The 62,129-nt window shown below is 40.4% G+C and overlaps 2 protein-coding genes across 2 annotated transcripts in view; one reads left to right on the forward strand and one right to left on the reverse strand.

Annotated features, from left to right (window-relative positions):
* The window catches only part of blmh (bleomycin hydrolase), a 20,248-nt gene extending 11,925 nt beyond the window's left edge, over positions 1–8,323 (reverse strand). The window contains exons 1-6 of the mRNA XM_017719188.2: positions 8,311–8,323; positions 6,621–6,824; positions 5,547–5,656; positions 5,049–5,190; positions 4,544–4,632; positions 3,708–3,800 (exon numbers count right to left, since the gene is read on the reverse strand). Coding sequence (XP_017574677.1) covers positions 3,708–3,800; positions 4,544–4,632; positions 5,049–5,190; positions 5,547–5,656; positions 6,621–6,824; positions 8,311–8,323 — 651 coding nt within the window. The remainder of the gene's footprint in view (positions 1–3,707; positions 3,801–4,543; positions 4,633–5,048; positions 5,191–5,546; positions 5,657–6,620; positions 6,825–8,310) is intronic.
* A 9,521-nt stretch (positions 8,324–17,844) lies between these two features.
* Positions 17,845–60,449, forward strand: nova2 (NOVA alternative splicing regulator 2). The gene is made up of 4 exons (XM_017719220.2): positions 17,845–18,778; positions 25,278–25,421; positions 48,031–48,197; positions 59,094–60,449. The coding sequence occupies exons 1-4, from the start codon at positions 18,622–18,624 to the stop codon at positions 60,114–60,116; spliced, it is 1,491 nt and encodes a 496-aa protein (XP_017574709.1). The 5' UTR covers positions 17,845–18,621; the 3' UTR covers positions 60,117–60,449.
* The last annotated feature ends 1,680 nt before the right edge of the window (positions 60,450–62,129 follow it).

Here is a 62,129-nt window from a genome sequence, read left to right on the forward strand (position 1 = left end):
CTCCTGTAGAATTAAATGGTCTTTTGCCTTAACGTCTTTTCTCCTCACGACAAAATAATAAGAAATTCTGCTAATGACTGATGTTAAGTGTTTGATGCTCTCCATTCCCGAAATCTGTTAGAATTGTAAAAGTCACAAACTGTTTGCCCAGCTCTAGTTCCTGTGAATGATAATGTTAATGCTAAAGCGTACAAAGACATTTTAGACAATATGTTTCCAACTTTAAGACAACAGTTTGCGGAAGGTCCTTTCCTGTTTCAGCATGACTGCGCCCTTGTGCACAAATCAAGGCCCATAAAGAAATGGTCTGACAATTTTTGCAATGAAGGAACTCTAGTGGCCTGCACAGAGCCCTGACCTCTACCCTACTGAACACCTTTGGGATGAACTGTAATGTTTGTGAGCAAGGCTTTAGCCATACAGCATAGCTTAGAATACAATACAGGTCTTCGGGTGTCTGCCCAAAGCCTTAGAACAGTACAGCTTAGAATACAATACAATACAATACAAGTCTTTGAGGATCTGCTCAAAGGAGAGAAACAAAGTCAATTAATTTAGGTCTTTAATCTTTGAAATTCAAAATTTAAAGATTCATTTTAACTACTTTAAAAGGGTATGACTCCATCAGTTTTCTTTCAGTTGCTACATCTACACTGAAACTCTGTTATTTAAGAAGCCCTAAATTGTCTGAAAAGTTTGGGTCTATTGGGTAAAATAAAACACATGACTCAGCACAAAACAGCTCCAAAAACAAATGCTTCAGTAACAGCTATGGCCTAATTATTTGAATATTACACTCCAATAACATTAAAAACTGAAAAAAGCAGAACTTGAATTGGCTAGGAGCTTGTTTCACAAAATAGCTGTACCTAGTTAACACAAGCAAAGACTGGATGCTCAAAGAAATCTAAGACATCATGTCTCATTCCAAATCTAAAGACAATTCTGACACCGTGTATCACTTGTCTGACTATGTTTCCAAGGCTGACCATTGTGATTTGTTTTTTGAATTTGGTATTTAGGGCAGGTTGGTCCCACAGTTGTTTAGAACTGATTACAATGGATCTAAAAGTATAGGTAGCGAGCACATTTTCTGCCATACCCAATTTGTGTGCTTCAATAATGAGGAAAGTGTGCAGTGCTGAAAAGTGTGTTTGCAAGGGACTATGTTTTGTTGGAGGAGGGATCTATATAGCACTTTACATCAAGCTGCTACTGACACCAGCAGCAAGGATTTTGGTTGCAGCAGAGAAGCAGTACCTGAAGTCATGTGATCTTCCATCACTGCTGCCATGGGTGATATTCAAGGTCAAAAAGACAGCATCGTAAAAAAGAGCTCATTTCAATCCTCTAACAAATGTGCTTTGGAACTGATGTGAAAAGATCATTCTTTGCTGATGTGGTTTCATAAAATCATATTCCAATTAAATAATCCAATCAAATTTCAGCTGCCTGAGTGAACATGCCTGCAGGTCAGAAGATATCCAATGGGTTTACCACCCCAGCCCTAAGCTAAACTTTGCTCAGAGAAAAGAATAGAGAAACAGGTACAGATTAAGTGTTGGAAGGTGTGAAAGTCTGGAGTTTAAGTACACATTTTATTCAGGTCTATCACATGCAGTTCCACTCATCTCTCATAAATAAGCTGACAGATGCACATGCTAAAAAGCATGAAGTACTGTTGAACTATTTATGCAAATATGTGAACCATTCCCAGTCCAAACAATGCCAGACATTCCAGTATAATGTGTCAATTCAACAGATTAAGTAAAATGTCATAAGGTAGCAAAAGCTAGGTGAGAAAACTAAAAAAATCAAAGTTATGGCATCTTTTGTCAGTAAACAAGTCATCCAGTCTTATTATCATGACATAACCATGTGCATTCACTCATGTATATCACTGCTGCCCACAAGACCACAACAAACAGAGGCCCCAGCTCTCAGCAGTGAAGTTCCACACTCCCTCCATTGGCACAAACCAATAACACAAACCTAAACCTCACCAGGTAGAAAAAACACTCACCTCATCAACAAACAAACATGTCAATAGCGAACTGTCTAAGTGACCAAGTTGGGAACAATTTGGACACTCTGGACACACGCACGAGTGCCGTCAGACACAGCACAGTTAAAACTGCTCTCTTCTCTAATTAAGAACTCTACTTTGGCCGAGGCTCTGCCAAGTTGCTCAGATCTGGCTCATGCTAGTAAGGCATCTATACTCTTTGTAGATGTTGCAGGTGTAATAATACAGCCGGCGAGATTGCCTTTGCCACTCAGTGTCAAACCTGGTGCGATAATGATCTTGTTTGTGGAACATTCTGTCATCACACCATGAAGGTGCTTGCGATCACCTTCTCTCTACACACAGAACATCACCATAAAAGTAAGATACAAATGCATGAAGCTTAATAACAACATGCAGCTGAAGGGCTTTTTGTTTAATTAGGTTCAGTAAAGCTGTGCGATATTGGCAACACTACTATTACAATTACACTGTAGCATATTGTGACATTATTTTTGACTGAAACGATTTTGCTTTAAAATCAGAACACCCAGAGAAATCTCATCTCATTATTATCTCATCTTGAACTGCAATTAATTAAGGAGCCCTACAGAATGCCCTACAAACTATTTGGTTAAAGAACTATTTGCATGCTGAAGCCTTCCTTAATATCAGTATTGCAATTGCCAATATTGTGATTTCGATTAACAACCAATACATAGTTCATATGTGGTAACTTTACTACTATTTGCTAAGAAGAAATTTGTGGCCAAGTCTAACACCAACTACTTGTACGTGAACTAAGACTAATAAATGGGGTTTATGACATGCATATGATGAAAAGCAGCCTACATTCTATATAGGTTTTCTTCAACTTTCTTATATTTTTATAGCTTTTGCAAACAATTATATTGGTTAGAAACTGATGAACACTACACGGAATGTTAGGGCTAAAAGTGGAAGTTTATGTTGTTGAAGTGAAAAGTTGTGGAAAATTATCTAATTTTTCGACCAAAATTGTGATTTACAAGTGTTTCTGTAAATTATGCTCTGCAACTTTTTTGCCAGGAGGACCACCGCAATTTTCTGGACTTGAACGCTGAATGTGCCAGAATGTTCATAAGCTCTGTGTTAGGTTAAAGTGTTAAAAGGTCCAATTTCCCCACTTATAACTTATGTACAATTGAATTAAAACTGCATCTCTTGCAATTTCACTACACTCCCTCAAAACTGTGATAGTGCTGAATGATTATTTTAATGTTTATCTGAAATGCTACATAATGCAATATGGGCCAGTAAAGCGTAGCTCCACATGTACCGCAAACTGTCACATTATACATTCACACAACGATTATACAGTTAGTATAACAGTCTGTAAAATCTGGTTGTGTTAGGTCAAAATTGGTAATGACAGTGTAGTAAAGATGGTGTTTGGGTCTCTTCTTTTACAGCCTAATGCAGAGGGAGGGAAGCACATCTAAGCTTGAAACACCTTCTTAATTTATGTTTTGGAACAACTGCCTGAAATGTTGTAATAACTGTTCTGGATCCAAGAATCCTTGAAGTGTCATCTCTCAGAACTATCCAGCAGGCTGTGTTTGTGGTCAGGTATACAGTCTTATGGCGCCCTCATTTGGCTGCAAGATGAACTGCCTTTTTAATGTTTAACAGCTCTCCTTTTACCGAGGGGAAACCTACTGACCTCCTCAATCATGGTGTCCATTGCTTCACTAAGCTCAGCCTTGGTAGCCTCACTGGCCACCATGTTCCTCAGCCTTAGACAATACTCTCTCAGCTGAAAAACAAAAAACACAACCAAAAGACATGACAATTAATCAAATGCGGCAATAATTTTAAATTACAAAGTGTAGCGGCACAACAGCAATGTTTCTCGTATGTGATATAACCATATGTGGACCAGGAACAAAATACAATCAGAAATATGGTAATTATGTTCATATTAGCTTTTATTGCCCAGTACCAGTAAGTGAGCAGGCAAAAAAAAAAAAAAAAAAAAATCACCATTTCACAAAGTCTTGTCCCATGGAGTCTGAAGGTGGATTTTGCCCTTCAGAACCTTGCAGTTAATAATTCATTCTTTTATGATACAAAGGTTTACCCTTTGTCAAAAGTTATTCATCTGACCAATATACATCAAGCTAGCAGACAGAAAACAAACAGACTGAATATAAGACAAATCAGTATACTGCTCCTGCTTGAATAGTTTGCAATAACCCAGACTGTGACCAGATTTCTTTTTCTGAAATGCAGCACTGACAGGCCGATACATAAACTACCCGCCATTCATTCATAAGATAAATAAGTGCCTACTTGGCACTGAGCTACTCTGAATTTCTGCACAAAGTACTTCAAATAAGCCTGCCAAATCAATCTGGCGAGGTTATTGCTTCTGTATGCTCTCTACACGCTGATGGCTGGCCGGTAAATCCTTATTTTGTAAATGTCAACATGAAAGTTAAAGAGAACACAAAGGCTGGCAAACTGACAGCAGCTTCAGGAGAAACTCTACAAGCCAACCTTGTGATTGAGGATATCGTTCATTCTACGGGAGGCCTCGGAGCTGTGAGACTCAGGAAAGCACTTCTTTGGGATGACGCCATATTTTTCTAGAAAACACAATTCATGCAACTGAAATGAGTAAAGTTATTTCATATAATCATTTACAATTATTTTTCACAGTTTAATAGATACACAATACAAAACATTTTGTTATGTTTAATTTGATTTTGACTTTAAATAAGCCTGCCAATTCACTCAAATTTCTACTTTCTAAATTTCTACCAAAATGTACCACACTATTATTAACTGGAAAATGACCTAGGAAAGAACTAGGAGTCATATGATGCAGTGGTTTAAGATAGGGAAGTGACTCAAACTGCAAGCAAGCCAAAGTGAACTTCTGTTTATTAAAAAAAAAGTCCTGTAAGCAAAAGATCTGTAATAAATGAACTACTGAATAGGAGTAAGTTCTTTAAGTCAAATATACAAATGTACAGTAAAGAAATTTATGGTGCAGACTGACCAATGAGATTAATCAGCATATCCCATTGGCCACCGTCATTAGTGGGATTTGAGAGCAGAAACTGGACCAATCGGCCATCTACTGGCTCCTTCCTCTGAGCTGTCTCCACACAGGCATGTAAGAAATAATAGCAGCGTTCCACCTGAAAATAAACACACACGCACATTTTATTTTATTATATATATACATATTTTATATACACACATATATATATATATATATATATATATATATATATATATATATATATATATATATATATATATATATATGTGTGTGTGTGTGTGTGTGTGTGTGTGTGTGTATATATATATATATATATATATATATATATATATATATATATAGAGAGAGAGAGAGAGAGAGAGAGAGAGAGAAAATGTAAAGAGAACGAGAGAAAACATTGTCATGCAACTGGGAGACAAACATTCAACATATACAATACATTTCAAACAAAAGAGGGTTTACACAGTCTGATGTATGCAATCATGGCCTTACCTTGTCCCAGAAAAAGAGATAGGACTGACTGAACTCAAACTCTTCAATGTTAAACTTCTTCATAAATGGAAGTCGCATGACATTGAGGCACGAGAAGATCCAACATCTCCCTAATAGATGGAAAAAAAAAGTGAAAGTGAAAAAGATTTTTCACTTATAATGACTGAGGCATAATATTTAGAAAGTCTCTCAATACTACAAGATAATTCAATTCTTGATACTTCAATATAGTGTTGGGCAATATGTCAATGTTTTATCAGTGTAATAAGTTCTTTTTTGTTATTGCAATACAGAATCTGCTTTTCTTGCAATATCTTGGATATCGCACCAATCTAATGAATACACAGCAACTGCATGTTTCAGTAATAAATAAAAAAAACAAGCAGTACAAAAGAGTAGAATTAATCAGGTTACTGTAGTACACTGTGAAACACTGAATAAAAATGATTGAATCCAGAGTTTTAAATGTGGCACTGCTAAAGCATTGTATTCGTTTGTCAGAATTTTGTGATACGTATTGCGTAACGTAAAAATGTCACAATATATACTGCCACATTGCCCACTGCTACTTCGATATTTGCAATTCTTCAATTTAATAGGCCAACACTATGCTGACATTGTATTTTCTATATGTATGTGAATCAAACTAAAAAACATACAAACCATCAAAACATAAAACTTTGAACGAAGTGTAATAAATGACAGGTGATGTTGTATACCCTCACCTTACTGTTAATCCTCTCCTCAGAATAAAAAGAAAAAAAACTACATTTTAATTAATTAATTACTTGTTTCTTTAAATTTATATAGACAAAAGGGATATTTAATTTTGTAATAAGGGATGTTAATTATGTGGTAACAATCTAAATATTCCTCTGTGTTCAGTCCATTCACATAGTAGGTGTCCACATAATGCGTTTTCTTTTTCTGCCATAGTATCGTGTTGGTATTGAGCACTGTGATACAACACATGGTAACAATATGAAAATAATGTAAAGAGTAGAACTTCTTAGAAGTGTTTGCACACATTTTAAACTTCAGCTTGTTCAGTCATTTCACTCTGTGCCAAGTTACCTGAGTTCTTCTGGTTGGTGACTGGTTTACCCTCCGTGGGGATGGTATGCTGGAAGATGTGCACCGTGTCCTGGACTGTCTGCCTGTGCAGGCACACCTCTAGAGGGTCAATGCAGGTGGACACGTTCTGGGCAAGCAGGTATCGAGGCTCGGCTCGCAAACGCTTCACAAAAGAGGATACCTTCTCCTGACTCAGGCCTGGGGCTTGACATAGCAAGACACACACAAAGAGGAAGTGATTCTATGTCATTTCAAGGCAACTTAGCTTTACTTTTGAAATATTTCCCTGAGCAGTAAATAATAAACATTAAGCAGTGAGAGGAAGCTGACTGCACGGGGAACCTATTCACCTCTGCATTCTTGCCAAAGGGAGGTGAAGTGTATTGATTACAGTGCCTGAAAAGAGATGCAGATATCTGACAGGGATGCAGTCTAAAATTAGAACTGCCCTCTGTTACAATAAAACGAGTCAGATATTGTACTGAAAAAGTACTGTAACATTGCTTAATCATGCATGTTGATCCAATGCTTGCGCTGAGACTTGTTGGTGTTCGACAGCAGCAAATCACAACTGATTCCACAGTAATCTGTGCTGCATATATCAACGGCCTTAAACTAGTTACATCACTAGAGAACATACATGCCTTCTCTGATTTTTTTTTTTTGTGAACAATTCTAACAAATTCTATCACAATTTTTTTTTTATCACATATTGCCCTGTTTGTATACAGCTTTATGTATTTATTTTTTTAAATAATTTATTTTTTCTTAATTTCCTTTACACACCTCAATTCCAAAATGCTACTTTACTGTTCTCGTATTTGATTCTTGTCAATTATTTTTCTATCAAATCAAATCAAATCAAGAGCTCTCATATTCTGTAATGTTCTAAATGTTCATTTTTCTTGTTTCTTCTTGATGATGCTTTGGCAGTACTGTAACTGCATGCCAGTAAAGCTTAACTTACTGAACTGAAGTGCTCTAGAATGCAGCACTAACCCCTATTGAGTGACAGGATGAATGAAGTGGGCTCGTGTGCCGCTTTTCTATGGAAAAGGGGACCAAAAGCTGGCCGATACAGTGACTTGCAACTTTACATAATAGCAGGTTTGTGCCCCATGGTGTTGCACTGCCTTCGTATTCAGGATTATATAACTTTCGTTTTTAGGGCCCAATTCAACTTAGAAGCTTATGAACTGACGGTTACCGCAACACAGTACAGGGTGAACTCTTGTCCAGCGCATGTTGACTAAGCGTTGGGAGCTACACATCCTGCTAATGTCACCTGGGAGGAACTGAGAGAACATTCTGCCAAATACTGACGGCAACAGCCCAGCCAGTCAAGCTGAGCTGAAAGCAAGAAGCCGGCAAACCCTGGTCTGCTGTGCAAGTTAACACTAAATTAATCATTTCGGACTCTAACTTTCAGTTTACTCGCTTTCTGGAAAACGAAACCTAGCCCTGTCCTTTTCTTCACGTCTGAGTAATCAGGGGCTAGCTACATAACCTAGCTCACTCCTTGATGGCTAGGGCACCAGCGCTGCTAACGGTGCTTCACTTCTTCTGCTCGGCTTGCCGCTGTAGCTCGACCACTGCTAAGCTAAGCTAGTGCAGACTGACTGTACTGACTGGCCTCCGCCGAAGGAACCAGTCAGACTCGGTTTTATCAGACGTACGAGACCACACGTACCGGGTGTTTCCATGTCTGTGCGCAGGGAGCTCGGCTCTGTGTGTCTGTGAATCAGTCCCGCACTAACGCTTCTTCTTCTTCTTCTTCTCCCTTTTGTCTTCCGTTTATTTCATTCGCAGCCAGTCAGGGCCACGCGCTCGGAATTCCGGAAATCGCGTTGTTGCCATGTCGAGCGAAACTCCCCTCGAAAGGTGCAGCGTGATTATGAAGACACCGCACAGATTTTATTTTAAAATACTGCTATTAAAACAGTAATAGACAACCAGGATTAGCCCAAATGCCTGGAACAAGTAATGATGGCTGAATACTGATCACACTGTCCTAAATGTATTCAGTAATGTGTCCCACTAACGTTACAATACGTAAAAAGGCATATTCAGAATATATTTAGAATACTTAGAGTCTTGATAAGCCAACTGGGAAAACTCTTATTTTACTTTCACACTGTTCCTCGCTGCTCCTGATTAGTTAAGACGTTTTATTTTTTAAAAAATCATTTACAGTTTAAATGAAATTAATTGAATTCTGAAATTTCTAACGGCGTTTTGCTCTCTCTCTCCGACGAGCAGGACTTCGCTCTTCCCTTAAAAAGAGCTCAAAAAACGCCGAGATTCAAGACGGATCATCGCCGTGATTTATCGGTCTACTCAGGCTTTAGCATGAACTTAGTGTTTGTAAAGAAGCCCATAACTGAGAACCTCTTTAGAGTTTATCTAACAAGCATGTTTCCTACATGTTGTGCGCTCATTTTAAAATAGTTAATAAACAAGCATCAATAGTATTTCTGTTGAAGATAGTTTTTTTTTTCTATACCCATTAATTCCAGAATTAAGTTCTGGAAATCTGTCCGAACTGCCCAGACCTGGTTACAAATGTTAAGCTACGATTTGACAATCAATATTTAGGGGAGGGTCTTAGTTCCATTTGGTTTGACAAGTGCATTACATCTTTTAAAAATATTTTTTAAAATCCAGTTTATGTTCACTTCAGAAGGAACTTCACATTTGTGCAGAGAGCAGTGGGTTAAAACAGTGGGGCACTTTTACTTTGAAATCTAAGGGACTGAAAGTAAACGTCTCAAAAACTGGAAATACCTTAAGAAAGTTCCGATGCTCAAAGAAGTATTTAAGTACAGTTTCTGCTGCTTAACTGTCCACCATTATGAAAAACAAAGTACGTTTATTTTAATTAATGTTCATATCTTTTATGCTTCTTGTAGTAACCTACTTTAATTGATTAAAAAATTCTGGAAAGTAGAGCTAAAGTGTGGTGCTTGATGGAAGTCGTTTTCCTGCAGGGGCTTGTTGTCTGTTCCTCCAGTCACTGCGGCTTTAGTTTTTACAGTGTATTTTTATTATTGTTTAATAAGCAACACCCGCAGTCTCATTTGGGTTCTTAAAGAAATGCTCACAATGTTATTGCCTTTTAAAAGAATACATTTTTCTTCTTCTGATGAAATGCATTCCAATGTGTGATACTACATTAATGTTTACTGGGAAAAAGTATATCACATAGGTTTTTCATCAGGCTAAAGTATAAGGCAGCAAAATTACTTTTAGAAACTTTAACATTACACTAAGTAGCCTTACTCTCTGACAGGTGTGCTGGTTCAGTTTCTTAAACCCTGTTAGAGAACCAAACATGCTGGACTACTTCACTTCCCTACGCTTATTTGATTGTTATGGGTAGGGGTCTTCCTAAACATCATCACTCCCATGTTAATCTCTCTCACAGGTAACTAAAGCCTAGAAAAATCAGAATACTAACGGTCAAGCTATAAAGTATACAGTGAATATGTTGGCAAATGATTTTTCTGTTCATATCTAAAGGCAAATTCCAAGAAAGTGGACATACAACTACAGCATGCCATCTCATTGGAAAACTGAAAAGGATTTTTATTTAATTTAATTGAATTTAATTTAATTTTTGTAGAAAATGAAGAAAATCTGCATGTTCTAAAGCACAAACCTGATCTCAACATATTTTATATTGGAGAACCTCTGGTTCCTTTTGGGTCACAGAATAAATGAGTGATCTTCTGCCGTTCCTCAAGTTGCAGGTGATTGTCTAGTTGGTTTATGTGGATGTGATCTCCCTGAGAAAAATACACAGGACACAGTTTCAAAATAAGCTCCAGCATTAGTGACAGTTAATTTAATACGAGCAACATTCATTTGTATTAAACTGGTTACATTTAATTATAGTTATGGTCTTTAAGTGCCACCGTGAGTCACACGGTGTTATACTGCCCTCTAGTGGAAGCAAAAAGATAATTCATACTAGCTCTTTCAACATAAAAGACATCTGTTATTCTCTGACATAAAAGCCACAGCTAGAAAAGCAGGCTGATGAGCGGAATCATGTGTGTTAAAACAGGGACGATGAATGGAGCTGTGTGCTTCAGGACTGGAGAGTGGGATCTCTCTCCTAATGGCAGATAAAAGGCCTATACAGAATTTTACTCATTTTATTTGTAGAAGAGTTTCATGTAGCTCACCATGTAACAATAGCTCAGGCACCAAATCATAACATTCACTCTAGTAACAATCCATCGATGGCAAATAGACTGTAAAAGCAGCCCATTTCTTGTGATGTCACAAAAAAGACAGAAAGTGCATTACCTATTTACGCCACAGCACTTAAGGATGCCCACGCATGTTCAAGTGTTTCAGCACTGTTTGCTATTTGTATTATGTATGTTTTTAAAGGCACAATGACAAAAACAGCAGACACACACCAGCTGTGACACATCTGAATGAGTACATGAAGGACTTCAGATGATTAGCTGAAAATAGGCGGAATATGGACCTAGAACAGAAGTTGGGTACAATCGTTTAAATCATGTTGCTGCTGTTGGAACAAAGCCTTGTATTTCCAAAGTGATAACTTTACAGGTGAAGGAAAAACACACTTTACTTTTAAAGTAAGTCAATGAAACCAAACTTTTTCCCCAAGTAATTTTGGGCTGTTTCTTTTGGTCCATTCACCTAGAAATTTACACTTAATGCAAAGGGCAACAGGTATTTTCAAATTAAATCAAAAACTGAAATATGCCAGTAAATCAAGGTCTAAGCAAAGTCATTCAGAGTGGTTTAATGTGAAATGTACAGTTCTAGAGAAATTTACTGAGTCATAATTGCTTACAGTGCTGGTGATGGAAACCAGACGTCTGAAGGGTTTAATGCTATAGCACAGAGAACATGTATATAAAATGGTTACATATAGGTTGAATGATGTCTGAAATGTCATTTTCCAATAGTTTTTAGGAAGGTTTTGGCCTAAAACATATATTTTTTTAAATCCATTCATGACAGAGAGATACATGCAGGGTGTTACGAAGAAAAGTATTCCACAAATATCTTTTTAGATGTACCACTATTTTACTGTTATCAAAAATTACTTACAAGAAAAGGGTTCACAGGCCGTTTTGGATAGTAAATAAAATGGCAATATTTTGGCAATATGTTTTGGAGATTGTGACCCCTGGTTCCTGTCACCACTACTGCAAAGAACTATGTGTCAGTTAGTTTCTCTACAATGCTTCTCACATAAAGCTACTCTGAATGACGTTGTTTACATCTCAAGTAAGTACTATTTTAAAAATAATTAGAATTCACCTTTAATTAAATAAAATGAAATAAAACAATGAAACCACGAGCTCGCACCTCATCTCATGAGCCCCCTCTAATGGAAAAAACAGGTCTTGCTAGTGATTCTAAGGTTGTTTGCATCATTCAGCCTCAAGATGGAGACTCTTATTTGCCAGTGCTGCGCTCACAGAGGAGAATCCTGAGACGCACTGGTCTTTTATTCTATCTTTTATTGTATTTAACTCTATTCTTTACTTTGAATTCTACTAAACCAGACAAACTACATGCATGATGTTAAGAATAAATAAGACTACAGGCGCTGAATTAGTTACTGCAGTTATAGTTTTTGCACTCAATAAGTAAAGCTATAAATGCATGCTGGATGCCTAGACTATCCTAAAGCAACCATTGTGGCTGTAGTAGCCATGAGGATTCCTGGAGCAGTACCAATTATGCTCATTGTGGTTTTGTGGCTTTTATTTGTGTTATGATAACAACCTGATAATTATTCAAAAAGCCGGTTTATTATCAGGGCTTTACCAAATACCCCTGTCTCTCTTAAACTGCGCGCTCATAAATAAACCTGGTATTTTCACGCCAGATGTTACCTAATCCAGCCAGCGCCTCCGGTTCTCTCAGTGGGCTGTGTTTAACAATAGTTGTGGTGCTCTTCTGGAGGAGGGGGCAGATGGGGTCTCCTCCGTAAACAATGTCTGCGGTGTGGGGGATGGGGTTATGCATTGAAAGTCACCCCTGACTAGATACCACGCCAGCTTTAGTCTTTTCACCACTATGATGGAAAGGGGGAGACTACTTCAGTTTATGTGAAAGCTCATAAACCCATATTGCAGGAATGGAGGCTTTACCCGCAGCCATCTGTCCAAAATTAACAGATGAGCACCATGCTTTACAGGGAAATGGGGCTAGCTCAGGTTAAAGGAGCTCTAGCATAATGAATAGAAGATACATTTAGTGTATTACAGTGTATTACACTTCTACTGTTTTAGAGCATCGCTTTCAGGAACAACCATTTATTGTCTTTTAAAATTGATTGAAAATAAAACCAGTGAAATAAAAACAGAGATAATTCGATTTACAGCAAATACCTTCAATGCATCTTCAATGCAGTGATGGTTTTACATATTTCTCCCTGTAGGATGACCCTCAAGTTAAAACAAACAGTAAAATAATGATTCACATATTCATCCCTGTAACATACAGAATGTAACTGCATGCCTTCTTTGCTGAGAGCAGTGAGTAAATAGCTATATTGTGAAACCACTGCAATGAAGCATAAACCTTTATGATGAAGAGGGTGGGGGCAGTTGTTAGAAATGCCCAGGGCATCAGACATCACAGCTACAGTAACAATAACAGAGAGTACTTCAAGCAAAATGCATTTACTCCATGAACTCTAGGCTCATTAATGAACTATTACTCTAAAATACTAAAGACTTAAATACTTTATTATTATAATAGATCATTAATTATGTGAGTATGTGAGTTTTGTAGTTATAAAAGGTTTGAAGTCTGGGCCCACAGACAGCCCCTTACAGTTCAAAGGAGAATTCCACTGACTTTTCCAAATTTCGGCATAATTCAATCAGTGAGATGTAATCAAAATTATTTGATTGGTTCAATGTAAAATAATGCATTTTAGAGAAATGTACCAATTTGGATTATTTTTGTGGTGGTGATAGGAAACAGGGGTTGCAATGTCTACAACACAAATATAGCCATTTCACTTACTGTCTAAAATGACCAGTGAACCTACACGTGTCTTTGATATGTTGATTATAGTAAAATATTGGTAAATCTTGAAATAAGACACTACTTTGCCTTATAATAGCCTGCATGTACCTCTCCTCCATTGTGTATTTAAATAATACATTTAGGGCATAAAAAGTCATTTTAAAACTATAATAAAAATGTATCAAACATCAGACAGCATACTCATAATCATTTTGTATAATAGCTTTCTGTGTTGTAGCTTCTAAAGGCATTAAATTCTTCAGATGTCTGGTTCCTATCAGCAGCACTGCTGTCTTTCTCTAGAACACAGTATTTCATGTCACACCACAGATTTTGTTTACAGCATAATAATTTAATTATGCAGACATTTAGGCAAATCTGTGTAATTCCCCTTTAAGGAGTTGTTACTGAATTACATATGTGATAATCATAACAAGCATTCTACAAAGTCTAGACCTAGTAAAATTTTACTGTGGAACCGAATGGAGAGTCTATGATTTATTTCCTACCTCCACAATCGTGCCTTGTCATATCTTGATTTGATTCACTATTAGAAAATAAGTAATTTTTGAAACACCTTTCCCAGTTTTCCAAATTGCATTGCATTATTCAGTGTTTATCCAGATTATGCACTAGCTTGGAATCAAGCCTATATATAACAATAATCATGAGGCAGCCTTAATTAGGAATTCAAAGTCCAGAATCATCACTTGACTGAATACTATGTTGTTTACAGATCTGCAGAATTTTAGAGAATTTTTAGTTATGAATAGACATTGTGAGGTATTACAGAGACTGAGAGCTAAAAGTACTGGGGTCTTAAAGGAATACCCCAGTGTTTTAGAATATAGTATGCTAGTAACATATTATGAGAAATCACGTGAATGAAATAATTATGTTTAATGTAAATTCTTGCTGAACAAATTCATCAACTGCCCAAAGGATTATATTGTAATTGCGCTTTGCGTATTTTCCTTTTCATACAGTGTCCCTGAAGAAATATTCACTCATAGGAATTTCGTTGAGTGCACCTCAGAGGGTTTTATTCTCCATGGCAACCGATGGAACTGGCTGAAAATGGCATTGACAGGCTGTAGTTTATCATGCAGTATCTGGTACCCTACACTTTATAATATTAAACCATATTTCAGTCACTTTACTCCTTAATTTAAACACCACATGACTCTAATCAATGGGCTACAGGCACTTGAGACATTTTTTGCAAATGCCATTTAAATTTTAATGGATGTACTGATATTGGAACTGCATTTTCACATGCAGATCTGCTGAAGCTGACACTGATGCAGGTACACAAAATATAGTGAATCTCTATATTATGAATATCCACCTGTCTTAGCTTCACAGAGATACAGAACATTTATTTCTGTTGGGTTACAAATGCAGTAAAATGAATATATTGCAGACACTGCAGTACAGTATCCCAGCGTTACCTAAACATTCTGCCATTCTGGAGTACAATAAATACATTATTAAATATCAGTTTGAAATACCAGTCAAATGTAAACATCTGTCTCATGCTGAGCATTTTTAAGCAAATATCTGCTGATATGGGTACAAACCAGATGTCATTGTACATCCCAAAAAGTTTCTCTATGGACAAGTTCCCATCCGCAGACTTATTATTCATTTCTCTCAGTAGCTATAAACAAGAACTCCTCAGAGCAGGATTTCCTAACAGAATAGGTTTCATCCACAATTTTGGCTTGCTTTTGAGTTTTTCCACAGCTATGTGAAACTGCAAGATGGCCAGATGCGGTGTCACCTTGTTGAGAATCTGGAGTTCTATGAGAGCCTCTTTACATCAGACTCAGTGTGGACACAGGAACACAAGCCTGATTGTGTCTGTGTGTGTGGAGAGAGAGAGAGAGAGAGAGAGAAACAGAGAAAGAGAGTATGAATGTCAGAGGCAGCTACAGTATGTGAAAGGTAAGTGTCAGTGCTCAGCCAGCAGTTAATGTAAAGAAGAATTTCATTTGAAGTGATCCTGAATTCTGTTCAGGTTGTGTTCATGAGTTTCTGTTATTTTCCACCTAAGGACTTTCACTGATTGTAAAAAGTACTGCACTCCATATTTCACTTGTGCTTTAAATGCTCCAGTGCTGGTATAACTAAACCTGTTCTCATAGGGATGAAATTCATTTTTTTAACTAGCCAATTACAGCGATGACATTCAAAAAATTTAAAAATATATATTTCATATTATACACATTTATAACTTGTTTATAAAACTATTTACATAACCACAAACTTATGACAGCCACATTCTGAGTGACTGGAATGACAAGTACATTCTGGAAACACAATGTAGATTCAGAGCACTGTACATCTTTCTTCAATCCAGTGAAAGTTAACCTAAAAGAGGCCATGCTAATCATTGTGTCCGTAATGTTGCTTTTTAGCAGACTTAATAAATACATCTTATGTTAGTATGGGTCCGAGTTCACTTTCAGGGCAACATGCAATTTCTATAAAATGATATAGTCATAATGTAAACCAATTACTGGTACCCACAAAGAAGAAGATTGTGCCTTATTATGGCAAAACTGGAAATGGCATATGGGTTTTGTAATTAGGATAATGAGAATAGCACGATCTTAAGAGAAAAATAATGGTATTACAGTTTTTTTCTACAGGTCTGAAATACACTTGGGGGTGGAGTAGGGGGTGGGGAAAGAAGGTGGTGCTATTGTTCAGATATATAAGTATATAATAAATGTAAGATAATTATATACAATATAAATTACATTGATTTTATATACATATATCAATGTAATTTATATGCCCTGCGATAGATTGGTGACCTGTCCAGGGTGTATCCTGCCTTCCGCCCGATGACCGCTGGGATAGGCTCCAGCACCCCATATATATATATATATATATATATATATTTTGGACATTGTTAAATGATTAAAATGGGACAAAATATACTTGGGTGGCTTTCAAAACACTTTGGGCTATATGCGGTAAATATTGATACTATGCTATATAGTGTTACAATTTGTCCGTTAAGAACAATATAGGCTTGCATGTCTCCATGAGAAGGTACATCTCGAAACACCATGAAAAAACATTGAGACTGAAGACACATACACTCAAACTACCAATTTAGGAATGTGTGTGGCACCATGTACCACTACTGTGAGCAGTCAGTCAAACAGGCACTTATTTCGGCAAATTAGTCAAACTGCAGGCATGAAAACGGGCTGGGTTATGTCTTGAAATGTCCAGTGAAGGAGATGTACTATCCTACCAGCTGTCAACTACCAAACCCTATAAAAAGCTATTTTACCTTATGTTTATGGATTTAGAGTAAAAGGGTTTGGTGCTGAGTACCAAAATTCTTGACTTTTTGTGATTATTTCCTTGAGCTTGCATTCCAGACTGGTACAGTTTTGCCACTATCCTATAGTCAGGGCCTTTTCTGATCATTCGGTGGCTCTACGTGACATTTACCTTTGGGTGGTCCCAAATTACATGTTATTTTGTGTGCATGAATGAAAAAGAACGAACATTTCATTCATGCTGTTCAGGAAAAAAGTACCACAGTAACCACAATAAAACAATCATATATCATATACTATACCAGGCACTCACTGTATGTACCAATCAAACAAATAAAAGAAATTACAACATGTTTGCTATTTACCATCATTTCAATTTTTTTTTTACAAATATCATGAGAGACAGTCGATATTCGGCGGGGCCCTTTGTGGCCCAGGAGCCCTAAGCGACTGTTTAAACCACTTATAGCAAGAAGCAGCCTTTCCTAGCAGCACACGCTTTACTCTTTCCATCCACATGACTTACAGATGCATATGGATTTCTTCATTTATATTAATGCAGAACATTTAATGAGCTGCTGGGAAAAAAAACAGACAAAAACATTCATCGCCACTGTGTTTTATACTTCACTGAACAGCACTGTGCCGTGATGCTAGAATGACGCCTCGCGCACCCGCCCCCAACCCCCAAAGCTCTCTCTCTCTCTCTCTCTCTCTCTCTCTCTCTCTCTCTCTCTCTCTCTCTCTCTCTCTCTCTCTCTCTCTCTCTCTCTCCTGATTCGCTGACTCAAAAGCCGCTCTGTCCAATCAGAGCCCGAGATGGGCAGCGCTCCGGCTCCACATTTGACATGGCACCCTGTGACGTCACGCGCGGCTTGCTCCCCGACGGTCCGCACAGAGATGCTGTGAGACTGCAGCATCCTCCGCTCAGAGCGCACGAGCACGGAAAAAACAACAAAAACAACAGAACGCCAGAGAGAGAGAGAGAGAGAGAGGGAGAGAGAAACGGCGTCTCGGTTGAGCTTGTGTTCACGCACCGCGTTCTCTCCTCTGGACTTTTACACACACACACATACACACGCACACACACACACACACACACATATCTGAGTGTAGCCCGTCGAGCTCGCGCGGGGCTGCGTTCATGTACGAGACGAGGAGCGTCTTCAGCGTCACATTATTTGCTTCATCTTTGTTTTCTCGTTGCTTATTCGCCCCGTTTGTCGTCTAGCCTTTTGATTTTCTTTTTATTTTTCTTTTTGGTTGTTTTAACATTTTCCTCCCGGCTCTGCATATCCATGAGGTCGAGGAGCGTCATCACAGAAGACAGGAGCGGCGCTTCATAGGACGGAATAAACTCGCCACGAGACCTAGATACCCTGATTCATCTTCTCTGCTCTCCTCGTTTGTGAAGCAGCCTGCCGGACCTCCGCGCGCTGGTCTCCAGTCGTTGATGTGACTCGCTGATCGCGCGCTTACAGGCTCGCCTTTCCTCGGCTCCCCATACAAACACACATACACACGCGCACACACACACACACGGTCGAGGTGGTTCTCTTCACCGTCTACACACACTTCACATTTCCATCCGTGCCGTACAGAGAGAGAGAGAGCGAGACACGCAGAGGGGCCCACACGAGGCAGCAGTCGTAGCAGGCGTGAGAAAAATGATGGCCGGCGGGGCAGTGCAGCAAAACGGCATCTTCTCCAACCCGCACCACCACAGTCAGCAGCCGCACATGGAGTCAGACCCGCCGGACTCCCGCAAAAGACCGCTGGAGACCCCGACGGAGGCCAGCAGCACCAAACGCACCAACACGGGAGGTGAGTGGCAGTCAGCGGGCCGTTTTCAGCGCCGGTCTGTAGGGATGGATGGTCGGGATTGGCGTAGGAACCGCAGGTTGATGTGTTTTCTGACCGTGCAGCATCTTCTGCATTCATAACAGGCCCATAGTGACGAAGCTGGAGTCAGTTTCTCATTCGAATTCTCCCGTTCCACCTTAAATGGCGCTGCAGTAACGTTCTGGCGCCTCAAGCACCTCAGAGTGTAACTGCTGCACCATTTAAGGTGGAACGTGACAATTCGAACAAGAAGCTGAGGAATAGGACGCCAGCTTCAGCCTCGTCTCGTTATGCTTGTACGAGAATTGAGAGCGAAAGTGGGTGGGTTTATAAACAAAGTGCAGGAGACAGGACCCGGATAGGGCAACATAGGCTCTGTGCGTCCATTTTATAATAATAACAACGGCCTCTGATGCGATGGTTGTAGCCTAGCATGATGCAAACCACGGTTAACACTGCTCTCCCCCTCTTTTGTTTGTTTTTTCTTTTTACCCGAAATCTATAAGTACTCAGGAATGATAAAGAGTGGACAAATGTCAGGGTGCACTATAAAACATGAAGGGCTAACGCATCCGCATCCTTAGCATCACCGCAGATGACCTTGCATTATGAAGCAGTGTTTGCTGCTGTGCGAAGCTAACAGGACGGCTAAAGACCGTCAGGCACTATTCGAGTGATGATGATAGCCATACGCAGTGTATATGATTCTAAATCACACTAAGCAAAATAATGGCCTAGACCATGCAAGCCCTGTCCGCTCAACATTGGCATGCCAACCCACGAATCTGTCACTGGGCTACACTGTCAGCATCACGCTGAATGTGCGTAGACATCTCAGATCATTGCACTCAGGTTCAGCACATGCACTAGGCCCATTTCTCACAAGATGATTCATTTCTGTTAGAATGGACAGCTGAATTTGCCCTCTGCCCTACACACCCTGACCACGGGGACTGGGATCTGCCCAGTGCAATACTGTTTAAGCTTACACTTGCATATTCATCTCTTTGCCTGCTGTTTGCATGTGAAGGAATCGATGGAGAGCATTACGCATTGCCAATCAGCCAAAACCATGCTGCACCCGTGGGAGGCATTATACACAAACACCATCCATTTGGCCAAATGAAATGGCTGTTAGGATGGAAAGAGCAGCCCTGCAGTACCGAGACGGATTATCTGTTAATGTTCACTATCCCCATATTATCCTTCAGAATATCACTGCAGTGCAACTTCTTTAAATAGGAAAATAGATGTGTTGTTATTAAGGTTGTTTTGATCCAGTTAAAACCTTTTTTGCTGCTTTGTCCTAAAAAGGCCAGTACAGCAAATAGAGCTTTTTTTGGAGAAAGTGTGATTACTTAGACTCGCAATCAATTGCATCATGTCAACAGTAATAGACTGAGTATAGCATATTTCAATTTGACAGGATAAGAATGGAATATAATTTTATCCAGAAAATTGAAGTGGAAAATTAAACAGTTGAAAATTAACCTTTAGAAATGAAAGTAAGTGTATTTTTCAGTTTCAGTTATTATTTTTTTTACAATTATTTTCCTTTCTCACATTTGTTATATTAGTAATAATTTATTATATTAGTATCAGTCAGAGATGCTATATTTGTAAAATGTAGGTTATCTTTGAATTTTTAATGGCGGAAGGAAAGATGGCCTTGTGTGTACTGCATTTATTAAGTGGCCTTTATCGTGTGGCGTATTTTGATATTTTTGCTCTGTTTGGCTTTTACCACAGAGTAAATGCACATGGTTTAATGAGAATATGTTAAATCAAGAATACCATTACTGCTATTTCATAATGGTATATGTGCTTCATATTTAGTAGACAGAAATGACCCACTTATAGAGAGAGCGTCAAGCTTGTTTGTTTACTGCTTGTAGTGACTACCACGGCATGGTGCAGCCTCTTGCTTTGAAATGAAATCATTTTATTAAAAAAAGAAAAAAGAGATATCAGTTTACTTTTTTATATTGTTATAATTGAGATTTTTAGGCTTCACATTTTTTAAGGTAATGCAATAACAGGTTAAAAAAATAATTACAGATGTGTTTTTTTTTTCATTTGCACAAGTAACAAATAACACTCATTCCTCCTTTTATACAGTATTAGTTAGAGTAAATTCATAATGTACTTGTAAGAAGAAGATGAAGAGGAAGAAAAAACCCTTTCGTGCACTGAGACAGTGAGTTGGCTAAAAGCAAGAGTAATTTGCTTGCCAGGAGGTCATTAGGAGAGTAGTGCTATTTTAGCTCCATCACTACTATAAACCTGCTCTTGGTTTCAGTGAACTCTGCCCTGAGATATAATGTAATGTATAAAGCAGAATATAGTAATTTTGTAAATGGAAGCACTGGCACAGGCTCAGGCTCTAAGAGGCTGAAGTAGGAGATGCAGATGTCCTTGGTGAGTAGTGTGAGGGGACTGTGACCCGCTTACAGAAAATGGGCCAGAGAAAATGTGAGTGTGGAGGTGGGAGGAGGCAGGAAAGGTAGGTGACAGCTGATGGCACAGGAATTGTGTTAGCTGGTCTATAAATTTTTTCATGTTATCGATCGATAAGTTGGTATAGCTTCTTCCACTGTTGAGTATCACAACAGCTACTATCTTTCTTTTCATTGGAGAAAGGTGCAAGAACAGGATGTCTCCTGGTGAAAGAGAAGGCTGAAGCAGCTCTCTCAAAAGGAGGTCTTACATAAACATGATTTGCCAGCTGTGTTTGAAGATTTCCCCCACCCCCAACCCCTAAGACATTTACATGGAGGACAAATAGCAGCTTCCACACTGTGGCCCACTTCATTCAAAGACGACTGACAGTGCCGCACAGTAATCCTAATACAGCTGCATGGCAGGCCAGCTCCTTATTTACTGTATAGTTTGCAGGGTGGCTGCTGTGTTGCTGCAGATGTTGGTTCGGGGAGCCATGAATTCATCCCTTCGCACTGCACCCTCCTGCACCCTCTCCATCCCCACTGATCCCTTCCTTCGTACGGTTCTCATTCTCGTCTGTCTCGCTCCATTTCTCCATCAACGGTGGCCGGCCATTGATTACCTTGGCAACCACCGCCATGTTTGTCTATTGATCTCGGAACATTTTTTAGCATAAAGGGGGCGCTGCTTCTTCTTCTCCTTCTTTTTCGAGAGCACTGCGTCAAAGGAAAAAATCTCCTGAAGGGCGGGGGGGCTTTGGGCAGGGCTCTTGAAAAGGGCGGCGCAGGATTGGACGAGGCATTCGCCTCTCTCTGCCCGTCTGCGGTGGAATGGAGAGCAGGACGCTCAATGAATATGGATGAGAACAATGAAAAGAGCGATGCGAAAAGGAAGCTTTAGTCCTCCCTTCATGCCATTTCCCATGTTGGAACAAAAGCATAGAGCCCCTCGCACTTTCCTTGCCATCTAGGGAAAAAGAGAACGTTACCTCATGTGTTAGCATCTATTTTGGTCAGGCTGTTTATGGGCCAGTCCCATTGTGACAGTGGTCCTTTGACTAATTTGCTCAGTCTTGATGCTTAATATGTTATGGTTAGTCACAAGTTTGAAATGGTCTGGACCATCTTGAGGAACTTCTTGAGGAAATTCTTGCCACAGTTCTACTAACATAATGTGTAACAATGTTGTTATAATGCAGCTGACTAATATGCAAACAAGAAAGACAGACCATGAATGAGAGCCTGTTCCCTCAGTCTCTCTTATCTAGCTTAAGGGAACTATATTTGCCCCTATTGCCCTCTAGCTGTAGCTCGGCCTGTTGGCCCACATGGCTCCCGACACAAGATCCCAGGATTTGAACCTTCAATCCATAGGCTGATGCTGGCTATTCTGGGCTCTCTGAACTCTGGAGAGCCCCTAGAAACCAATGACTCTGTTTACGCATGCCAATTTATATGTGGTATTTGTTCGGTATATGTTGTGACCAACCGACACGTCAATGACGTGTGTATATGCATTCAGTTTAAGCAAAGCCTTCAGAAGTGTGGGGAGGTGTTCAGTGTACTTGAGGAAAGCACATCCTCAGTTCTTGTTGTCTTTCCACGAAAGCACTATCGGTGTGCTGGTTTGGAGAAGCTTTCCTCAATAACACATTAGCACATACACTCTCTGGGACATACATCAATATTTTCCAGACTGGACATCGTGCAGACACAGGAAATAACCTTGTTCCTGCTGAAACTTGGACTACGGAGTCATTGTACTCTGTTTATGTTGACTTGGAATTGGAGGACACAGAGTCCCTCTGGCAACACAGATCCAGGCCAAAGATTTCCTGTGTTTGCCAGAAATTAAGCAGCGCTACCTGGGAATACCCTGGGAAATCCTAAGAGGTGTAATGCTGTTCTGCCACAGAGGGATCTGGCAATTTGTTGGACACAGTGCACTGTGAACCATCTTCACCTTCCAGCAGCCTGCTGAATTTTTCAATGCACCTGTAACCTGCTAACGCTAAAGACATATTATGAATCCTCAGTTGATCTTAATGGTTAATTAAAAACAGGACCAGAAACAGTATATTTGGTTGATTACATTGCAAGTTTGATCTGTGGGCAGAATGAACTTAATGCAGATTAGCAGAATGTTAATTTTTTTACATTTTTTAAAGAATTGCAGATGATAAGACAGAGTAAATCAATTAAGTTATTGGAATCTGTTTTTAATTACATTTACATTTTGATTTGTTCGAATTAATTTGTTATCCAATTCTTTTAGCTTTGTATTGGTTCAAAGAAAAGAGAAGACTTCAGACGTCCTCTATCTCTAACTATTAGATGCATTACAATGCAAACTAGTCATGCTTTATAAAAAATAAATAGAGTACATGAAGAAACAAAAGCTTAAACATAATTTTTGGAATTGTTGAAATTAAATTGTTGAATGTTATCCTTTACACCCATCAAACAATCTATCATCCGTGTGTCAGACTTACTTCTTGCCTCCCATCTGTCTAGCAGCAATCAATAAACTGAAAATCCATTAATTTACTTATGGTTGGTCAAGAGTATACTAAGCATTTAGTGGCTTCTGGTCTTTTTGTGTTAGACATTTCTGAAGAAAGAATGCTTATGCATGCACGATACACATTATTTATGAACCCCCTGCCATATTAATCAAGGGTGGTTAAAATTAGACACATCCAAATCAAAAGGAGGGCAGTCTTGGCTCTGTGGGGAATCTGGGTCATTGCAGAAAAGCATGTACTTGTGCTGCTTTATAGATGGATGTCAGTCAGTGGTGTGTCTCCACAAAGGAAATTCTAGTGCTCTGGTTAATGAAATAATATAGGACTCATGAGTCCTTGGCATATGTGATTTAACACGCCTAAGTATGTTGCTGTTATTCACCTCCATATTTGGGGTATGATCAGACCCAGTTAAAGCCAGGACAATAGAAAGTGCGTGTATGTTTTACATGAAATTTGCACAGACAAAGCTTCCCACGCAGATTGATACTGTAGATGGTCCAATGATTCTAATGAGATTAGCACAAGAAGATTGGATAATTAAGAGACTGTTAAACCTACCCAGTTAGTAATGACTTATACTAAGCTCAATCACCATCCTTACCTACTGTATCATACTACTCACTACTTTCTCTGCTGACCTTTCTGAGGATCAGAGCATCTTCTAGCAGACTGACAAAAATCCCACCCAGCTCTTTCTGGTGCCAGTGGTGCTTATGCAGTATTACTTTTGCAGCTTCTCTCTCAAACCCAAACATGCCACGTGCTCAAGCATTCGTTTCCATTGTTGCCCTCACTCTGTTTCTTCAGCTGTGCTTGATAATTAATTGTATAGTTACTGTGTTTTTTTTATGCCAACAGTATTTGGCTGCTATTGTGTGTAGCTTAGCTTGCCCACCAGAATGGCTGCAGATGATAAATCACTCCTCCAGAATACCAATCCAATCTAAAGCGCCCGTCTTTTGGGAGCTGACATGGATTAATTGTGGTGGAATATTAGGCGCGTACCCAAGCGGCTGAGGTGGGTGGATACAATGTCATGTTAAAATCAGAGGGCGGAGGCTGTGAACACTCTGCTGACCTGGATAAGCAGCAGGCAGGTAGAGTTTAGCTTTTTCTTGGCATGTACAGGGAGGTTTGTGACATTACTAGCATCTCCTTTTGTCAGAATGGCTCTTTATCCTGCCACTGATGTTGATTATAAATGTTAAATATTGTTTGACTGAAAGTGCATCTTGATGAGTGCATTGTATACATCTATTTACTTCTTCATTTGTGTGTATATATATGATGACTGAACACATTTTTGTTGAGAAAAAAAGGTTTTTTGTATAATAATCAGTTTATTCAGCAGAACATCAGCCAAAGTTTTTAAACAGATTAATTAACATTAATATATGTTTTAACTGAGTCATGCATAATTTTTCATAACTGCACAAGACACAGTATTTTGGGTAAGACTATGTTAAAGTTTTGGTGAAATGACTGATTTTCCTCTTTTTTTTTTGTCTCCAGAAGAAGGCGAGTACTTTTTGAAGGTGCTGATCCCAAGCTACGCAGCAGGCTCCATTATTGGCAAAGGTGGTCAGACGATTGTGCAGTTACAGAAAGAGACAGGTGCCACCATCAAGCTGTCCAAATCCAAAGACTTCTACCCAGGTGAGTCTCCACATGTAAAGAGGAGAGACCACCAGTTTACTTTTGAAGTTCTTAGGCTATTATCTGCTATTGTATTTGCTCCCACACCCACACACTGTAGCACCCAGTTGTTGAAGCCTGTAATCAGGTATCATAATGTCATTGTATATGTAATGTATGAATGCTGTCTTAAACAAGACACCACAATGTGGCCTTCTCTCCCAGACACGCTGAGCCTTGTCTTCAATGAGAATCATATGGGAAGGACGTCACCATTGGGCATGTGGCCACCACACATGGCCTTTATCAAGGCTAAGGTTGCATGGCGTGGCAGATCAAGAGGGGACAAAAAAGCATGTGGACTTTTTGTAGCGAAGAGGGAGAATAGAGTTATAGAAGGAACTCCACATTCTGAGCTTTGGATCTTGGTACATTTCAGTGATGTTTGCATTGCAGTCAGTGTGTATCTAGCTTCTTTTATGTGAGGAATAGATCATTTATATGGGCTTGAATTCTTTTGAATGTTTGTCTGAGAGGAAGTGAGGAGTAGCGGGGGGCTTCTGGGCTCGTGCTTAAAAGAGCTTTGTGCGACTTGCTCATCCTCCCAAAGTTGGCGTGAATAACAGGGCACCTCTGTCCCTTTCCTCTGGGACACTCTGGGCTCAGAGCAGATGCCAGATGCGAGACACCTCCCTACAAAGCCCCGTCCTACGCCCTTTCATTGGCTTTGGCAACTTTGACTGTTCTAATGTTCCAGTGTTTGAGGTACTTGAAATGACTAATGAATTACGGGAAAAGGAGAATGCAAGAAATGCTTTTAAAGCAAATGTTTGGTGAAAATCAGATTTGCATGGTTTTGCGCGTACCCCAGGTTTTTTTGATTAGCTAAGATGTGTTTGTAGCCGATGTTTGCTTTTGTGGTTTTGCACTGGAGCTGTACAACTAATCTAGCTACCAAATAATGGAAGCCTATAAATTAACTGCATACCTAAATCATCACATACGTGCCTCAGACTGCAAACTTAAAACTCTCAATTTGCCCATAATTTTTTCCATGTTTATAGATAACAGTTTGTCATACAGTGTCAGAAACCACATAAGCAAATCTATTTAATATTACTTAACAACTTGATGTTGTTCGAGGCAAGGTTGTGATGAAATGGAGTGTTGAATGCTAGGGTATATAATTCCTGTTAGCTTTTGTATTGGTGACTTGTTAGCTTCATTAGCCTTGTCGCGCCAATCCAAAACTAAAGAAGCAAACTTTAGAAAACATGTTTTGGCTGATCACTACATCTGGAATATGGTGAACATTTTGTGAATTCTGTTTGTTGCTGTACCATTGCTTTAAAGCACACTGGTGTGATGGTGCTATGGTGATTTGCTGGAGTGGAGGGCTATTCGGGGGGGTCTTCCTCTGCAGTGAAGGGGGCATCTGTATGGAAATGAGTGTAAGCTTTTCCTTGGTTACAAATCAAAAGGTCCACCTGCTGTGCTGCCCCAAGAATGGGGGGAGGAGAAGCTTTTTTTTTTAAAGCAGTGTCCTGCATGCCTGATTCAGACCAGTTTAGAACTAGGGCTGGAAGGGCCACTTCCCTCCACGAAAGCCTCTCTTCTTACTTCATCTTAGATAAGTGCCACAGCAGCATTTAATTCCGCGGCAATTAGCTGGGCACAGCAGTATTGGCTGAAATCTGGCCAGTGTTCATTATTGCAGGCGAAGAGATTTATTAGATGCCTTCTCTCCAAATATAGGCCCTCCAAGGTTTCGCAGAAAATGACAGCCATATTTTACAATAACCTTGTGTCTCTGGACTTTCCTCCCTCAACTTGCAATGGCCAAAAAGCAGCAGTATGATAGGGTTGCCAAATATCATTACAGTAATAACATTGTTAATGAAAATAGTAATTATCATGATATGCAGCAGATGATTCATGTGCAGTTTGGAGAATGTTTTGAATTAACATTAGACCAAATAAGGATATAGGTAGCCTAACTTGTTGGAACTAAAATGTATTTTAAAAACAATTCATTGTTCTGTTTATCCTCGGTTATTCAGTGGTGGAACAGCAAGCAAGCCGGGTGAATGAATGAGTGAAGTGAGTCAGTGAGTGAGGGTGGGAGTGAGGGAGTGAATGAGTGGGAGGGAAGAAGATAGAGTGATCCACAGTGATGCTGGATACACAGGTGTTTGCTGCTTTTGTAGACTAGGGGTAGGAGTTGATTAGCCTTTGGACTGCAAGATGATGGGCGCTAGCGGGGGACTGCAAATTTGTTGATCTTCGAATTGTTATTTCTGAGAAAGTTCTTCACAGACGCTTGTTTTCAGTAAATTTGGATTGACATCACCAGATTGTTTCCAGACTTTGACAGGGAGAGCCATTATCTGTTAATAGTTTTTGACCTGTTGCTTAACTTAGGCAGCTTATTGTTTTGTATAGTACACAGAGCACAAACAGTAAACATGCCATTAATAACACTGACTGTCAACAAGCGCGTAAAACACCATCATTGTCTTCATAACTGCCTCTAGTACAAGCAGTAAAGACAGGTTCATAAAATGAACTTTGAAAATTGAAAGACACCATCCAAGCCAGACTATTTATTACAACAACAATAAAACCTGCTGAGATCATACAAGACTAAGGACGCCAGAGGACCCCATGTACATTTTAAAGTAGCACTATAAAGTAAGCACATTTTGACTTAAGACTATATACATACTGACATGCAAAAACAGCAATTCACTATATATATATATATATATATATATATATGTGTGTGTGTGTGTGTGTGTGTGTGTGTGTCACGATTGGCCCCTCCCAGTCCTGTCCATGTGCTCCTGTTGTGTTTCAGTCTTCCAGGTGCGTCTGTTTACATGTCCATGTGCTTCTTTGTTTAGGTTCCTTCCTAGTCCGGCCCCCTTGTTTTCTGACTCCACCCTTGATTGTTCCCATTGTTCCCACCTATTTTCCACCTGTGTCTTGTGAACCCTCGTTAGCACTTGTGTATTTAAGCCCTGTGTACATGGGGTCCTCTGGCGTCCTTAGTCTTGTGTGATCTCAGCAGGTTTTATTGTTGTTGTGATAAATAGTCTGGCTTGGATGGTGTCTTTCAATTTTCAAAGTTTGGAAGTTTGTAGTGTTTGATTCTTGTTTGAGGTTCTGTGTTTCTGTTTGTCATGTCTGATCTGCATTCTCTCCGGGTTGGCTGTTTGAAACTGGACCGTTTTGACCATGACACTGGATTTGCCCAGTGTAATAAAATAATAAAAGTTGCTTATCTCAGCACGTGCATCCGCCTCATCGCTCTCCACCGTTACAATATATTAGTGAATTGTTGTTTTTGCATGTCAGTGTTGAAATCAGTTGTAGTTGTGTAATACTACTTTTAAAAATAATTATTTGTTCATTGCCAGTTGGATTTGAACTTGTGTGAAACTGTGAAACTTAAAATTAGCTAAACATACATGGTGTAACTAACTGAATAATGCAGGCTATTGCTTAAATTCCTTAAAATGCCTTGGCCATAAAAAATGTAAGATCATAAAATATCTGAAAATGTCGAGTTTTTTTGCTATTAAACTCTTAAGATGACACCTGAATCCTGGGTTGAAAAGAGTCTTTGGGTAAATGAATAGTCCACCTAAAAATATTCAACTGACAGTGGTCTGCTGGTCATAAAGTGACTGCTAATGGAAGGTTAGAAGATGGAAAGGACTCTGAATAAACTGCAGAGTAAAAGAGCAGTAACTGAAGGTAGAAACTGAGAGGAGGGCTTATGCTTATGAAATTAAGATTAATTTGGGATTCAATTTGTAAGGCATTATTAGAAAAATATTTGTTCCACTCAGCATCTCACTTATGCTGTATTATATTAAATTCAGATCCTGACCACAAATCAAGTGACATGTGGCTCACAGTTTACACCAAGAAAAGCAGCCAGTGTGAAGTCTTTAAGACAAGCATACAAATGCTAAGTGTCTGTTTTCACCTTAGCTAGTGTTTCTGTCTTACATTGTAACTTATTTCACCTCATACCTTTCATTTGTAGTGATCTCAAACATGATTAATTCACTTTATAATGCTGAAAGATTTCCTCTATCATACCTTTATGAGTAGTGTGCTGCTTCGCTATAGCAAACAGATAAATACAAGACACATGTTCTTTGGTGGAATATAGAGCTGACATGGTTAGTAATATAGGGACATTAAAGAGAAGCTAAATTGCTTATAAAATGTCTAATTTACTAGTTGATTTTTAAAAATTGTGCACCAGTTTTGTAAATGTATGTCTCTGCTGCACAGAGGCTGCCACACCTGAGTCAAAATAAGTCAAATCAGTGAGTGTTGCATCATCTGTTTTCTCAAAGATGAGCCGCAGCTCGTTCCTTGCTGAGCAGTGTGTAGATATTTATTTTAGCCTGTCCAGGCCACTGATCCCACGCCCAGCTCCTGTGCCTTTGAGCAGAGCATGGCACAATATTAAAGCTTTGTCTTAATCCTGCACCATGATTGCAGTTTTCAGTAGTTAATACCCAGCCATCACCCCCCCACACCCTACCCACCCATACACACACACACACACACAGCCCATCCCTCCCCCACGCATTATCGACATTGCTGATTTCTCCCCCGTAATCTTCTTAGCGCCTAAGCTTTTTGACTGAAAGATGAAAAGCTGCAATATTACATATCTGACTCAGGCCTGGAAATTAGTTTCCCTGTATGTTTTTTCTTCTTCTCTGTCTGTTTTAGACTCAAATGTTTCTTCTTCATTTGACGTTTAGCTTCATGCACACTGCTGAGATGAGAAAGTCCTTTGTCTGCTATTGCATCAGGGACAACACAGTGTCTCAATCATCATTATTAGATGTTATCAGTTTATAAAAAAGGATAGTTCTTATTGTAATTAGTGGGGTGAGTGTCAGTGGTAGGAACATCATTGACTAGTGGTGACTGAATAAGCCAAGAGAGTGCTTAAATCCCTATAGACTGCGGAAAGGCATTAGCTGAGTTTACCCCAATGATTTACAATAATTTTCTTGACATTTGCCTTCAATTCATTTAGTTAGTAATTTGTACTAATATGTACAGTGCACCCAACAAAATAAAATTAGGCTTGGACAACTCCAGTGGTCCGAGGTGATTGAGTAATCCCAACTAATTAGATTTTACAGCCTTAACTATGATGAGTCTTTTTAAATAGCCTTGCAAATATTTTCACCACTCTTTCTTCGGAGCAATAGGACGTGCTAAATCCATTTTGAAAGCCCGTAATCAGTTCTATGCGGGAGTACCAGAAATAACATGACATATATAGACTTCACTTTAGCTGGGTGTTATTGTTGTTCAAGTGTTTAAAAGCCACATTGTCCGGGAATGCTCGACAGAGAGCATCTGCAGCCAGGCCGAGTGTGTGGTGATGAGCTTGCTGAAGGAGAGACGAGGACCCCTTAATCCCCATTGGCTTTGTTTTCTTTTCCACATATGTCGTCATGCTTGGTGGCCGCTGGCTTGGTGATGCCCTCGGTGCCACTCAGTGCCTGAGACCCTCACGTTTGGCTACAGAGCCTTCACACAATGGCCCACAGCAGCTCTTATTATACACACTGGGCACTGACACTGATGTCCAGAGGGATGACTATGCAAGCATGTCACATACGCAGTCACAAGGGTCACATTTAGCATGTTTGTCAGTTAGCATTCTAGCACTGGTCTCTCAGCCACTGGGTTATTTTCTATGAAACAGAACTGGCTTGGGGTGTAAACTGGCTAGGGCTGTGATTAAAGATTAAAGGTCAGTTATAAATATTACTGCTGTAAATGGATGTTTGGGCCATATAGCTAGTTTAAGTTTAAGAACTGTTCTATTTTACTGCACAAATCATTAATGTGTCTCAGTTGTGTGTTGCATTTTGTGCTGAAGGTGGCAGCAACATGAAAATTCCAAAATTAGTAAAGATTATTTCAAAAAATGTTTTATTTATCACAGTATAATTTTGAATATGATACACTACTTAAAAACATGCGTGTGGTGCATTGTCATGCTAAAATGTAGTTAATCATGCTTAGTTTTCCTCTTAATTAACCAGTACTTACATTATAGTTTAGGTTACAAAATACATAGTAGAAGAAAACGAAGAACATCAATTTATAAAATTTTACCACCGGCACTCTTTTTAATTTTATGAAGTACTGATTAGCCAAACTGAATAAAACCTACAAATAATACTGGATGTCCTTGATGAGAGGGTTAGAAATATTTAAACAAACACATGGATTTATACAGATTACTAACTTATAACTATTTGTCATAATAATATTATTTTGATTTTAAAATTAGTGTTATTCTGAGCAAATAAACACTTACTGGTCAGAGAAATAGCTGTTTAAATGCTGTCAAAAGAAAAGCTTTTCAGTTTTTATATTTTGAAAATTTGAAAATGCCTGTTGCTCTTTACATATTACAACTTTACGTGTGGAATTTTCATGAAGATTAGACCATAAGAAGTGGCCCAGAATTTTTGGAAAAAAGTCTGGTTCCATTGACTTACAGTAAAAGAAAAAATTGTTTTTTTTCTTCTCTTGTAAAGTTATCATTTTGGAGATACAAGGTTTTCTTCTGAGAACAGTAAAGTATCATTTTCCTTTGCATAGCACTGTATATAGCAAACTAAAAGCTTCCTTATAAGATGCAAACAAACTTGGGGTGCAGTGTTTCAAAATACACTGCCAGACGACAGACTTAAAACTAACTCACAGCACATTGTATTGAGTTTTGGGTGAGAATCTCAAAGTGGCATATAGTGACCTTAGCTAAGGTCACTCCTTGTCCCTCACTTGGTCTCACATGGCCTCGTGGGAGCTGTGCTTTTGCAGGTCCACCGTGGGGCTTTTGAGTCTATTAGAAGAAAAGACCACAATGGGACCTGCCATAAATGCATTGATGCAGATTTCTCCCACAAATCAATTGTGGAAAGTTAGAGTGGTTCCTTGTTCTCCAGCCGACACCTTCCCCACCGACCACCATCTGAAATCCTTCTCTACGTGCCCACAATACAAATACTATTGATCAGTCCTACGGTAGCGAGGAGCACTCACTCCTTGAAATGAGATTGAGGCTAAATGTGCCAGAGAGAGAGAGAGAGAGAGAGAGAGAGAGAGAATGAAAGCAAAAGAGAGAGAGAGAGAGAGAGAGAGAGAGAGAGAATGAAAGCAAAAGAGAGAGAGAGAAAGCTCAATTTACTTCCTTTGTCTTTCTTTTGGTTTTTCATCTCTGTCTTTCGTTTCCCCAGCTGGTCCCCTGCCTGAATCATTGTGATAATTCACACTGCAGTTCTGCAGCCCTGGCTGTGGTACACACCCACAATACTGTTGAGATGAATCCTCAGCTGACAGGGTGACCTTCATGTGTAAGCTAATAAAGAGTCTTTGCAGCTATATTTAAAGGGATAGTTCGGCGAATAGTCAATCAGTCATGACGTTTGGTGCCCTAAATTGTTCTTTTAGTTACCCGTGAAGCTCATGTATGTAACAAGCAATGGACATTTCTATCCCATTAGCATCATACAAACTGTATGCCTAAATCAGTCTCAAATAGACTGTCTTCTTTCTGAAACTGTTGTTGTTTCTCATGTTGTTTGATATACCATTATATATAAAAATAGACAAAGTTGCAAAGTAATCAGGCTTGGTTGAGACTAATGTTTTGGATGATTACATTTGGGGTAATGGGAACATTTTGATTTTAGCTCTGAAGTTTCACTTTAAGGCACCCCTGAAATCTAAAAGAAAAAACACATTTTTAATTCATCTTAAGCAAATGTTTCCCAAAGCCCATTTCCTTCTTAACAATACATCATTCATTTCTTATTAGTTTGCAGCAGCAAGTGCAAATGATTTAAGCTAGGCATCCTGCCTGGCATCACTGAGCAGTGCTGCATCATTAGATCAGGCACCAAATTGGCAAAAGGCAGCATGCATGGAGGCTTAGGACTTGCCACCTATGCCATGCTCTTGTGGGGGAGGTGCAGCCAGCAGGGGGTCCTGGATTATGGCCCAGTTTTATGTGTGGAGGTTCAAAAATAGGAGTGCTTTAGCCCCTTCTTTGTGTCATGCATGACAAAGGTTTGGCCCAGCTGTGCTGTTTTCTTTAGTGGGATATGGAAGAGTGAGCACCTCACCACAAGCCTTAGACATTACCCATACCTGAACAATAATAAAGTTATTAACATTAACAAAAAAATCTGAAGAATCTACAGATATGATATAATGTAGAGGTTTGGCTATGATAATACCCCTGTACAATTTCACTGAAGGAGTCTGTTCATGTCTATTGTCTTGTCTTTCCCAGGACAAAGAAATGGAGGTAGGGATAGACAGAAAGAATGACAGTGGGAGGGGAAGTGATTGAATATCCAGCTGTTTCAATGGTGAGCGATTGGTCAGAACCACCCAGGACAATAAAGAGTGACGGGCCACTCTTAATGACAATAGAGGCTTTGACATTGTTGACCGCACAGTTCCTTGAGAGTGGGGGAAGGGCAAACAGGCTGGCCTCCCATCTGCCTTAGGAGGTGTATATATGTGTGTGAGAAAGTGAGCTAGGGAAAGTTAGTGAATGGACTGAAATAATGGACTGAGGAGTCCAAGGCAAATATACAGTTTGATTGAATTTGTGTGTGTGTCTGTAGTATGCACATGTTGTACTTGATCAGCGAAGCATGCTCTCTGACATGGTGGTAAAACAGTGTGTTCATAATGCGAGCTCTTACATAAAATGTGTGTCCAGGGCTTCACAAATTTCTGATATGTTACATAACTAGGCCAGTTGTGGCATCTTTGTCTCTCTCTGTCAGCAGAGAAGAGTTGATAACTGCATCTCCAGGAGACAGCCACCCACCTCTCTCTCTCTTTTTCTCTCTCATCACTCCACACTTTCTGATGAGCTCATCAGTAAATCCGTCCAGCCCCCCTCTGTGCTGAGCATTGCAGGGGCTTGACAAATTTTATTTATTAATTTATATATATATTTATTTTGGGCTAAAAAAAGGCTTATGAGTGATAGTCTGCAAATCTGGCACGCACTACAGCTTTCAATTGTCATATGGAATTTTCCTTTCCATAAAATTGTCACTGCTGACATATGTTTAAAGGCAACCAAGAAGACGCAGTCAAATGCTTGCTTCAGACAGTAAGTGCATGATTACAAGAATCATTTTTCCATTTGAACCTAACCACCTTATTTGCTTATTATCTAACAACAGTCATGCCAAACTGCTTAATTTTTAATTTTAGTTCATATCACTGCAGCCATGAAAGTTTTTGTTGAATGTTTTCTTGTCATCCAGCTTCCAATGGTCCATAATATTCTTAATCAACATTTCTTGATTTTTGACAAGCAGTCTTTAAAATTTTTAGCAGGCAGCATACACATCTCTATTGCAATTTAAAACCAACTATTTGTGTATTTTAGAAACAAGAAATTGTTATATTTAATCCCTAGTTGGGGTCATTGGACCAGAAGCAAATAGGATTCGCTAGATGCATGTACAGCTAACCTGGCTGTGTGTAAGCCGTACTTCAGTCTGGTCAGGTCTCAATATAAGTTGAGATTATATGTCTTGAACTGGTGTAATGTCACATGCATCAGGGGGTTATTAAAATTACATTGGTGTGAATTTTGTGACTTATACAGACACATCTTAGTAATCAAAAACACTTATGATGAAAAAGGATACATTTGTGGTATAAAAATTGTCTGCAGGGTGAATCTTGAGAAGTAACAGATAGCTGTTTGCATATGTGACCCATAGCCTGTTCCATTTGGACCTGATCAACTACAGAAACATTTGTTTTACGTTTTACCCCATGTTACGTCATGCCCTGCGCTCACGTACAGCTGCATTTATACTATATTAATGATGAATAACATGAAGGGGTTCAGCAGTCAAAAGTTCTAGCAGTGCGCAAAATAACAGTGCTGTTTACAAATTATATCCTGTTATAACAACTACACAAAACACAAACACTCATATACAGTGGCTCTCACAGGTTATGTCAGGTCAAGGAGATTCAACCCTTATTTCCATGTCTGTATAGTGTAGTGTCTGGCCTGGCCAAGGGTAGAGTGACTGAGAGGTGATTATGGCCTAATAAGGGTGCTGTATAAATGGGCTCATCTGGGTTTTGGTGCAGAGCTGCATAAGGAGTTTGTGATGGGCCCGTCACCGTTGCTCACAGACACACCCTCCTTTACACTCCTATCCTTCCCCCCAGACAAAGCCCCGCTTTGTTAGCCTGCCCACTCGGTCGCCCCAGAGATGAGAACTAAAGTGACGTCTCTGGAGGCCAGAGGTCCCCCTCTACCCTCATCATCCCCTAGCTCCTCCACTATCCCTCTCACTCTGCCGGGCAGATGGAGAGGGGATGAAGGCGTCTCACGCCTCTGCTTCCGCGTCTCCCTGTGGAAACTGTGTGAGACAGCGCATGGCTGCGGGAAGGATGCCTGTTCCAGCAGTTTGATCACGTAAAGAAGCCTCATCCTCTCTCAGCCAATCAGAGTGCAGCAGGGCTGCCTCCATTTTGAAGTTCCCGCTGAGAGACAGAGGAACAGAGAAACAAGGCAGTGGTGGATATCTTGGTGTGTGCATGGACTATTTTAAAAAGACAGCAAAGCAAAACTAGAGCTAATGCTGGAACAGGCCTAGTTAACTCCCTGTCCATCACCACTGATTCTGAGAAAATTACGCTTACTCTATTACTCTACCCTGTACACATCCATTGTAATTATTATCATTTTGATATACTATTTAAATGTAAAAAATGTGTAATTGTATTTAGATATTTACAGTTCATTGCAAAGATTTGTAATTAAGTATAATTAAATACAGTTTACATTCTTATTGGCAGGTTTGAGTGTGCACTTGTTACTTACAGATGTTAAGGCTTTTTTGTCTTTCCACAAAACATGATAACACACAGCAGTAACTTTTCATCAGATTCAAATCCTAATAACATCTCTTCTAATTATGGACACAAGTCTCCTTTGTTGTCTGACATGTCACACGATTATTACAGTTTTTATGAAAAAGCTAGCTATTTCAGAAACTGAAGCTGGAAAAGCCTTAAGCACAGAGTGACAGGTCACATAACAACGGCCTTTATGTGGACATTATTCTTTGAATGCAGAATACTTACATGACCACAAGCTTTGATGAAAATCAAATACTACTATGCTAATCAGGCCATCTGGTTGCCAGCCCTTTTTGGCCTGTGCTCTGATAAGCAATCACAGTATGCAGAGGCCTTGAGCACTCTTCTCTGATTGTGGATTCTCTACGATGACACTTGGCTTGCTTGGGGTACTGTGGCAACCCCTTCTGTTGCATAATGAGGTTATAAGCAGGAAATAATTTCATAGCTATATCTTGGTTTTGAGGCAATTTAGCATTTATGCCTAGACATTCTGTACAAGGGAAAAGGGCCCCCTACTTTATACCAGAACAATAGATAGCCTGCATTGTGTTGTGCAGGGGACCACCTTTCTTTTAAAGCAGATCATAGTGAGTAGTCACAAAGAGGTGCATTGAGTGCAAGCTGTGAGTTTCTTTTGGAGCAGACCCAGCCTCCTAGCACAGGGGACAAAGCTCCCCCTCTGTGCCCCCACAGCGCCCCAAAAGAGACTGAGTTCCGCAGCTGCCTCCTGCTCCTCCCCCTTCACCCCCCAATTTCTCTAATCCCCACTGAATGACCCCCTAACTCTCCCTCTGTCTCGCACTTGCTTTCTCTTTTTCTCTAATGCACTCCCTCCAAAACCCCCCACATCACCTCTTGCCTACCAGGCTCTGATGATTCATTTCTCCTTTGGTCTACAAAGCCATCAGCTGTCGGAACGTTCCCTTCAACACACAGGCTGCACACTTCCCTTAATTGCAGTGGATTGGCCACCGCTAATTATCTTTGACCCCACAGCCATGCCAAGCAAGGATGGCCTCTGCTTTTCTTTGCTTTCTATACACTTGAGAGAAATTACATTTCCCATACTAGTCATACAGTCTTGTGTGAGACACCTATTTGAATTGGCAGATAAGAGTTGCAATGACTGTTACGGTCTCCATTTGCTCCTGTGGCACTGGATGTTACAGTGGTGTGAGAGTAGGTTGGCAGTAAGACCGGGCAGCACAGCTGCTGTTCACGTCAGGGCAGCAGGAGTCCAGTCACGTGACTATAGCTTGCTAGAGTTATTTAGGACGAGATCTGGAGAGGGTTAATGCCTAATGACATTTGATCTTATTGTCTTACCTCTTGTGCTGTACACTTCTGAGGGGGCAGAGATGGCAATGGAAAATTAGGACTGCGGAGGCTTAAAATGTTTTGTTTAAACTTTATGTTTAAGTGTTCTCACTTTACATGATGTGTGTGTGTGCATAGGGCCTGGGATGGGTTTCATATTTGTTTCAAATTAAATGGCAGCAGTGGGTAAATTTCACCCACATCCTTGTTACAGTCTATATGATTGTGCCCTTTCAGACATGTGAAGCCAGAGACACAAAGGAGATTGCTAATTGTTATTTTGTAGATTGCTTAATTGCTATTTTCTCACCCAGCTATCACCAGATTGATTCAGATGCCCCCCAAAACCGTCCAGCAGATACTCTTAAGCTAGGGATCTTCCAGATGAAAGTGAATGAACAAGTAAGTGGAATTACAAATGAAAATGAGGACAGAAGACGTGAAGAGAGGTGTCTTTCAGATACGGACCCCCCCCTCCCTGCGTAATTACTGATGTTTTTCAAGCTAGGGCAACAGAGGGGCCTGAAGATAGCTGGCCACACGTGCATGGCAGTCATCACAATCAGTGCTTTCAGACACTCTTTACCCACAGTTTCACCTCCCTCTCCCACGCAGGGCAGGTGCAGCCTAAGAAGAAGGCATCTCAGAAGCCCTTTTGTCGCTAAACGTTAGCATCTTCCCCTGCTGCCCTGGCACTGTCTGGCTCTGTGTGCTTGGTGCCAAATCTCAGGAAAGAGGAGAAAGGCCAAGTTTCACTTCTGAAAGGACTCCTACACCCCATGCACTGAGAAAAGAAAGAAATACTTCTGTTCAGTTCCTAATAGGAATCTTACCCATCCTGAGAGGAGTGCTGTAACCCCTGACTTCCTGTGCAGACCAGGATGATAACTTATGCATTTTGGCAAACACCATGGAACAGAACTTTATACATGAGCTGTAGATTAACCCTGGTCAGCCCAAGCTTGATCCAAATGAGAAGCACTGCATATCTCAGCAGTTTGTTTCAGTGCATGCAAGGCCTCTTGCTTGCTCTGGTAGTGTCCTCTGGCTCGTTGGGATAGGCTAATGACTGTTCTTCGGCAGTCACAACCCAGCTGTGACAGCTGCATGGTTTACAGATAGCTACCACCTTACACAGTTTCTTTTTGTCCATGCATTGAGAAAGTGTACATGCTGTGCATGTAAGAAGTTGGTTTTCATGCGTGTAATTGCAGACTCTCAGACTGGACTTTCTGGCCCTGCTTGGCTCCACAACCCCATTGCCTCACTGAAATTCCAGCTGTACAAAATAGGGAACAGATTGTGAGCATGATGTAAAACGGCAAGCATTCTCCTGTCACTATGGACAAATCGATGGTGGAAGAAAACTGATGTGATTAAAACTGATTTTTGAAAACTTGCAAAACTTAGTACCATACATTCAGTAAACAGGCCCTGTGCAAACAAACAAGGAGGCCCACATCTGTTGGTCTCAGGACACTTAGAGAGAGACTTTTGGTGAGTGGAGTCTTCAGGCTGGTCCAGGAGGAGAAAGGAGAGAGCACGGAGAGGGTGGAGAAGGCAGATGTGGACAGCGTGAAGGGGGGCCTTTTTGCTGATGAAAGAAGAGACTGTAAATGGAAACCTGGCTCTTGAGCTGGAGGTGCTGGAAGGTTGAGATAAAGAGCCAGAACTCTGAGCTGGCTCTCTCTCCGTCAGCCTGGCTCCCTATCCCAGCCCCATGACTCACTGGCTACAGGACCAGGCCTAAGCTGGAGAGAACCTTCAGCAATCAGTGAAAAACAAGCTTAGGACAGTGTTAGGACTAGTGGTGGATGTGACTGTTTGAATATACAGAGATCCAAATTCATTTTAGTATTTCTTTACTTACATTCAAATAAGGTATCTGTAGTTTGGAAAAATGAAATCAGTTATGTATTGTCTTGAAACTTATCGTGCTTTTTATTATGCATATGACGTAGAACCGTAGACATGTTGGAACACGAGCAGCTGAAATGGGGATATTAGAATGGATCTATGTCTGGAAATAAATATGATGATTTGTATAGTGCAGTGGTCCTCAGAACTCCTCAGGTGTTCTACATTTTTCCTTTATCCCAATGTGTTGCGAGTTGGGTTAAGTAAAAAAACATAGATCAGGATGAGGGGGTGGTTTAATAACCAGGGTGGGAACTCCTGGTAATGCGTATCCTGTGCTGTTATTATTTTGTGGATAAATTGTGAGTGTTAAATCATGTACCCCTAAAACACGAAGATAAACCAAAGCTAAGAAGATATTTGGGATATTCGAATACTATTTGTTCAAAGATGTAGAGATTTGAATAACAAACATGGTTAATATCTAAGTCCCTAACTAGGTGTTAGGAAGAGATGGGTGTACTGGGTGAGGATCTTTTTTAGGGTGTTGGTACGGGCAAGAGAGTTTCATAGCAGCTGATTGAATCTGGCTGTTCTCCAGACAAGCAGTGTTTAGACAACTTTGACAGACTGTGAGCTAGGGAGGACAGGTGTGTTTTGGACTTGGAGCACTTGTGTGGAACCCAATACTACCTTTGGGAGATGCACTCAACGAGCTGAGGATAGTGAGGGAAAAGCGTAGAGGTTGGAGAGGGAAGGGTTTCACATGGGAAGGATAATACTATAGCCTACCCCCAGTTCTAACTGTAGGGATCTTATCTGACACATGAACAAGAATGCCAGTTTCTTTAAATACTTGGGAAAAGATTGTAGCCATTTCCTATCCACCTCAGTCCTTTGAGATACTAAAGTCTAGCACAGTTGTCAGATCTACACAAGCTTTATCACTTTTTCTCATTTTTACCCTCTATATGGTCAGAAGAAAACCCCATGCTATAATATTCTACAATAAATTTACTGTTTTGAGACTGTTTTACATTAAAGATGAAACGTATGGAAAGTAACGTGAAAATATTTCGTTACCAGTCCTAACAGAGTAGCTGTTTTTAAAGGCAGTCATCAGCTGCATATTTCTTCTGAGTTTCAGACAAGTCTCTCTTGTTGTTCTTAAAATAAAACTGTGCACACTGAACCTAACTAGCTTCCTACAAAAATATAATATGCAAACAAATTATTGTTAGCAGAAAATGTTTTGATGACCATGAAGTCTTTGATCTATTTTTGCAAGATGGTAATTACCTCTTGATTTTCCAATTGGACAGCAACAGCACAAGGTTAGTTTTTGTGCAACTAATTGCATGCACTGGCAATTGGAGAAATTGTGTCTTAGGAAATTTAAGATGAGGAACAGTAATAGTTATGCATCGCTTTGAAGTTCTCTGCATATTGTATTTGTGGTCTGTATCTACATAGTTCTTGTACTTTACATTTGTGTATTCAGTATATTTGTAAATGCACATGTATTTGTACACCCCTACATAGGACTGACTAGGACAACATTTTTTTAAGCTTTACTTTAGAAGAGTGTCTGATTGGGTTTAAGGATGGTCACCTGTGGAGGCGAACAGTGAAGTGTTTCTGCAGAGCAGGCCCAGGCTGCAGCAGACATGTGCGGAGTGTGATCTGTGTTAGCAGGGATCTGAGGGCCCTGGAGGAGAAGCCCAGCTGTGGAGGCAGGCGGTGTGAAGAGAGAATCTCAGCGTGTTCTTTCCTCTGTCCTGCTCTCTGCAGGCGCACACACACATACACTTCTTTCTGTCACTCTACAGTTCGAAAAGGCTGCTGCATTATTCATAAAGAGGACAGAGGAGGAAGGAAGATAGAGCAGGGAAGGATCTTAATTAGGCTGCCTGTGTGCCCCCATGGGGGATGATGGGATAGCGAAGGATGGTCTGTATGTGAGTCTGGGGGTGCGGGGGTGGCTCCTCCTCCTGCGTTCCTCAGCCATAATGCCAGATCGCCATCAGTCACTGATGGAATCATCTGTGCTGACCAGGAATTCACAGCAGCTCCAGTTACCACACAGGCCTTTAGAGACTGCAAATGGGGTACTCAATGTGAGTTGAGCTGGTGTCCACAAAACAAGTGTAAGTGTGTCTCTGCATTGTAGGTTAGTGCAGGCATACTGTGTCTCTGTTACTGCATTGAAATGAACATTGAGGGAAAGTCTCAGATACACAGAAGGAGTTTATTATCTATAGTTAATGTATTTTATTGAGTGTGAGAGATATTAGCACATCTTGCGAGAGCTAGCATGCAGCATGCAGAGATACCTGGGGCTGTATTTAGTGGCATGCCTAGGTTAAAGCTCACACTACCTATTAGGCTTACCTGTATAGTGGGCTTTTCTGAAACCCTAGTCTGCATTATTTGAAAATATTTCAGCAGTAAATTCAATAGCTGTAAAGTAAGGCTCTCTCTAACAAGGAGCAAATATTAAAGCATCTATGGATTTTACACCTCTTTGCTGTGCTTCTGCAAGGCAAAGGCAAACCATTCTGTTTGTGCCTTGTCAGTCATTAATCAGGGGCTTTAATAGATCTGCTGAAACCATTTGTTTAATCTTTTTATTGGAACGCATAACTCATGGGTGACTCAGGATAGTCTGGTATATAATGTTTTCGGTTTGTTTGTTTGTTGGGTTTAGATTAAGGACATTTTTCAGAGGGTTGCATAGTTGGTCTGGAACAATCATAAAAAGATTTTTTTTTGCAATGTTCGACTACAAGACCTTAGTAATGGCGTGACTCCTGCTTTCTCTCTTCTGTCCCTAGAGATGATCCACCCCATCTCCAAATGGATGCAATCCTGCTTAAATCTGCAAAATCATACCCAGAAAACAGCCTTCAGCTGTCTGCTCATTCTCTTTTATGGTTTTAAGTCACTTCCTCATCAAGCAGTGAGTCAGTGCACATACCCTTAAACACTCTCTCCACTTTACTGGGCTACATGAGGGAACCGTCCCTAAAGTGCCATGTGTTTCACACACTAGTGTGTTGCCCTGCAAGTCCAGATTGAATGGTTTGTTGATCTTGCACTAAATGTGCCCTGTCCAGATTGGGCAGTTTGATAAGGCCTCTGGGTCTTTGATAAGGCCTCTGGGTCTTCTCAAACATTGGGGAAAATATAATCTACAAACATAACTAGCTAAACTGGCCCCTACAATCAAAACACCCTCCCTGTGTAGTGTACAGAAATGTTCTTTCTTTTACATTAAGCAGTGCTCTTTTTTTCCAGTGCAGGTGTTCTGTCTTCTTTTCTTCTGAACTGCGCTGTCTTTATTTATGTCCCTTCTTCCATGCCAGTCCTTTCTCAACACCCCCATCTAAAATCACTTCCACTAACCACACACACACTCTCTCTTGCTCTCTCATTTCAGAAGAGTGTGAAGGAAGGTTGTAGAAGGCTGAGAGACAGAAAGCATGTGAGCAAATATGAAGTTAAAAGCCCAGTCACTGTTCTTCAGCTGTTTATCACCATGGGCTGTGTACCGGTAACTGTAGCAACATTACTGTAGTGTGGGTTAGGGCGGAGGGGGGATTTTTATCAGAGGCTCTGTTCTGGGGTGTACAGGCTTACGTTAAACTAAAGGGAAGTTGGGGGGAGTTGGAGAGAGCCCTCAATAAGTATGACATCACTGAAGAGGAATTCACCCTTTCTTCCAAGCCTTTTGTTATTCTTTTGAGACTTTCTTATCCTTCCTCTACTGTTCTCCCTGCTTGCTGCGTAGGATAACTTTCAAGAGATGTAAAGGCCACAGAATGCTGTTTTTCTTCCCTCCTAAACAATTCTGTCCCTAGTTCATTGCAGTCGACTGAAGCAGTGTCTACATCTGCTCCATCCCATCAGCAGCCAAAGGTATACTGGAACATTAAATGCAGTTTTACAAGATATAAACTGTTTTTTTTGTGTGTGTGTGTGTGTGTGTAAAACGTTTCCAAATCCCCCCCAACACCCCTCAGCCACCCTCCTCAACCCCCAACATAATGACATAAGCACATGCAACACTCACTTGCTGTCAATGCCTTGCATGCTGCCTTTCTGCTTTAAATAATAACACATTACATCATCTGCAGCTGCCCCACAATATTTTCAGGGGGTCTGCCAGTTGCTGTGGTGACGAGGCCTGGACTGCCACCCCGCCTCCTCACACGCCTATACACCCACACTCATGTGTGACATATACACATGCTCACACACACACCAACAGGACCCAGGTGTGCCATGTTCTATGTATGTCCTCTGTCCCGATAGTCTGGTTCTCTCTGAGGCTCCTGTGGGACGCGTCTGTTTGGAGACTGCAATCAACTGGCTTGCATTGGGCGGACAGGAAAATACAAGTCACTGAGGAAGGGTGATGGCTGTTTTTTATCCTCACACTCCCCCCCCTTTGCTCTCTCGCTTTCTCTCTCACTCTCTCCCTGTGTCTCTTGACCTCAAAGCCAGGAAACATCTGTAAACTTGTCCACAGGCAGGGTTGTATGTTCCAGCGCTCTCTTGGGTCTCAGTTGGAAGGCTCTGAAGGAGCCAATCAAGAAAAAGCCAAAACGTGCTCAGATATGCAGCTACACTATGGAGATGGAGACTATTTCTTGGATGACTTTTTTGCTGTGTCTTTCGAGACAGATAGCTCTTCCCTTAGTCCCAACAGCTGCTCTCATTCGTTATACTGCACAAAGCAATGTAATTGGTTATTGAATTTACTGTGGTTATTTCTATGGGTACAGTGTCCTGTCAATCAGTAGATCAATACATCTTCACTGCCTCTTTCACTGCACTGTGATGTACTGTGATAAGCACTTTTTTTAACAAATGGGACCTTTCTCCTCAGGGACAGGCCTTTAGGACCACAGTGTGCAGGGGATGGCCTGGTCATAGCTAGAGTATAGTAACACGATACAGAAAGAGCTGTTAAGTCAGTGTGGGAATTTAAATGTGTCATCTAGTTATTATTGACTTTTTTCTATAGTGTTTAACTATACTTACATAACTACATAACTAATTACATTCACTACAGTTCTGACATTTTCTAGTTTTAAAAAATGTAAAGAATGCTTTTTCCTTCCGTTACAGAAAAGCAATGAAAGTTTCTTTCAAATCCAAATCATAATAAAATATCTCCTGTTCTCCTAACAAATACATGTAGTATAAACTTTGTTATTGCTGGCAATAACTGTCATTGCTTTGGGTTAATACAACATCTACAGTCTCCTTTCATAATACTGTAGCTCGACTAAGCTCTGTTCTGCTTCCATGTAAACGAACCCAGAACTTACTTCATACAGTTGCATCATTTGCAGGGCTCAGCATAAAGAGCTCCCTTTAGCAAGTCACCAATAAATATCACATCACAATATTTTAGAGACACAGTGCTCTGTTTAATCTCACATCTTACCTCTTTGCATTGTAGACGGTCTTTGAAATGCATGTTGTATTGCGCAGCAGTCAAGAGCCCTTTAGTAGAACAGAGGCACACAAGCCCATGTAAGCTTTGCATGTCCTACTGGTTGTGTTCATTATAATGGCTGTTCAGTTATTCTAACTACATTTGTTTACATCTGGGCTGTATGTTGTCAGTAGCAGGGTCAGTGAAGAGGAGGTCCACGTAGCATTCAGGAGGGAGGAATATATGACTCACCCAATTAGTGATTACACAAAAAAAAACAATTTACAACACGTGTGTAAGGAGAGACGACGGCATTCCCTAGCTAGCTATATAAAACCTCTGCACCAATACCTTCTTTTGCTGGGCCTTAAAGTCTGAAATTGCACTGGAAGCAGATGCAGTTTCCTCATGTAAGGGTCTCACACATGCTGATGTATATCAGATGGTGCTGTGGATGGCTGTTTCAAACATATGTGCTATTTAAATATCAACATTACTATCATCATTGAATATTTTAAAGACATAACACTTTATGTACATTTATGTGTTCATCTAGCATTAGAGATAATCTGTACCTGATTGTACAGTTGATTTAGTGATTGATCTTTGTTATAGGTGAATGTGATTGCACTGAACACTTTCAGTTCACCAGTTCACATTTCGGTTGGCCTGAGATGCAATATCAGTTGCTTCCTCTACTTGCTCAGCCAAAAATGTAATTAATATTACAAGATAATACATTATTTATTGTTTTAATTTCAGTGCCTTATTTGAGTACCTCATCAAGTACACAAATATTAAGATGAGCTCTGAATATTTGAATAATCATGCCCATTATTACTGTAGATGAAAGTCTTGTTCTCAGCCTGGTATGGTCTGCTGAAAGGTGAGGACTTGACCTTAAGCCAAAGGTTCACTCTCTGACCCACAGAGTATCTGTATCCGAATTTCACAATTGCAGCTCACCCAGCTGGCCTTTGTTCACACTGTCTCGTGCACATTGCTGAGGGTTTTCCCTTCCCTGGCTGCCATGCGTGGCAGAGGCAGGGGTTCTGACAGGCCAACTGCCCATCATGCTTAGTGTGCTGTGTGGAATAGAAACTTAAATGTTTGTCACAATGTGACACTTCCCCCTGCAGGGAGGGAGACTGCCTGCTGACCTTCTAGCGCCCCCCCTGCTCATCCCAGAGTCATCTCACAACACACTCATAACTGCCTGCCAAGTGTAACAGGCTGTCAGCACATCAGCGAGAAGCAGAATGTTAACATTCTAACATGCTAACATTACTTAGCCCTAAACGGATGCATTAGTACTACGCTACCTAATTTTATGTTCACCAAACGTCTACAACCATCAGCAACTGTAATGATTACTATGCTAAGAAAGAGATTAAATTGGTATCAGTATGAAGCAATTGAGCAAACAAGACTTTGTGATATGTGTATGTTCTTGGTCTGCCATTGAATTGGTGTCTCTGTACACCCTGCCCCCCTCTCTGCTAGCTGCCAAAACAATGGTGATCTCTGCTCTAATAATCTACCTCCCTGATTGGTCCGTCCCAGATTACTCTTGGGCCACCAGCTGTTGGGCGCTCAGCAAAGCGTTTTTCTGTTTTTTTTTCTCCAACACATGAACCATGGGTCTGATATTCCTTAATTTCAGTGTATTTATAGAGACTCATGCAGCCGTTTGGGACCCAACCCAATCACATTCACTACAGAAAAACAATGGCAGGCTAGAGGAAGCCGGAAGCCCTTACTGCACCGGCCCGATAAGGACCCATTTGCATCCCAAGAGCCAAAAGACTGAGAGTTCCTGGCTTAGGATCAGTCTCTTAGTCTCTCTCTCTCTCTCTCTCTCTCTCTCTCTCTCTCTCTGTCTCTCTCTCTCATTTATATCTCTGGCGTTTATTGTTTTGATTCTAGGTTCAGAACGCCCTCATGCATTACTGCATATTGTGTGATGTGACTTTTAAAGGGCAGATGATTCTTCATCACCCTCCCAGCTATACCCTCCACAATAAAATGCTGTAGGATTGAGAGGCAGTCAGAAGCCACACCACGTTTGGTCAATGTACATCAAAACCTTCATGAAAAAAGGGCAATTGTGTGGATGGTAATTGTGCAGTACACAATATGAACTAATGCACAAACAGACCTTAACCCTGCTTTTTGTCCTATTGGGGACATAATCTTGGTGCCCTTAAAGAACATAAGGGAATACCCGATATCATATCAGAATTAATTGAACATGGAGACTTTTGGGCGTCTAATGGAAGACAGTCTGTGAATAGCCCGCTGAAAATAGTAGCACTGCCAGACGACTGTTATTGCAGCTGCTTTCATAAGTCCAGTCCACATGTTCATAGATCCATAGCACTTATGTGAGTAGATGCTCTAACCCTGGATTTGTAGTCACTATTACAATGAACTATAAATCATATTTTAAAGGTTCACCTACTTAAAAGGAATTACTCAGTGTCAGCTGTAAGATTTGTAACCATTGTGCTGTTCTAAAAACAATCCAAGTAATATAGAGTCTCTGCAAAGAAATCTCATGTTATACTTGTTGTTTTAATCTGCAGTTGGTGTAGATTTCCTGCTAATGTTAACAGTGCAGGTTGTATGCAAGGGAAAATGTGTTGCACATGGTGTACAACTCCAAAAGTCATTAAGAGTGAGAACATGCTGTACACCAGTTGGAAAACATTTTGGTTTTTGGTGAGTCAAAGCCATGGCCATTCCGTGGCCTCATCATGTGAAGTAATGTGCGGAAAAATTACAGTGGAGGACCACTTTATGAGAGAACAAATGCTATTACACTGTAATTGTCAAACTGGCTTGCAAAGTTGTGAAGGGTTAGGCAATGGACCATCGAGACAGTATCGGGAGTCGTAATGTATTTTCTCTGGAAACCCCTTATTATCTTTTCATACAGATCATTTAGCATTCTCTTGCTGTTTGGGTAACATGTTTTAATTCGGTGGAGTTAAAACTCACTCTGCTTTTCCCATTCCCTCTTTTTGCCAGGAACGACTGAGCGTGTTTGCTTGATCCAGGGCACAGTGGAGGCCCTGAACAGCGTCCATGACTTCATAGCTGAGAAGGTGCGGGAGATGCCTCAGAGCGCCCCTAAAACAGAGCCGGTCAGCATACTTCAGCCACAGACCACTGTTAACCCTGACCGCATCAAACAGGTGAGAACTTCCCCACAGATCCCTGCTTCCACTGTCAGTCTGCTGCTGCTGCGCACACTCTCACCTCCTGTTTCCTCCCTCTAGAGAGCTGTGAGACAGGATTTTTGAGGTACTTTGGATAGCCTAAAGGAAAAGACTTAAAAGCTGCACGTACCTCTGATGCTGTACTGTCCTATACACAAACTCCTGCTGGTGTTTTATTGTGATTCAGTGCTCTGATTCATAGCGAGATTCAAATTTTGGATTTATTGCAGAAGTGCTAAATGTGACGCAAGTCTCCAAATGACCCTGGGCCTGCTAACATCTGCCAATAAAGCCAAAATCTCATAAACACAATGTTGGAAGTCACAGGAACAAAGAAGCCGAAGAGTGACATTTTGATTATAAGAACCCACGTTATAAACATTGTTCTCCATGGATATAAACAGACTGGCCCTTGTATAACAAACAAACTTGCAAATATTCCAAGCATGGCTCAAATACATCCGTCATTGATTGTGCTCCAGCCACCTCTTTACGCGATTATTACCGTTTCTCACTTCACAAATGCTTTATTGATCCTGCTGGCCGCTGCATTGTTTTCAGCATTGATTCACTTTGCTTATTTATTGTTTTCTTAATTAAATCCCCCGAGGAAAAAGAGAGAGTATGGCTCTATCTATGCATAATTTAAACCAGTGACCCCCCCCAAAATAATTCTCTGCCTAGTGAGGCCCTTAAGACTCAGTGTTCTTTGTGCTTATTGGGCAGTCTCTGTAAAGGCAGGGCCATAACCTGGATTCCTAGAACTTACCAGGAAGGGTATTCTGCCTGCTCCTGCAGAGCTGTCAGCCTAATTATTAATGCATATAATTATAGGAGTTAATCAGACAGAGAACACACCTCACTGGTGCTGGGAGTGTGCTTCCACAGCTGCTGCTCTTCCACACACAGCCACGTGCACAGTGGAACAGATACTGAATTTAAGGTGCTTACAGCTTCAAAATGTAACCATAATAACTGTGCATTTTGTTGCTGTCCACAAACTTCTAATGGGCAGCATAAATTATTTGTGTATTGTTTTATTTGTTATTCAATTATGCGTGCATTTGCACATGGATGCCTGAATTGTTAGACTGCTACAAGTCAAAAGGCAGAATTGGGCCTGCTGTTTGAGCTGGTTTCTGTGCTTGTTGTCAGAAGCACGGCTGTCGTGGCATGTGTCTCATTACTGTGCGCCCCAGGGAGTGCACTGACTGAGGGATGTAAGATAAGATGTGAAGTCATGTTAAGCAACAGCTGCCAGCCTCCCGTCAGGATCGACAGCCGCTAATCTCACAGCCAAATGGTGGCAGGGCAGGAGCACAGTTAACACCAAACTTCATCTAAAGGCCATACTGTGACAGGACCACCATTCCATGTCAGTACATCGGCATGCACAGCATTAGCCAAGCGATAATGGCTTTTCATAATTTTCACATTTTCATTCACAAAATGACCATACTTCCCAAATGGTTTTGATGGTCATCACCTCAAGAATTACAAAATTTTAATAATAATTTGACATTTTAAACTAAACTATTGGTTTCTTTAGACATACTGAAAGTAATACGCTCCAAATTTCACTCAGAGAGAAACTGATGTAACTGATCCAGCTGCATTTAGAAAGCCCAATAAAGTAAAGAAGATTTCCTGTTAATTCCTTAAAAGCTTTCTCTGTCCTGTTCTGTCTGCTTTTACAAAGGCAGCACTATTTCATTACAACTGCTAAAATCACACTTTAAGTAAAGCTGGGCAGTATGACAGTATTTACTGTTATTGCGATAAATGATATTGTGATAAACATCACAATATGTCGCAAAATGCTTTCCTGAGCTTATTGTTATGATCAGTGCTTAACACTGAAGAACTGCATGTTCCATTACAAAGAGAGCATAATTAGTCCTGTTTCATTGTGTTTGGTGCAGCACAGTATGTGAAATGTTGATTTCAAATTATTGTTTTTGATCATATTAATATTGTTATATTTGTTTATAGTATAGTTTTTGATTATTTTTAAATGTGACGCTACTTTGTCTAACTTATCAGACGTCAGAAAAACATCCTGAAGTATTGGGATATTACATTTTTGCCATATTGCCCAGCTCTAACATTAAGGTTTACAAATAGTTGTAAGTAACCTTGCACACGTAAGTTGTATTCTCTTTTCTTTACAACTTTCTTCTTATTCTCAAACAAAGACAAGGAAGCATAATGAGAAAAGGAAAAGGCAGGCATTCATAGTCATTTGAAAGCAGTCTAGTTGTGCTATATTTGCTAGTGCATTTACTCTCCTCCTGCAGTGGCTTCCTCAGGCCAGGCCGGGTTTCCTCTGACCTCTTCCTCACTCCAGCACCACCTGCTTCCCACATCCTGTTATTGCCCACTCTGTACAGGAAGTGGCTCATAAATGAACAGGAAATCGGGAGTCGACATTACTCCAAGAGGATTTTGTCTTCACTGCCTAGAAGAGCAGCTTTATTATTAGAAAAGCTTTATTCTTTCTTACAGCACTGGAAAATAAACAGTTTCAATTGCAAGAAATGCAGTTTATGCGCAAGCTCAACACTCAAAACTTTTGAAAACAAAAAGTCTCGTGACCTGCATAGTCATGATGACGCCACCTATTTGTTAATGAGTAAATGCTCAGATGAACTATAAACTTAACACCACAAAAATTCTGTACATACTATAAAATGTCATCAAAGAGTGAAAAGATAGAACATGAGAATATTTAAAGTAAATGAAACACTACAATTATGGGATCTTTAAGTTGTTTTGCAGAATTTTTATATTCCAGCTTAATATTATAATAGTATTAGATGTATTATATGTAATATTATAATAGTATTTTATTTGATTTGAGTAGTAAAACGAGTGTAGTATGAATGTTAATTCCGTCTTATGTTCTGATTCTTAAGTAAAATGTTAAAAAAAAAAAAAAATTTAATATGAAATGTTAAACAACATTAATATTATGTAAGGAGTTTGATTTAATTTTGTATTGTACCTTTAAAGCAGTTGTTCATCGAAAAGAACATTTACACAGTTTTTACACTTCAAACATAGTGGATCAGCCAAAACATATTTGGTGTCTGAAGTTTGGTGATTTAGGTTCGAATGTAATATAATAGAACTCTATAAGGAATTATATTACATGTTGCAAAAACATACATTAGACACCAAACATGACATGGCTGATCCACTACCTTAGGGGTACATGGAAAACTGGAAAACACTGATATTTTTATTGACACTTTACTTTACCTGAACAAAAAATATGTACACATATATATTTTTTTTTCTTATTTATTTAATGATATACTCATTTATTTTTTACACAACTAGTCTTCCCTTCATTGTACTGACAATGGGGATTGCCTTCAGTGGTTATGCTATTTTAAACCTTTTATTCCCCTCAAGATATCATCAAACCCAGCCAATTTAATTATCTTGAATCTAATCAGAGTTCTCATTGGAGTGATGCTAAGACACACACACGCAAACACGTGAATGAGACACCACGATGTGGCACGCTCGTTTACTAAATTAAAAGCGACGTCAGGAAAACTGCTATAACATCCGAAATTGGGGAAAAAAAAACCTTGTGTTCGATATCATGCTGAAATGCTTCCCTACCCTGCCCAGTCTCCAGAGAGTTAGAGGCAGCCTGAAATATTTTATGCCGTTTTTAACCTTCAGATCCATCAGTCGGCTGTGAAAAAGGTCACTCTCTCTCTCACTCTCTCTCTCTCTGTGGAGTATCGATCCAATTTGGAGAACAGCCGGTGCAGAGAGAAAGCCTTACACAATACTGGTTGTCTGACAAGGAAGTGCATCCCCCAAATGTTGGGCTCAGATCTCTTCTTGGAGGAAGGAAGGAGGAGTTGGCTCCGTGTGTTTGTGTAGAGTGGGTTGTCATGTTAGAGAAGGGGTTTGTGACGCAGTTGTAGGAAATGCTCCTGCTGCTCTGATTACCACTGCCGTCTGTCTACTTATTTTCACCTAATTTTGACATAAGTTACCCATAAGAAAACAGTTTATTCTGAAAATACATTGCACTGTATTAGAGTTATACATTGTAAAAACCAGTATAACGTATTGGTGCCATACTATGATAGTAATTTTTAGTGTGTGATGCATAATGATCATTGTATCCCTGATAATCTTATAGTGCATAAAGCAGCAACATCTCTGTCACCAAGGAGTTTGTTTAGTTTGTTTAAGTTTTTCTGTTTTGTGCACTTCACACATTCTAGCCAGGACCAGTTAACTGTATGTATCTCTGTATCTTTGTGTATGCCCATTCAAAAAAAAATTTTAATACTCTTTATAATACTCTTGCATTAATGTTGGTGTAATCTGAAGAGAAACAGAGCAGAACAAAACAGTAAAACAAAATAAGTTATGAAAGACAAGCATTTCTTTACAGTATCAGTGCTCAGCAATCATGGGTTCATTAACTGCTTTTTGCAGAATAATGCTTTCTTTCAGAATATATTGTAAATTGAGTGCCATAATAATTCAGTGTATTTCTTGTCTGTATAGTAAATTTAAGCTAGCTCAGTGGCCTGTTGTTGCAACACAGTCAGTGATTTTAATGTTTAACCAGTACAATTAGGAACTATAACAGCATGTTCGATGTACGTGTTAGGAGGTTAGACTGTGCCAATTAGTTATTGCATACATAGAGCAGTTCCCAGGAATCTGCATGTGCATGTACAGTCTCATAATCAGGAATCTGCATGTGTATGTCGTGTCTCATAATCAGTGTCTGACCTACCTAAGACTGAGCTTAGTCATACCGCAAATGTGCGCAACAGTATCTTACCTCCGGTGTACATCCCTTCTGATCATCTCTGACCCCTGGGGATGCAAGTTGTGGAATTCTTTGATGGATGCAGGACACGATATGTCTGAAAGGCTAGAAAAATGAATAATAAATCAAACCCTTATAAATTATACATTTATAAAGAAAGCCTTTTATGTCATGTGGCGCTGAATGTGGAAGTCAGTGGATGTCGGTCATAACTGCAACTTCAAGACAGTTGTTGCTTATATAACATTTTATGATCTGTTTTACTAAAACCTGCCTTTATTTTTCTGACGTTCCTTCAGAAGTAAAATGAATCCAGAACTCCAGGCTGTATATACTGTCCACATATTATAAGATTTGACATCATTTCAGGTGCTGATTGTGTATAAAATGATGTCAGACATTTTTGTTCTCCACATTCTATTGAATATGCTGGGGTCTAAGCACTTGATAGGTTAAGAGTTGCGGGTATAGGTATTTGTTCCATCCCAGCACACATACAAAAATCCTCAACAGGGTTTTCTTCTTAGTGAAGGTCTAGTGGGACACTGTACAAAAAAACGATTAATTGATAAGTGAATCTCAGTTATTGATACATTTCTAGCTTCTGTCTTAACTGTATTTGTACCAACTACCTCTACCAATGCCATAGATTCATCACAGTATGCATATCGCAATAATGACATTCTGAAAATTCCACATATTCTATATCATGATATCATTTTAGATCCAATTGCACCAATTGAGAACAGCATGTGAGGCGTTGTGGGTGCATCTGTAAGCAGGCTTTGCTCTGTGGGAGTGAGAAGTTTTGAAAAAACTCTGTTTTGGAAATGATCTTAACTCGGCCATTACAGGCCAGACTATTTTTAGTTCTCCAAGGAGTCACTTAATGCACAGCTGAGCTGTGGTAAGGGGTAACAGACATAGTACCTTTTGTGGGTGAGAAAAAGATATATTCTAGATTAATTTGTTAGTGATCCACTTCATTGTTTATTCCGTACCTCAAAATGTTGAGTTGAATGATGAACAACTAGTCAGTAGATTCAACAAAGTCCTAGTCGCATCATCTTTATGTGTGTTGTTTAATGTTCCCCTAATTCAATAGCTTTTCCCTTTGTTGCAGTTTGCTTGGGTCATATCTGTGTTTTTAAAATACCAAACAAATCAGACAACAGACAATATACAACTAACAACTACTGAGTACTAGAAGCCATCTTAAAGCCTCAATTCTGTCTGTACTTTAGTCAATTTTTATAGAGAACAGTATGTGTACAGTACCGTGTCAGAAACCACACAGGTATGTTTGGGATTTATGAACTGGTGTGATGATTTTGGCATGCACTTTGCATAATGCTAATCGTTAGCTCCATTAGTCTTCTAGCTTAGGTTCAAAACTAAAGGAGCAAACTTTGGACACCCAGCATCTTGGGTGAGACTGATTAAATCTAGGGTAAGGGGAAAATCAGGTTTTGAAATGAAAATTTAGAGAGCAAAAATAGGTTAAAAAGAAGTTCAGTGTGTTGGAGGAAGGGATGGAAGTAACAGGCACAGGAATTCCTCTTGGCTAGAAACTTTCTTCACTTCCATTCAGAATAAAAAACGACAAGAAAAAAAAAGGAAAGTTAGTGGGTGCCTGCAGGGCATTCGCTGACCAAAGACAGCGTTTCATTGTTAAGGCCCCAAATCCTGTTCAGGACCTCAGCGGAGAACAGCAGCCACAACCAGCTTTCAGATGGTGGAGGTGAGGAGGAGGACAGGGCGTTATTTTTAACCAGCAGGGAGTTGTGTGTGTGTTTTTTTTTCTACGTTAATGCCAGCAGTCAGAGCGCATGGATTGAAGCAGATGCAGCGAGTGAGAGATGGGCGAGTAAGCCCTGGATCAGGAGACAGGCGATTAACCCAAAGTCGAGCGCTTAAGACTTCAAAGTGCAAACGGCTTCATCTGTAGAGTCAGGCACCACTCTGGAGGACAGAGGTGGGGTTTGTGTGTGTGATTGGGGCAGTTGCTGAATCCCCGAGCTGGGTGAGATGGGTGGGAGGTTATTGTCCAAAGCCTCTGGCTCATGGCTCAGAGAGGTATTTTGAGTTTAGCCATGATGTTGTTAATGAGGGGACGCATGCTCTTCTGTTTACATGGGCAGCAGTGGGGAGAGTTTGCAGAGAGTTTGTGTAGTATGCTGTGTGTGCCAGTGTGGCCTGCTACAGAGTGTAGTTAGATCAGCTACTACACAGGCTCAGGGGGGTTCATTTGCAGCTTCAGCAAAAGCTAAGCAAAAAGCCATAGTCTTGATGCATTTGTGCTGGGTTTAGATGCTGGATTCAGTATTTTTGTTTTGTGAAGCAGAGATGCATCAGAGTACCAAAGTATGGCTTGAAAAACTCTGACCAGCAGTGATACATCCATGGAGACTTGGAGATGGAAAGCAATAAAACAGAACACTGCTGAAGGTCGGGATGGAACAGTGTTCCGGTTCAGATCCAGGCCATTGTTCTTAAAGGGGAAAAAATGCATATAGTTGTTTTAGACTGTTTCTAAAGCCTGTGCATGTGCATAAAGACCATGTTGAAAAGAGTCATTGTCCACGTTGAACTAATGTAGTATATTCTGCCGACCAAAAAAAAACATTAGACAGTGTTCATGTGGTCAAAACTGACCACTTATGAAAAGATAGCAAAGTTATAGGTTCAAGGTTTTTGAACTTACTGGTCATAAAATGACATTACTCCTTAATTCAGGTTGTTTACACTGTTATGCAGTGGTACTGGTATTATTTTTGCTATGTTAAGGTCTTAAAAAGGTATTTGAAAAGCATTTTGATTTTTAAAAATGTGCCGCAACCCTGGGAGACCTTGATGTAAAGAAGCCGAGCTTCTAAGAAAAAACAGCCAAGGTTCAGCTTATGATTTCAATAATAAAAAAAACCTTCTGTATGCACTAAATGCATTAGATTTACACATTTATTGGCTGATTAAAAAATCATTTGATTTTAACTATGCAGTGGTGCAGCAGAAAAAAATAGGGCTCCCCTAGTAAAACCTCATTTTCACCCCTGCATATGTGTGTCCTTCACGACTGACCTGTCTTTCATTGCCCATTACCCACAACCCCATGCACATCCTCACATCCTTGCAGTTCATCAAAGGCTAGTGATCCCATATGACTGGTGGCACAGCAGCAGATCTCAGCCTTTTTCACACACACACACACACACACACACACACACACACACACACACACACACACACACACACACACACACTGCTTCTGCTCTCACTTTTCCTTTCGTCTCACACACCCTCCGCCTCTTTATCCCTCTCACTGTCTTGCATGCTCTATTCTTTCTCTCTCTATCATTCTTCAATAGCACATGGGTGGGGGAGATCATCCTACCGTGTGCTCAGATGCATTCTGCTCAACTGAGAAGCACGTTGCTTGTTTCTTATACCCACCAATGAGGGCACCTTTTCTTAAGCAATTTGCCTGCCAAATGTGGAAATTAAAAGAAAGAGAGACAGAGAAAGATTCTCTGAAATAAAGGTAGAGCAGTGCACAGTAAGTGACCACTTAAATGCAGTGTATAATTGCAAATTATATGTTTGTATAATTTGTCAAAATTATTGTTGTCACTGTAAAAGTTTTCAGTGATAAGGTGACCAGTGCAATCCATGATCACTGTTAAGGAAGAGTTTCTGTAGTACATTCTACTGTTACAATTAATTTTTTTTTTCATTTCTGTAAGATAAAGGCTGGTGTTGAACTGAAAGTAAAATCAACTGAAGCAGAACCACTGCTCCCTTGCATTAGAAAATGATTGCCTGATGAGCGCGTCCTCCATTGCTTGAACACACAGACTACATTTCTGTTACATTTAAAGAAATAAAGGGTATTTTGCTGAAAATGTTCTGTTTTATTCAGCTTTGTTTCTGCAAGGTGAAGAAAATTAATGTGGGAGTAGTTCCTGTCGTCATTTCTTTCGTTTCTGTGCAAATGTACTTGAGATAAGGCTGTGGCACTGTGCTGAGAAGCCTCTGGAAACACTTGCCTGTGGGCAGCGCACTGCAGCAGACCTTGGTGCAAAAAGTGAAAAGGGAACAAAACAGAGCACACAAAAGAAACAAGCATAAGACTGAGCCAATCACCACCCCCTTCTTCCCCACTCAGACTCCTTTCCCATTGCCTCGCTTTGTTCACACACACACTCACACACACACACACACACACACACACACACACACACACACACACACACACACACACACACCTCCCTTTTGGCTCTGTCAGCCCACTCCTCCCATCTTTTTTGAAGTGTTTTCCTCTCCCTATCTGTCATTTTGACAGTGTGCGAATACTCAGAATCCAGCATTGTGGAAGCGTTGCTATCAGACTGGAGCTTTTCATTATATGAAATGGAACTAATTCACTGTCAGAACACAGAAGTTACTGTTGTTTTGTCTTAAACTACTAGAACCACAAATATGTGTGGTATACTATACGTATTATGCACTTACAGATATACCTTGACAAGGTATATGGTCAAGGGGAACAAAGCTTTGTTTAGAAAGATGCTCGGTACTGAATCAGTAAGTCAATAAAATATAAGAAAATATAAGAAAAATCCAGCCTCCAAAATCCCATACGCTGTTCAGAACAACAAAGGGTGTTTTTTTTGTTTTTTTCTTTTTTTTGTTTTTGTAAGGGACCATGATGGACCACTTTTAAGTGTTTATTCCTGTGTGTCTACAGATATTCCTTAGCATAATGGGAGGTGTTTTTAAGAGCATGGCTGTGTTTATGTGTGCACAGGTGCATATGTGTGTGTGTGAGTGTGTGTGTGTGTTTCCGCATGTAGAAAAGGGTGGTTGGTTGCTATGCACCGTTCCGACTCCCTTTCAGTCCCCCTTGAATGCTGGAGTTGAGTTGCCATGGAAACGCTGACCCCTGGGAGTCGATGCTTTTCACGAGGAGCCTCTTTTTACCCAGTGATTCACAGCTCAGAAAGCACGAGGACAAAAAAAAATCCCTCCCGCTCTCACTTCTTTTTTATGTGTCCTATAATTTTCTTGTATTTGTTTTAGAAAGTTCATTTAAAAATTTCTAGGTTGTGTTTTCTGCAAATATAGTTAAAATGTTTTTCTGTTTCAGAAACAGAAACAGTTTCTTTCACTCCATTCTGTCTCCTTTCCTTGAGTGCCCATACTCCCTTGTTTGTTGCATGCATGTTCGCTATGCCATGTCTTGGAGGCTGCTTTTGCTCTCTCATATGCAGCACATAGAAATTCACACACTTATTTTGCCATTTCTGACATCATTTCTAAAGTGACTCAAAATGCTGGAACATGTTTGTTCTCTGGCTGAATTAATTTAATCTTACAATAATAAGACCAGTTTGCTCCAAGAACTTTTTGTACCCAGATGAATGTCATACATGTGTTCCAAGTCCAGAACATTGCGGGGTAGAGCAGCAACCATGGTGACCACTCTTTATACTTCCTCTGTCATTATTTCATGTAGACACGCAATTGTTCATCACAGACTTGAGCCAGATAATCGGCCAAAACAAAATGATCTCAGTTCACTGATTAACTAGATTCAATTCAGCTGCATACATTAACCCTCCTGGGTCCTCCGTGGCCTATATGCCTTAAAGCACCTCGCTAATTAATAAGTGTTCCTCAGTTCCAGAAATTGTGCCAGAAGTGCAGATTCTAAACTTTCAATCAATGCCACATTTGTGTTTGTAAATAGGAGCAGATATCATATTAATCTGAAATTGCTGAAACATTACTGAAATTTTTACATTTGAAGCTCAAAGTACACACAAGTACAGGGTCGAACCTCTTGGAATGGAACGTAGATTGAATGCAAAACATAACTTATGAATTTAACTATTTTTTTTATTTGAAATGTACTTAACATAATTTGAACAAAACATAATTTGATTGTGTAGCAAAACAACGGTATGACCTTTAGACATCTGAAGGTTACTCTGAAGAAATAGTTCATTACTTCATGGCTGAGTGCTGATGTGCTGCTTTCTGCTTTCTTGTGTCTTCTCTAGGCCAAGCTGATTGTGCCCAACAGCACAGCGGGGCTGATCATTGGTAAGGGTGGAGCAACAGTGAAGGCCGTGATGGAGCAGTCTGGGGCATGGGTGCAGCTTTCCCAGAAGCCAGAGGGCATCAACCTGCAGGAACGTGTGGTCACTGTCAGTGGAGAACCCGAGCAGAACCGCAAGGCTGTGGAGATCATTGTACAGAAGATCCAGGAAGACCCACAGAGCAGCAGCTGTCTCAACATCAGCTACTCCAACATCTCTGGTCCCGTGGCAAACTCCAACCCCACTGGCTCCCCTTATGCTAACTCGGCTGAGGTGATGCCGGCCGCTGCAGCTGCTGCTGCAGCCACTGCCTCTAGCCTCCTGGGGCAGGCCAGCCTGGCTGGGGTGGGGGCTTTCCCGGCCGCTATGTCCAGCTTCTCAGGGAATGATCTTCTGGCCATCACATCTGCCCTCAACACGTTAGCCAGCTACGGATACAACACCAACTCCTTAGGCCTGGGGCTCAACCCTGCTGCTGCCTCTGGAGTCCTAGCTGCTGTAGCAGCCAGTGCTAACCCCGCTGCAGCTGCTGCTGCTAACCTGCTGGCCTCCTACGCCAACGATGCTTCTACCAGCACAGGTCACCCCGCTACTGGCCTTGGAGGCTTCACGCTGGGCTCTCTGGCCGCTGCCACTGGGGCCACCAATGGGTACCTGAGTGCCGCCTCCCCATTAGTCGCTAGCTCACTGCTAGCCACCGAGAAGCTGGCTGAAGGGGCCAAAGACGTGGTCGAGATTGCTGTGCCCGAGAACTTGGTGGGAGCCATCTTGGGCAAGGGTGGCAAGACGCTTGTGGAGTACCAGGAACTGACAGGAGCCCGAATCCAGATCTCCAAAAAGGGAGAGTTTGTTCCTGGCACCAGGAACCGAAAAGTTACCATTACAGGATCGCCTGCCGCCACACAAGCAGCTCAGTATCTCATCAGCCAGCGAATTACGTACGAGCAGGGTGTGAGGGCCACCAATCCGCAGAAGGTGGGCTAAACAGGGAGAGAGAAAGAGTGGGGTATGGAAAGATACAGAGGAAGAGAAAGGAGGGCAAGAATTTTGAAGAAAATCATCATCAAGCTTTGTGCATATTTCAGTATTAAAAAAAGATGGAAAATGTAGTCCACTCTGAAAGAAGAAGAATGAGTCAAATCGAAAACCAAGAAAAAAATGTGTAAAATGTATATATGGGTTTATTTCTTAAGTTTTGATCTTTTTGGGATTTTTTATTGGTTGATTTTTTTTTCCTTTGATCTTTTTGTTTTTTTTCTGGACAACGGTATTTCAGACTGGCATGCTTCCGCGCTGCAGCTCACAGCAGGCGGGGGGGTGGGGGGTGGGGTTGGGGGAGAACAGGGTGGAGCAATTGGACTTCAGCCTCCCTGGAAACAGCCCTTTCCCCATCCCCATCCCTTCCTAGCTGACAAGATTTTTTTTTTTTTTACTTTTTGGCTTCTCAGTTTAAACACCCGCCTCCCTCGCCCACGTTCCCTGCCCCCCTTTTATGTGGGTCTGATGAGACTGCAAACAAGTGCTTGGTTTTTTTAGACCTAAGGCAGATTCCTCCTAGCCAGTGGCACCCCATACCACACTACCCGCACTCCGAGCCCCCTAACTCCCAGCTAGCCGCCCCAGCGCTGCTCAGGGTGGTCTAGGGAGGGAGATACGAGGCTGCAGTAGGATCTCTAACTGCGCCACTAGTCTAAAAACCTGGGGTTATCCAGGTGCATGCCATTTGATGCTACTACAGATGTTGCTAGCGCAAGGGAATTTGTGGATCTTGTTGGGGACGTAGGCCAGGATGCATAACGCACGTACTTGGGTCAGAATCTCAAGTTAGTACCAGAGCACCCAGAGATTGTGGCAATTTCTCAATGTGGTGTGCTGTCTGGTATTAAATACTATTATTATTAGTAGTAGTACTACTCTTATTACAAAAATACCATCACCATCAACATTATTTATTAATATAATTTCACCCATAAGGACTGAGGTATTTTCATTTTTTTTTCTTAATCTGTGAATTCAGGTTGACATGAATGTAAAGACAATATTTTGGATTTAGTTTTTTATTTAAGTGGATTGAATAGTGTGTCACAATGTAATATATGTCTTATTTAAAGTCCAGTGACAACCGCACCGTCGGCACCATCGGAGATAACAGGAGCAGTGGTCAGATATGTACTGTACAGTGATATTAACACATGGAACACACACATGCACATACAGACACACACATAAAAAGGGAATTACACATATCTAAGTTGTGGTTAGACATAAAATCAGTGGGACTAGACAATTTACATACATATCAAATTATAGAAAGAGAATGTAGGTTTTTTGCACAAGTCCAAGGGAGTGTACCCATATCAAGAACAAATCTCTAAAGTTTCAGCTTCTTTCATGTGATCAAGGCCCTTTATGGACTGGTTCTGTCTTGAATCCAATGTAACATTCAAAAATGTCCTCTTTTCTGTATTAGAAAGTGTGTTGCACTTTTATATTTACTTTGAGCGAGCTGAGATGAAAACATCTGCTCAAATCCCCTATCAATGGCTATGGAAGACTTGTGTAGATGTTTCATATCAAACACAGAGATGTCCCGCAGAGCCCTGCAGCTTTGTCTCCTTGCGGACATGTACTACTGAACAACTACAGACATGAACAAAAATTCAGTTCCGATGAGCACAGGGAGTCTGCAGTCTGCCCAGTCAAGCCATTTACTTTTTAATGAATATAACCTGATGACATGGAGAAGGACACATATTCTTTCAGTCTCATAACCTGTTGAACACAGTTATGAGTGGGGTTGATTAACTGTCCACTTCCTATACTAGGTGCCACTAGTTTGGCAAACTGTTTGAACTACCTGCATAAAAGAACTCTGTACTCATCAGAACTGCCCATGTGCAACATATGTGCTGCTAAAAAAGTCCCATAGTACTGCATTTCTTTTGTTGATAGAATACACTGAATTTCGTCTTAATGCACTGTGAAGTGTGGAGGCCG

This window comes from Pygocentrus nattereri, chromosome 17 (assembly GCF_015220715.1).
Source record: "Pygocentrus nattereri isolate fPygNat1 chromosome 17, fPygNat1.pri, whole genome shotgun sequence".
In the NCBI taxonomy this organism is placed as follows: Eukaryota; Metazoa; Chordata; class Actinopteri; order Characiformes; family Serrasalmidae; genus Pygocentrus; species Pygocentrus nattereri.

Coding starts and splice junctions, on each gene's coding strand:
- nova2 (XM_017719220.2), top strand. CDS start 18,622: ATGATGGCCGGCGGGGCAGTGCAGCAAAACGGCATCTTCTCCAACCCG. Junction 18,779..25,277: donor CAAACGCACCAACACGGGAG/GTGAGTGGCAGT, acceptor TTTTGTCTCCAG/AAGAAGGCGAGTACTTTTTG. Junction 25,422..48,030: donor ATCCAAAGACTTCTACCCAG/GTGAGTCTCCAC, acceptor TCTTTTTGCCAG/GAACGACTGAGCGTGTTTGC.